This window comes from Aotus nancymaae, unplaced genomic scaffold, assembly GCF_030222135.1.
Source record: "Aotus nancymaae isolate 86718 unplaced genomic scaffold, 86718_ANA_hifiasm-v0.15.2.pri h1tg000059l, whole genome shotgun sequence".
In the NCBI taxonomy this organism is placed as follows: Eukaryota; Metazoa; Chordata; class Mammalia; order Primates; family Aotidae; genus Aotus; species Aotus nancymaae.
In genome coordinates this window covers 38,197,445-38,269,533 of record NW_026988473.1, presented here as the reverse complement: position 1 = coordinate 38,269,533, position 72,089 = coordinate 38,197,445, and the positions used below count along the sequence as shown (strand labels likewise).

Sequence of the window (72,089 nt, the reverse complement as noted above, 5' to 3'; positions counted from 1 at the left end):
AAGTCTGAAAGTACTTCAAGTCACAAAGTGTTTTAAAAACTAATAACATTTTGTGGACAATTGGAGGAATGTGAACATGGATAATGAAATGTTATTCCTCACTGTTAATTCTGATAAAGGCATTTTGGTTAAATAGGAAGAATACCATTATTCTTAAAATATGCACATTGAAGTAGATGAGGTAAAGGGACATGATGTGTAAAACTTAACATCAAATGGCTCACCAAATACTAAAGAGATCAAAAAAATTGACTCAAATTATTAAAAACTGTTGATTCTAGTGTGTATACTGACATTTCATTATACTATTTTCAAACTTTTGTACTTTTGAAAATGTTCAAAATAAAAATATGGTTTAAAAAAGTATACAATTCTTTATTTTATTCCACATGGATGTCCTAGTCAGAAAAATATAGGTTAAAAAAGAAAGTATGTATGATTCATAAAGCAATCAACGAAACTGTTATTTGTTTCTACATTCATCAGTTTACTGGAAATACAAGGGTTGCAGGAACTTATTAAACATGATGGAGCAAAAGTCTAGACAAAAAAACCTCAATAGGACCAATAACTGGCTTTCTTTTGCAAATAAATTACCAGGAAAAAGAAAAGAGGTGGAGAGAAACGTACGGATTAGAAAAAACTTAAGAAACCTATCACTCCTGTATGCAGCTTCTTCAGATCCTGATTTGAACAAACTTCAAGAAAGGAAGGAGGAGGAGAAGGAGGAAGAATAGGAGGTTGGGAAGCAGGAGGAGGAGGAGGGGAGAAAGGAGAGAAAGAGAGGAAGAGAAAGCTAAAAAGCAGCAGCAGAAAAATTAGGAGGGAAACATTTGAGCAGTGACTAGTGTTTACCTCAAAATAGATGATGAATTATTTTTAATTTTAGATAAGATATATAAGGTCATGACTTTGAGAGCACATATCTTTTAAATGTACATCCTAAATATTTGCAGGTGAAATGACATAATGCCTTGGATTTCCTCCAAAATAATACTTGTTGGGGGTGAGGAGGTGAAATCAGAGGGGATAAGTAAAACAAGATTACAAGCTGTTCACATTTGTTGAAGCTCAGTAAGGAGTGACATACAGATTTTAAATGCTATTCTTTCTATTTTTGTACATAAAGGGTTTTTAAAAAGAGAACAAAGCTGCATATTGTCTGACAAGCAATTTCATTTAGAAATCCATGTTACAGAAATACTCAAATTTGTGAATTATAGATATAAAAGTGTGAGTAGAATGTTGATAATGCATTGTATTGTATTGAATACAATGATATTGTATTCATTGCAGCATTGCTTGTAATTGGCAAATATAGGAAATAGCCTAACAATAATTAGTTTTAAAAATAATATTCTGGGATATAACACAATCCATTCATTAAAATTAACATGAGTGTTCTACTATATTAGCTGAGTTAAAAACTATTTACAAAACAGTGTAGTATAATCTCATTTGTGTATAGTTGAGTTCCCAATTTAGCTCACACTAGAAACTCATGTTAAGTGGGAAAAATATTTCAATTGTTCTCATCTTGATTGCCACCTGGTGGTCAGCAGGGAGAAATACAACATACATAAGTTGGTAAAATATACTATGTTTACAGGTTGGAAGAGTCAAAATTGATAGAATGTTCATTCAACCCAAATTGATCAATAGATTTATTATGTAACCAACAAAAAGCCTGGAAGGCTGTTTTGTGTCTTTTGCTTTGTTTTTAGAAATTAACAAACCCATTCTTAAGTCTATATTCAAAGGCCTAGGAAAACTAAAATAATTATGAAGAACTTTGCACTACCTGATTTCACACTTAAAATATAACTTCAGTAAGAAATACAGTGTGATGTTGGCATAAAAACAAACATATAAATAAATGAAACAGGATGAGGAGTCCAAAAATAGACCCATACTTAAATGCTGTATCAATTTATATAAAAGTGTCAAAGCAATTCAATAGGGAAATGATACATTATTAAACAAACAGTGCTACAACAATGGGATATTCACATGGAAACAAATGAGTCTCAATCCTTACCTCACACTTTATACAAAAAGTAAGGTGAAATATATGACACCAAATCTAAGAGCTAAAGTTTAAACTTTCAGAAGTAAAAACATAGGAGAAAATCTTTGCATCCTTGGGTTATATAAAAATGTCCTACATAGATTACACATATAAAAAAGCCCAAATCATTTAAGAAGAAAATAATAAATTTAACTTTATCAAACTTAATAATACTTGCTGTTTCAAAGACACTGTATTAGCAAGGGTTCTCCACAGAGGTAGCTCCAGTAGGAGGAGAGGGAAAGAGAGAAAGAAAAAGAGAGATATAGGATATATGGGGAATTGGCTCACACAATTACAGAGGCTGAGAAGTCTCAAGATATGTTGCCTACATCATAAATATCATATTCCATTCCTATGTTATCCCTGCATTTCACACATTATTATCCCATTGAACTAAGGGGGAAATTAAGCCAGAGAAGTAAAATCATATATCCAGGTATTGTTGAAAATGCCAGAAACAGGATTTAGACTCAGGATTAAGTGAGACTGGTTCTTAATTACTGTGCTATATTTTTCACCAGATGTCCACCTTCATGTATTTTTTTATTGGAGAAATTTCTAAAGAAAATTCATTGACAAATTTCCAATATTTTCTTCTGCTAGAGCAGGTTGTTTTAAGGGATGTCATATCCTATTCCAGAAAACTTTCTTCATCTCCAGACTCAGAATCGTTAAGTCTGTTTTTGCCACTCTGTTTGTCAGAAATGTTTCTAAGAATATTCTTTCTAAACCTCTACTTGGGCAAAACATAAGCCTTTCTTAGAAACTCCCATCCTAAGTTAAGTGGAATCAGGAGAGGAAAATCCACATTATGATTATGTGCTGGGCACTATGTTTAGAACTTCACTGATATGGTTTGGCTGTGTCCCCACCCAAATCTCATCTTCAGTTGTAACTCCTACAATTCCCAGGTGTCATGGGAGGAACCTGGTGGGAGGTGATTGACTTATGGCAGCAGGCCTTTCCTGCCCTGTTTTCATGATAGTGAATGAGTCTCACGAGATATGATGGTTTTAAAAACGGAAGTTTCCCTGCACAAGCTCTCTTTTTGCCTGCTTCCATCCATGTAAAACATAACTTGTTCCTACTTCACCTCCAACCATGATTATGAGGTTTCCCCAACCACATGGAACTGTGAGTTCTCCATTAAACCTCTTTCCTTTATAAATTGCCCAGTCATAGGTATGTCTTCATCAGCAGCATGAAAACAGACTGATTTTTTTTTATTTCTCAATGCAACTTTGTGAAGTAGAAATTGTTATGTTTCTATCATACATAAAGAAACTGAGACTCAGAGGGAAGAAATAACTTCCCAAGTAGATAATGATGGACCAATGGTTCTTTACAAATCCTGCTCAAAAATGAAACAACACCAGGCCTGGTGGCTCACACTGTAATCCCAGCACTTTGGAAGGCTGAGGGGGGCACATTACCTGAAGTCAGGGGATCAAGACCATCCTGGTCAACATGGTGAAACCCCATCACTACTAAAAATACAAAAATGATCCAGGTGTGGTGGTAAGCATCTGCAATCCCAGCTACTTGGGAGGCTGAGGCAGAAGAATTTCTTGAACCCAAAGGTGGAGGTCAACAAGAGTGAAATTCTGTCAAAAAAAAGGAAGAAAGAAAGAGAGAGAGAAGAAAGAAGAAAGAAAGAAAAAGAAAGAAAGAAATGAAAGAAAGAAAGAGAAAGAAAGAAAAAGGAAAAGAAAAGAAATAGACTTCCTACTGAAAAGTAGCATGCCTAGTTGGGGATTTCAGTTAGAATGCCAAGTATTTGTGAACATTACCCTGGAAGATTTGTGCCGTTTGTGCCATGCTATAGGTTATTGACAGAATTGGTCAGAAATGATAAATTTTTATTCTCACTGAAAGTATGCAAGTAAGATCCAGGATACTAGAGAAAGCAAGTTGAGGGGATGCACAGACACAAACCAGGGGCTACAGTAAGTGTGGCTTCAGATTTCTGATACCAAAAGAAAAAAACTCCCCCTCATCAGCAACAAGTCCCTTTGGTGAGTCCCTGGTACGTACTGAATCCTGATCGAGCAGGACTTGATTTGTGGAAACAAAGTGTCTGCATCAGGAAGATCACCATTGTCGCAGGAAGATTCCAATGCGAGGGAGACTTGGGCTGGAAACACTGTGCCTTGCTGATAGTTTCTTGTCTTGGCAAAATGCTCTTTCTGGGAAAACAGAGGTGACCTTGCTTCTTATGTAGTCACCAATACACTGAAAGGAGAAAAAAATTATAAGAATATCTGAATTTTTTAAAAAAAATAAGATGCCAGGAAAGGGGACAGTTATAAACAAGTCACGTGATGTCTATTCATGATCATTTGCTTTTTGTACTGGAGCTCCCAAGTTGACTTACCCTTTCATCCTTCATTATGTGTGTTCCTTTATTCTTTCTCTCACTTTTTACTTCTTCCCTTCCTTCCTTCTCCCTGTTCTTTTTTGTCTTTCTCCTGTCTTTTATTCATCTGATCAGAGCAACCCAGTAAAACTTCTCACAACTGAGAACCATCTCATTTCTTGTTTAAAAGAGATAAAAGGTACCTTAACTCTCTTTTCCAGGATCAATTTTGCAGAGTCAGAATATAAAGTTTGAAGGAACAAAAAAGATATAAAATAACTCCTTCTTTCTGCAGAAATAATAGGTTTTACCATCCTTTTAAACTATTTTATTTAATATATCTTGTGTTTATCAATACATTCAAATATCACTTAATATTTTCACCCAGAAATCTTACTAATTTGCTTCAGGTTATTCATGTAAGACAGAAGCATAAAAATACTAGAGAACAGTTTAAAATGGATGAACAAGAGTTTGGGGATAGTGAAGATAGGCATCCAAGGAAGTTCCAGATTACATAACAACATGCTTAACATGAGCCCTTAACAGTTAAGAAATTTACTTAACTGAGGCACAATAACTTAAAACCAGACATCTATTATCTCAGATACAAGAAGTCTTATAGATAAGCAGTTCCAAGTCTTGTTCATTGTTTTAATTATACCAGCAAGAACACAAGCTCATTCTTACTTTCCACTCTGCCTTCCTTCACTGCTCACTTTTATCCTCATTCTCATCATTTCATATTAAAAGATGGCTGCTCTAGATCTAGATGCTATGATGGTACTTAAAGCAAAAGTAAAGAGCATTAGTCAGGGACCTTAGTTGAAATCAACACATGTATTCCTGCTAGTTTAAGCTTGAAAATGGTTTACAATCTATTCAGCACCCCGTGAAACCATCGGAAGGATGATGGATAAAAAGGCCTCGTCTCAGCTTTCAAGAGAAAAATCCCCAAGTCCCATCACAAAACAGTATGGAAACTTCAGCGACTGTCATTGTTGAGCATTAAATTTTAGCAACTTGTTTTCACTGAAACGTGAACTTACATTTAATTTGGCGCACACGTAATTGCAGTTTTTGCCATTACTTTTAAAAGACAAATACTGCAATTAGTTTTGCACCAAACTAATACCACACCTGTTTCAGGAATGTCACCTTAGCTGCAGGGTGACCAATTGTTCAGGTTTGCCTGTGACTAAGGGAGTTCCTAGGGACACAAGATTTCCAGTAGCTAAACTAAGGATTAAGATTAGTAGGTTACCCTATCTTACTACTATTAGGAAACTGCCATCATTGCCACCGATGATGTCTAAATCCAGATACCTCAACCATTACCCACCTGTAACAGGGTGGAAACTCCACACAGAGCCTGTTTCCTAAACAATACTTGCTTCCAAATCATCCTCATGAGGGTGTCTGATGGGGCTTAGGCTGTATGCCCAATCAGTTATAAGATCATAACTTCTATGCTAGGCAATACAAAAGATGATGGATAGTTATAAATATTATAAACATCTACTTCAAAGGGTAAGGGGGCAGTGGCAGTCAGTTTGCCCCTGTCCCTTTTTGTTCTATCGGGAAACAGATTAGATTTTCCAGAAGGTCTTGCTGGGCAAAACTGGGTTACATGGCCAACTGTAGCTGCAGAGGATATTAGAAAATTAATACTGGGATTCCCAAATGCAGGGGGAAATAAGTTGAAAATTGCGTTGGAGGAATCAACCAGTGATATCTATTATAAGAACACTTACGTGAATTTGTATACGTTTTTCTACATTGGTACGGGATGTTGTCTGTAGCAGTAGTTTTTTTGTTTTATTTTTTCTTCAAAATATCGTGTGCAGATCATCACTATCAGAATTGCCTCAGATTTTAAAAAGTCTCCTGATATTTTAGATTCAGAATACTAAACTCACCCTGAATGAACTAAGGCACAACCCCCAAGAGTTAACGCTTGAGGAAATTTGCAGTGTTACCAAGCTTCCTAGGTAATTCTGAAGTATATTAAGTCTGGGAATTACATGGGAGCTATAACTGGGTAATAGGTTTTTAGGTGAATTTAGAAGTTTATTCTTTTGCTCAAATTTTTTGAATAAACAAGAATAATTTTTAGAGCAGTTTTTAAATTTGAAAAGGCAGAATCAGACGAAACACTCATACTTTAATCAAAGTAAAATAAAAAAATGGATAAATAGATGGATGACATGTATAAGGAAGCAGAATAAAACTCTATAGGAATAATGCCAAATTCCAAAAACTGATGACACACCATGAAAAAGTGATGGCACAGAAGAAACAGTCTTTGTATGAATAACTGTACTCAAGGCTGTGTGAAGACAGACTATGGGTTTTGAATGATTTGGCCTAGAAAAGATTAAAAAGTGAAAAGCTTATTTAATAATATAACATGCTGTATACTCTTATAATACATTATCTTTTGCCAAATCACTCCTCACTTCTTATTCTATGGTTACAGCATACAAGTTATCCTGTATTTACAGCAAACAACTCCATGTGGGGATAAGGCAAGTGTCCTTCATTTGATTATGAATACAAAAAAATACATAAAAAACAAACTCAGAAAATTAGAGATTTTAGCTGTTTCTCACATTGTGAGTTAGAAACAAAGTTTTATCTAGAAGACTGGTGACTTGCCTCCTTCCTTCCACTGTGATGGCATAACTGCCTTACTCTAAATCAGCGGCATCCAGATGTTAAAGGGCATTCAACACTGTGGGGGATGCAACTCGGAAGCCATGACTTCTTGGCAATTTGTGTCACCTTCTTTCTCTCCTTTTTCTTCCACTGCCTCTTATAAAGCTCTCTACCACAGTTCTTTATTTTTTTTGCAGAGACAAGTGAACATTTATTTTTGTACCTTTCCTCTTATGCGTATTTCAAGTCTTTTTCACAACAAGACCCTAGGAATCTCCAGATTCAATTATCTCCCTGGGTTTGTCCACTGCTGAAGGAGTCTTGGGGAGCCTTGTACAAATGCTAGAGTTAGTCAATTACCGACGTTAAACCTTAGGATAGGAGATGCAGCAAAGCAGGACTCCTTCCTCCATGGAATGTGCTGATTTCGGACTAGGCAGCAGCCAATGTAGAAAATGCCAGAATTTTTCCGTGGAACTGGACTGTGATGAGAGGTGCTTGCCATGAACATAAGATACTGTTTTTTCTTTAATTTTTTCTTTTAAGACAGAGTTTCACTCTTGTTTCCCAGGCTAGAGTGCAATGGCATGATCTTGGCTCACCACAACCTCCACCTTTTGGGTTCAAGCGATTCTCCTGCCTCAGCCTCCTGAGTAGCTGGGATTACAGGCATGGGTCACCATGCCCCGCTAATTTTTGTATTCTTAGTTTTATAGCACATAATTGCAATAATTTACTTGTACAGTTGTCTCCTCTACCAGCTGGCTATTTCTTGATGGTAACGACGATTCCTATTTATCTTTATATTTCTACTATTTTCATAGTACCCAAGACATTGTGATTGCTTCATAATAATGGTAAATGAAAAAAATAAGTTCACTTATGTGTACTTTGATTCAGATAACCCTCAGTTTAGGTTCTAGTTCAGATGCTTAAGAGCAGTGGAAACCTGGATGATTTGCAGTTTTCTCATCTGTGAAATATTACATTATATTATATTATTATATTATATTATATTATATTATATTATATTATATTATATAGTGGTATATTATATAATGTTATACTTTATTATATACCTACTTAGTAGGAGTGCAATAAGGATGAAAACATATATCATTTAGAAATGCTTCAAACAGTACCTAAATCTTGATAAATGGTCAGTTAAACAATGCTTTTGGAAATTGGATGACATATTGATATGTTTCTTTGTTTTTGTTTCTCCAACTAAAATGAAAGCTCCATTAGGATAGAAAATTGTCTCTCTTTATCTCCAGTATTCAGAAGAGAGTCTGGCACATAGCAGATGCTTAAGTAATAACTTTTGAGTAAATGAATTAATTGAGTTTTGATGGAAATATATTGAAGAACCTAAAAATGCCGAAATTTTGCCCTAATGATAATGATCCCCCTCCTCTTTGAGTTAACAGTGGAAATTTTATACATTAGTTTCCAAAAATAAATGAAAGAACGCCTTTATTAAAAGTTTCATTACAGGTGTTAAGCTTTAGGTGTCCCTGTACAGACCTTTGAGATGAAACATGCAACTGCAGCTTGTGGGCGAAAATTGATGCCTTCTTCTCAATCTAATTCTTAAAATTTTACCAAGTTTTGTGCAGCTATATGAAAGAAGAAATACAAAACAAAGGAAATAAGAAGGCCACATCTGCTTAACTTATTCCCTCAGTTGCATTAATGAGGAAGGTACAAAAGGCAAATGAAGTGCTTAATATTTTAACTCAGCAATGTGGTTAAGTGGTACATGTGGCCTAACTGATGTTCTAAATTTTATCTGGGTAATAAATTCTCCATTGAAGGAGTAACAAGAAAAGAAGTAGAGCTAAGGAAGCCAGATACCTCCTGCTAAATTTGAAAAATATATATATAGTGTGTGTTTCTATAAATAAAAATACATTTGTATTTTATCTACGTATTATTTCCAGTTATTAAACACAGTTTGTTAGTAAGAAAAAGAGCGACAGTCTGTATTATTTCCTGGGTCACTATACAAACGACATCTAAGAATAGACCATTGCATGTGGAGATAATAGAACTGTGACCTTGAAATGCAGATGAAATAAATCCTCAAAGCTCTTCTAGTCCAAGAGTTGCATGATGTTGCATCTTAAGTGTAAATGGAACAGCTTTCCTTAGTAAGTGAGTCAAGGTAAGGAGAGAGTCTATGGTAAGTGTACAATAGATCTGGTTTTCAATTCTGAATCCAAAATACCAGTGTCGTATTGCAATGTGACCCTGGATGCATCAGCTAACCTCTCTGCTCCTCAGTTTTATCACTAGTCAACTGAGGGCTTTGGACTGAAGTTCTAAAATTACGTGGCTCAGCAAAAATTGTCATCATTTCAGCTCCTTCTATTTAAAGAAATAAAAGTGACTTCAACCATCAAACTGTCAGGCCCCCAAAAGTAGATTTAAAACCTGTGTGGTCTATGACTCACTTTAAAAAGAAAGTGACATTTCCACCAAAGTTTTAAACCAGGTCAGTCTGATGGCAAAGCTATGCCACCAAATTGTTTCTACTGCAAAGGCAATGCAGAAATAAATATGTTCTTCAATGGGCATGTTTATTCCAGAGCACCAATTTATCCTTAGATAGTAAACAATTTTCTTTTAAACTTTAAAGCTACATTTTAATGTTTACTCAATGGTGTTGCTTTCCTAGACCACAGAAACGCACCTTAAAACCTGCAAAGTCCTGATGAGTTTCCATATCTCCTCAAACCAAAGCATTATTGTCTCAAGCCATGCTTCACCTGCTAAGGAACAAGACTTGCCTTAGCCTGATATTTTTTACTACATTCCCAGAAGCCTTTCTCCATTTCTGAAAGCCACCCTACGGCTAGAAACAAATTGGATTCTCTGAACCTTCTTTTCTTTTTTTCAATTCTGGTTCTAAATAAGATTGTAGGGGTTATAACACAGGAAATTATATGGGGGCAGTGGTGTTAGTCACAGATGTTCCTCCCCTGGGGTTTCGAGCCCCTTTGGTTAGAGAAAAAATAAGGACAAAGTAACTAGAACCTAACGAATTGTCACACAATTCTGTAGCACAGATTGTATTTCTAGATTTGGCCAGTAACCTGGCTCATACATTCAGTATTAATTCATTTGTTTAACTGACTAGCACCAGGAGTTGAAAAAATATTAATGCTAATTAGCAAGTTTTAGGCAGTTAGGATGTGCCAGGTACTGCGAACTGTGTGTTTTATAAACAAAATTTCATTTAATGCTCACAAAAATTTCTTGAAATAAGTAATTGTATTATCATCATTTACATATAAAGAAACTGAGATTTAAGCAGATTTAGAAATTTATCCAAGTAGAAAAAGTGAAGAAACCAGAAATCAATCCCAAGCAATCTGAGTTCATACTAAACTAAAAAGAGTTACTGTCACATGAGGTGTACATCATCATCAGGGAACCAGATATTAAATATTAACTCCCTAAAATCTGTTTGGTTGTAATTTGATTGTAATAATCAACTGTTATATAATTGTGATAAGGGATGAAAAGAGGTATTGTGAGCTATTAGATTCTATTAAAGATGTCAGAAAATGCCTCTCTGGTGAAGTGATACCTAAGCTGAGACACAAATATTCATAAGGAGTTAGATAAAAAGTGGGAGTAGTGGTGAGTTTCCCAGGCAGAGAGAACCCCTTTATAAAAGGCAAAGGAAAGAAGCAGCAAGCATTTATTGATGAATTTATGACAGCCGGGCTATACTAAGCCCTTTCTAAGGATTACATGTTTTGACCCTTACAAAATCCTTACAGGTAGATACCATTATCCTCACTTCCCTGACTCAGGAAGTGAAACTTGGCATAAAGTAACGTAGCCTAAGCCTTATATCCAGTAAGGGTGGGTCTGTGCCTGGACCTGAAGAGTCTAGTTGTAAAATTTATATTCTTAAATAAAATTCGTTTTAAGTGAAGAGGAACCTTGTGTATAACTGTAGTGGCTTGAATAGTATCCCTCAAAAATCCCAAAATTCATGTTCGCCCAAAACCTTAAAATGTGACCTTATTTGGAAATAGGACCTTTAGAGATGTAATTAGGGCCTTGAGATGAAATATTCTGGATTTAGGATATTCCCTAAATCTAATGACTCATGTTGCCCTTATAGGAAGAGAGGGCACAAAAACACGGAGGACAAAGCAATGTAAAGTTAGAGGCAAAGACTAGAATGACAAATCTATAAGCTAAAGAACTGCAAGGACTGCTACCAGCCACTAGAAGGTAGGTGAGACAGAGAATGATTTTCCCTCACAGAAGGAACCAATCCTACTGATACCTTGAGTTTGGATTTTAGTGTCCTAAATTATGAGATAATAAATTTATGTCATTTTAAGCCACTCAGTTTGTGGTAATTTTCATGGCAGTTCCAGGAAAATAATGCAATAACCTTTGCCACAGAAGAGCCTTCTAATAAAGTTTATTAGGGTATATTTATTAAACCATTTTTACTGTTTATACTATGTGTCAAGTATTTTAGCAAGAGTTATGGACAATATAGATTATGCAAATATAGACACCATTTTTAAAGATTTCAAGGTAGAAAGTGATGTGTGATATAAAAAATTTAGATAAAAAATAATTATCACTCCCATATATTAGGTATACTTATGTGTCAGACACTGAAAGGTGATTGACATGCATTATTTAATCTGCAAAAGGTAGCTATAATTATTTCCACTTAGATAAAGAAAATGAGTCTTAAATAATTTCAATGACCTCCTCGAAAGTTGTGCATTTCTACCAATGACAGCATTAGATTCCAATTTGTAATGGGAAGATAGAGGATGAAACTCCATTCAAGAAAACGTATCTGATGTGGGTTTTAAATGATCAGTAATAATGGACACCTGTAAGTGAGGAAAAGACAATGTTGTTATGTGTGAGAATAATAATGAGCTTAAATACAGAGGCTCAGGGAATAGAGTTTCTATATGTAATAGAGGCTTCAGTTTGTTGGAGTGCATATAACACTAACAGAGAAAAGCGAGAAATCAATTTAAAACTGTACATTCAGAGCAGTTGCTGACCAATGAGCAAATGTCAGGAGCTGTGAAATTTTACCTTAAAGAGCTTAAAGTCGTGAAAGATTTTGCTAAAACAAGTGAATGATCAGGGTTTGCTTCAGGGAGATGAATTCCACAGGAGTGCGATAATGGACTGCAGACTAGGAGAGATAAGTGACCAGGTATCCACTTAGGGATGCAAATGCCTCAAGAGAGGGGGACAAAATCCATTCACTCCTTGGAAAACTACTCTATGATCAAACCTCAATTATTCTTTTATTCAAAAATACCTGTTGAGCCTTTCCATGCTACCCAAAGAGGGGTCCATTTGACATTGTCCTGGGTTCCCACAGTAACTTAAATGGACACTATCACAATGTCTCGAGCCCTATAGATGAGGAATGAGGATATTCCCAAATTCCTTCCAAGAACTCACTTTGGTGGCACCAATATTGACTTTCAACATAACTGTACACCTACAAAAGAAAAAGTAATGGTATCTATATTATAAATCTGAAAAGGACCTGGAGGAAACTTCAGCTGGTAACTCATGCCATTGTTGCCATTGAACATCTGGCTGATGTCAGTGTCATTTCTTCCAGGAATAATGGCCAGTGAGCTTTGCTGAGTCTTCTGCAGCCACTGTGCTGCTAGCCACTTTTACTGCTGCTAGCCAGTCCTAATGCTGAGAGCTTCACTCTCAGAACCTTCACCAACCAGATCCATGCAGCCTCTGGAAATCAAGTCTTCTGGTGGTTACCCATCTCAGCGCTGACCACCAGACTTCACAGATGGAGGCAGCTTATGTTAACCAGCTTATCATTTCTCTGTGTGACAAAGATTCTTCTGTGTAGTAGGTGGATATTGCCATCTCATGCAACAACAAGAGCACGCTCTTCTTGGGTCTGATGTGACGGATTTTGACCCAAGAAGTTCTGTATATGTATAGCTCGATATAAGACCAAATTGAGGTCATGCCTAATCTCTACTTCTACAAAGAGCTTGAAAAAATTGAAAAGAGAGAGCAGGTTTCGCTGAAAAGCCTGTGACCAAGAAAGGGTCATTGTGTATTCAGTACGAATGTAATGCTCAAACTACTGAGTTTCCTGCTACTCAACTTGAGGCTGGAGACTGGTCTAAAGGTGTTCAGGTGTTCCCTGGGCCTATCCAGCAGTCCCCATTTGAAGGCTGGGCCACTAAGTCAATGAAGCAATGATTAGAACCATGACAGGTTTTATACTAAATTCTGCTGTAAAGGCTACAGTTACACAACAGACTTTAAATTCTCTTATGAAAGTTATGATAGAACTGGCTAAACAGAGGAGTATCTGTACAGCTGTTGATATTTGTGGCCTATGAAAAAATACATCAAATGAGGATTATAAAGATTCAGTGGTAGGGTATTAACAAAGAGACTGCTTAGTTAAGTGAGTAGACTCTTTATTTAGCTCATTTATTGATCTATTTGATATTTTTGAGGTTTGGCTTGTGGGGACTTTGAGTAAGGATCATACTCCAAACTCTTGATATTATCCTCTCAATAGTCATAATAATAGTCTCCCTGGTGCACGGTATTCTTTCAAAGATTTTAAATGCTTGCATTCAGCCATCTCTAGAATGTCACATGGTCTCTCTTCAACGGGAATGACAAGAGCCGGAAGAACTGTGCAGCTGTGAGGACACTGTAATCTATAAAGGACATGCTGAGACCAGAAACCCAAAATGATGGGAACTGAGAGTGGTGCTAAGGCCCAAAGTTTTGGTCACATTCTCACTTAAGTGAGAACCTGATCAAAATGGGGGAATTTTTTAAGCAAAATTCTGGGAGGTCATTGTTTTGGACTAAGCTCATGCACTAGACCCCAACAGATAAACCAAGTTTGTGCTAAGATTTTAAGGAAACACACAGATCTTAGAACAGACCAGGTTTTGGTTTTACTCCTGCAAATCTCTGTAACAAACATTCCTGACAGCATAGGCATCCACCCCCTGAAGTTCCCATTAGATCTTTTAACAAAATTCATTTCCTCTCACCTAGAGACCATCAAGTTTCAGATGATCATGTAACAAAGTTCCAGCTAGTTCTAGAGAAAGACACCACCCCTGGTCATCAAAAAGCTACCCCGCCTCCACTAGACAGAGCAGGGCAAGAGTTCCATGATCCCCAATAGGTAGGGACTATGCCCCAGGTCAGCATGAAGCAGTTACAGAAGAAAGACCATTGGACCCTCCACCTCCCATAAAGATTTATGGTTATCACATCTCTCAAGGGGGAAATGAGGCAGGAAAATAGGGTTTGGAGGCAGGGAACATAAGGCTGATTCACACTTCTGCTATGACAGGAAATATTCTCTCCATAGGGTGTATGCCAAGTAAATGACTTTGTAACTTTACTTCATCCTTTCCATTTACATAGGGCATACACCAAATAACCAATGGAATCCTCTAGAGAGTATTTAAACTCCCAAAAATTCTGTAACAGGGCCTTTGAGCCCCAATTAGAGTGTATTTTTATTTTCCATAAATCCCTTTATTCCTTCTTTGCTTTGTGCATTTTGTCCAATTGTTTGTTCAGTGGACACCCTCCACTGGTAACAAGCCTACCACTGAAGACTGGTCTGCAGTTCCCACTGTTCTCAACACTGAATGAGTAGGAACAACCATTGAGAGGCATTAAGCTCTCTTTCCATATGCTGTTAAACAGAAAAATATGAATAAGTTCAACAAAAAAATAAACATTAATTTCTTTAAAAAAACACAACATTAAGCATTTTGTATCAGGGAGTATACAAATATAATTTAATGGAAATATAATTCTGCATAAGGTAGGCACAGTTCCTGCCATTTAGAAGATTTTTTCTAATTGACTTAGAAAGGCAGAACAGGAAACAAAGCAAAGAACTAACAGGCGCTGTGGTAAGCAGAATAACAGGCTCCCAAAGCTGTTCTCTTCAAGATCCCCAGAACTTGTGAATATGTTACCTTATGTGGCAAAGGAGACTTTGCAGGTGTGATTATGTTAAAGATCCTAAAGGAAGGTAATTATTCTAAAGATTATCTGGCTGGGCCCAGTGAAATTATAAGCGTTCTTATGGGTGAAAGAAAGAGGCAGTAGAGACAGAGATATGATCATGAAAGTGGAGGTCATGCTTGTTAACTTGGGGGTGGGTTGTATCACAAGTCAAGGAATACAGGCAGCCCCTGGAAGCTAAAAAGGCAAGGATATATTCCCTCCAGAGTCTCCAGAAGGACGAAGCCCTCCTGACACCATGACATTAGCCCAGTAAGCCCTATGTCAGACTTCTAATCTACAGACTTGCGGCAAATATGTGTTTTAGTAAGTTTCTTAATTTGTGGCCCTTCATCACAACAGAAATAGGAAAATAAAACAGATAGCAATTAGAAAAATAAGACACTTTAGATGGTGATAAGTTGTAGAATAAAGAAAACTTAAAAATTATAATATAATAGCAAGCCAGTGAAAATGCGCTAACACAGAAACATATTTGGCCTGTGTTTGTGGTATGCAAGAGCAAGAGAGAGAAGAATCAAGATGATGATGGAGAGGTAGCCTTCCCTAGAAACTAAATACCTCAGAATTCTGCATCTGGTCATCTAGTCTTAGTCAGAATAAGGAAATGTAACGTTTGCATAAACTCAAATATTGGAATTTTTTTTCTGTGTGCTATGTTTCTTTTACTCCTGAAAAAGAGATATTTACACAGTCAAGATAGTTTTGTTTTAAATATAAAATGGACACCGAGTTCCAATTAAATCGGGAAGACTGAGCATATGAGTTTGTGTCCAGTTTCTCCTGGGACTCACTAAAATGATGGAAAAGCAGATTTTGAAAAGCTATAAAAGAGAATGACAGATGAAGCCATAGCATTTAGAAGATGTTAACAGGATTTTAGAAGATGGAAAGCTGATGGATAAGGGAAAAGTGACCTAGATAGTGAAGAAAGGTGAAGCCTTAATGCCTTTTGGCAGAAAGCAATTCAGGTCATGCACAAACCGTGGAAAAGCTTGAGAGTTGAAATTACACGGGTTGTGGGCCCAGGCTATAGACAGGATAGTCTGCTGCAAGACTACAAGAAGAGGACTTATACCTAGCCCAGCCTATGTAGCAAGACAAATGTACCTCACCAATCATGGTAGAAATGGAAGCTTATCTCTTCAGGGTAAATCACAAAGACCCAGGCCTCCAGAACAGCAGGCATTGCTGAGATGTGGGGTTATATGCATTACTAAAATCAGGAGGAAAAATCAACGGTTGCATACTGGATGGTGAGATTTTATTCTCAACTTCCTTTCTACTCAGCTTCTAGAATCCTGGTTGTCAGATGCCTAATCATTTCTAGGAAAGAGACTGAAGGACTCTTATATAGAGAAGCTTATTAACTTAAGGAAAATGTATGTATTTATTGCTATCTTGGGCCCACAAGTAAAGGACTGTCAAAATAATCCCAGCTAACAAGTCTTATATACCCACAGTGTCTTGCTCTTAAATACAAATGAACAGCTAAGGACTACTATGTATTTAAGGAAAGACCCTAAAAGAAGATAAAACAATCTAAATAAAAAAGAGAAAATTAGTGAGAAGAGAGCAGGAAAAAATTAAAATAGTAACAATTAAAATTAACATTTTCAGGGAGAAAAGATAGTGCAGCCTTAAAAGCAAGAATAAGATGCTATTGAATAAAAAGAAAGATTCAAAAACAAACAGCTCTTGCAAATAAAAATATAATAGCAGAAACTTTAAAATGGATTTGAAGAAAAAAGAGAAAATTTATGAAAAAATTAAAAATCAAGAGAAATAAACAATTAGAAATAAGATTTTAAAAACTAAATGTCAATCCAGAATGGCTAATACTCAACTGACAAGGTTTTGAGCAAGAATAGATAAATTGGAGGAAAGGAAATTATTTAGGGAGATGATGTCAGAACATTTTCCGGTTTTGTTTTTGTTTTTGTTTTTTTCTTTTTCAAGAGGTCTTGCTCTGTGGCCCAGGCTGGAGTGCAGTAGTGCAATCATAGCTCACTGCAGCCTTGAACTCCTGGGCTCAGGTTACCCTTCCATCTCAGCCTTTTGAGTAGCTGGAACTACAGGCAATGACCACCACAACCAGATAATTTAAAAAAAACAAAAAACTGTACAGATGGGGTCTCACTATGTTGCCCAGGCTGGTCTTAAAATCCTGGCCTTGAGTAATCTGCATTCCTCCTGCTTGGCCACCCAAAGAGCTGAGATTACAGGAATGAGGCACTGTACCATATCTAGCCCACTTCCATATTTGAAGGATGTGAGAGGGTCTGCCTCTGAGTGACAAGCACAAGAGTATAAAAAAAGCCTCTTTTGAAGATGTCATAAATTTTCATAACACTAGAGATAGAGTATCATAAAGTTTAGCCAGGCGCAGTGGCTCATGCCTGTAATCCTAGCATTTTGGGAGGCCGAGGTGGGTGGATCACCTGAGGTCAGGAGTTCAAGACCAGCCTGGCCATCATGGAGAAACCTCATCTTTAAAAAATAATAATATAATAATAATAATAATAATAATTTTTTTTAAAGCATCCATAAGGCTTCAGGAATCAGAATGGTACTAGTCTAACCACTAGCAATACTAGAAGACAACAGATAATGGGACAAAACTGCCAAAAATAGAGAAAACATTATTGTTCTTAGATTTACAAAAGGAAAACAACTATTGATCAAGTGTGAAAAGGAAAAAAAATCAATTTTCAGATATGCAAGTTTTTAGAGTTTACATCCCAATCCTTTGTTTCAGGAAACTACAGGAGTATATAATCCAGAATGATACGGGATCCAGAAAGCAAGCAGGTGAAATAGAAGAGAGGTGGAGGGGATCTCCCAAGATAGTGGTGATGGAGGACCCTGAGTCAGCAACTGTGTAGCAGGATAGAGGGCGTTTAGTTCATACTGAAGTAGAAGGGCAGAGAGCTCCAAGAGGAAAGCATCTAGCAAAAAAAAAAAAAAAAAAAAAAAAAAAAAAATACCAGAATTGATATATTATCTGACAAGTCTGATTACATTAAGGGAATTTTATAGTTCTTCTGGATCATTTTGAGACGGATTAATGACAGGAACACAGAAACGTAAGATAACATTAACAAATAGAAATGCAATTATAAACCCCAGGGTGGAGAAATGCTATATAAGAAAGGACATGAAAACAAAGCAACCCTTTGGTTTGGTTGTGAGCAATAAGTGGGATACTTGAGTTAGAATTTTAACTTTGCAACTGAATTGTGTGACATTGAGACAGTTGCTTAACAATAGTCATCATATAAACAATTTTAATTTCAATAAAATTAGTTTAAAAGGGATAGCATGTGAATGTTGGGGATGGGAAGAGATGAAAAGGGAGAGACAGTTGAAAGAGAGATAGAGAATTAAATTTAGTTCCTCATCTTTCATTGGAAGATGGCAACAGATATATAAAATATTGAAAGTCAACGAACAGCAGCCTAATGATCATAACAACTAAACATATAGGGCTGATTCTATGCCAAGTACTCCTTAATCCTGTAAGATACACACACACAGACACACACACAGACACACACAGACACACACATTTAATTTTGTTCCCCAAAGCGATGTCTCCTATTAGCAGGAGTTGCCAGTAGATGGAATGAGTCAAAAAACTGCTTCTTAAAACAAACAAAAAAAAGTATTTCACCTTTACATCTTGGCACATGTATTATTTTGATAAAATAAAAACTAATCAAGACAAAAAGTATGTAATGGATTAAAGAAACTTTTGTGTTGTCTTGCTATGTCAGAATAGTGTTTTAATTTCTGTGATTGCCAAAAACTTGACTTCACTTAATGAATGTAATATGAAGTAATGGGCTATTGAAAATTATTCTCCCCTCTTTCTGTCCCCTCTTTTGATATTATAGCCTCTCAGAAAGCACTGTAAGAAACCCAAGCTCCACTCAAATGGTGGGGCTACTCTTTGACACATTTTGCATGTTCTGATTTTAAGATCAATTTCAACCTTGAAGACTTTCCCTAAAAGAAAAATACAAATGGTCAAAATATAAGTTTCCATTTGCTTACATGTTTCGGTGCAATAGGAGTCCATCATATCAGATCCATGAGAGCATTATCTGCCCTGAGAAGGATAGTTTTAGATGATGGGCATCGTCTACCTTGGGCCAAAGTGTAGGAAGAGTAAGGGTTGCTGATTTATACCATTTGTCATTGACATTTTTTTCTTTTCTACTCACTAAATAAGTGTGTTAATTTTTTCTCCTAATGTTTGGTGTTATAACAGTGATAAAATAGAAGAGTGGGCTAGGGATAAAGGAAATATGCTTATTATAAATTAAATTGACCCACAGAAGGAATTTCCCAATATTGAGTTATGATTTTCATATTGATTTAAGCAAAAGACTTGTATCCTAATTCCAGTCCTTGTGTACCATCTGTGTGTATATCTCTGTTTCTGTGGTACTCAGCAAAAGACCTAGCACATAGTCATAACTTAGAAATGTTAAATAAAAATTTAATTTAACTAACCCTAAAAGTCAAGGTTTTTGTTTGTTTGTTTGTTTGGGTCTATTCTGTCTTTATAATACTTTGGTCTAGAATTACTCTTACATGATTCTTTCCTCTTTCCAGTGTTTTAACTTTATATTCTAAACTTTGATTCCATTTATCCATTCTTCTTCCATTCATTTATCCATCCTTCAAATATCTTTAGGATGATATATCAAGATGTTCTCAGTTGCGAGTAATAGATATGTTAACTCAAACTGGCTTAAATATTAATTGAAAGATGTCATTGGCTCAAAAATTTGAAAAGCCAGTCTAGTTAGCAGGATTTAGTGTGGTTCAATTACACTGCTGACTCTGCTTCTCCATAATGAATGACTGAAGGAATTAGCAGTCAATAGCAAAAGAGTTGCGATGAATGATCAAAAGTTCTTCATGCTACACAATAAGATCTCCACACTATGCTTCTCCTCACAGTATAATGATGTTTTTACCATTATTATAAGCCCACAAGCAGGCACAAAAGAATAAGTGGTGCACATTTTTTCAATTACTTATCAGCAATCCTTCCTTCTTTATGCTAGGAAAAAAAGCCCACATATAATGTTAATATCATGGAAAGCATGTTTACCCACTGACTTTCAAATAATTTAAATCAATGTTGTAGGTCTGCTTCTTAACTCAAATAAGTATTTTTCATTTTTACCACTAGTGGGCAGCGGCTAGAAAATATTAATAGTGACTACCGTTGTATATTTTTTTCCTTCTTCAAAATTATTTTACGCTTATGCTTACAGCAGTGAGATATTCTGGATCTTAAATATTCTGTTCTATTATAAAACTATGTATTCAAATTTTTTGCTTTGGAAAATTTTACTCTAAATATTACAGAAGTAGAAACCATCCCACCCTCTGCCTCTGGTAGCTTAAGTAACTTAGAAAATAGTGTGAAATCAAGCAGAAACTTCCTAGATACTGATAGCCAAATGGGAAATTTCAATAATTTTAGAAGTCTTCCCTCAAAGAAGATGGTATTTCACAGTCTGCGATGAGAAAACGTGTGGCAGCCAAAAGAAGACAATCAGTAACCTAGGATGGTAAAAGTAAAATAGGATTCCTATGGGACTTAGATGAAGAGATATTTCAATTAGGTATGTTTTTTCATGTCATTCAATTTATCTATTTATCTGTAAAACACTGTAAGTCCTGGCAGTCTCCACTTGATCTCCTTCATACTGAAGTGTATATTTCTTGTATTCTCTTTACAGATTTGCATTTCTTTTCTTAGTTTTTTTCCTTAGTATTTCCTTATACAATTAAACCTTTTACTTTAAGAAATTTTTTTAGAGTTAAAGACGCCAATGCTTTCAAAGTCCTTCTGTATTTATCATGTTACTAGAGGTGTATATTGTAGAATTCAAATTAGAAATACTTTCCTGGCATTAGAGGAGCAGTATTTGGTCTCCATTTACTTTAAAATCTTAATTTTTCCCAAGGCACAATGGCCTTTAGTGAATTAAGACATTTTCCCCCATGAATGCAGAAAGAAAAGGGTAGAATACATTTTTAAATGAGAAAAGATGTATACATTTTTTCTCATGGTAAATTATAAATACAGAGTATATACACACAAAAAAGGAAGCATTGCATATATGACTACATACATGTGTTTTACTACATACATGTGTAAATAAAATATATGTTTAAGGTAACAACGTAGGCTTATTTAAAACTTCCTGTTTCCAGTTTTAATCAGAGAAATCAAAAGATATTTTATACTAGGCCACTAACTATAGCAGTGTAAAGTATTAGGCTATGTTCACAGAAGTGGTTTTTAAGACAAACTGAATTATTTCTATTTGCAGCTCTAAGGAAATTATATAATAATAATTTCTTAGAAATTGTCTCTGAGGCTAACACTGCAAAGTAAAATCAAATAAAGCTGAACTAAAAATTGTCTACTTAAAAACCCTTGGTAAGAAAAAAGTCACAGATGAATTCTAGAGCTTATTTGTATAGCTCCGACCTGAAAGAAGAGTGTAATTATTGGACTGAACATTTACTTAGGAATTCAAAGTCAAATAAAGCCATACTGTAAAAAAGCTTTTCAAAGCATTTTTATCTTTAGGAATGTGCACTCTCTACACATTATAAAAATATAATATAAATTTTATATTAAAAAAAGCTATAAAACTGTATTGAGTTCATAGATTTACTATATCCCAGAAAAGGACCTAGCCCACAGTATGTACAAATATCTGTTGAGTGAATATTTTTTGAAATAATAAACAGAAAATGTTGCATTCAAAATAGTCTCAGACTCAGTCATCTTAAGGATTTTCTCTTTTTGAGGTGGGGTCTGGCTATATTTCCCAGGCTAACTTCAAACTTCTGGGGTCCAGCAATCCTCTTGCATCTGCCTTCCCAGCAACTGGAACTACAGATGCACACCACCACCTTGAGGTATTTTTTGAAATCAATTTGCCTTAAAAATACCCCAGAAATAGTTTGAATGACCTTAAATATAATGCCTTTAGAATATATTTGTATTTTTGGTAATAGGGAGCGAAACATCAAATTTATATTACTATTTCAAAATATTTATAAAATTATCACAATTGACTCCACTGGGATTAGAAAATGTATACCATTTTTACCTGTGTGATTATCATACCATTACTCAATCTTAATACAGTAAAGTTTCCTTTAGTACTAGCTTTTTGGTTAACTGAGGGATTCTCAGACAACCAACTTATTTCTAAATACATTTTGTAGTAAAACAATGGCAAATGTGTTGCCCACAAAAAGACTTTATAGTTATAGATGTAGATTTAATTTAACAAATACTCAAAAAAGGAAGAAAGAAAGAAAGAAAGAAAGAAAGAAAGAAAGAAAGAAAGAAAGAAAGAAAGAAAGAAAGAAAGAAAAGAAAAGAAAAGAAAGTAGGTGTAATTATGTACTTAAGGACCACAATTGTCTCTAAAATATTAACATATCCTTCCACCAGAGGGCAACATTTGCAAGACATTTAAATTATTTCTGAAAAGTATTTCCTCACACATTTGTTTATTTCCACACAGGGATATAAACAAATGGAAACCTATTACATTGCTGTTGCTAATACCTTATGTGCATCTTAAAAAATACTATAACTTCAATTATTTAAACAATTGCATATAAAATTCAGTATATATAGTAAAACAACAAATAAGTTTTACTCTTATTTAAATATGTAAGAAGGTAGAACTTTCAGAAATAAGCACCTTTCTATATATTAGTATTTTTTCAGTTTGTTATTAATCACTTAACTCAAATATGATAGAAAAACCTTAGGGTGGAAGAAACAAAAGAAAAGTAGTTTTACAACAGTTAATAAGGTTATGAAAAGGCATAAAATTTTACAAGCAGAACGGATGATAGAAATCACTCAATACAAGCCTTCATTTGTGCCAGTAAGAAGAGTGGTTTATTAGTGTTTGATGATTGATACAAAATTGGAGAGATGATAATCAGTAGAATCAGGACCCAAACTCAGGTAAACTGATTTCACATTTCATACTCAGCTGTTGATGTTCAAAATGTGATCCTTGGGCAAGCAGTCCGGGAAATGTGTTACAATTGCTGAATCTTGGGCTCCCCTCTAGACCTACTGAATCAGAATCTGTATTTTAACAAGACCTTAGACTGTGAGAAGCTACTCTAACCTGTGCTGTTTTCTCATCACCAGTTACACGACTTCAGGCAATTATTAAATCTCACTTTCCTCCTAAGTAACATGGGAATACAACTATTTTAGTTTAAGGAATAATTATAAGGAATAAATGAGATTATCATGTAAATAAAAGCTACTCATAAATTATAATATGCTACCCTACATTAGTTATATTCAGTGAAAACCTCTCCTTTTATTGTTCACAGTTCTTGGCAAGAGGGACATTTCTTCCTCTAGAAGAGAAATTGTCTAATGATGCAATTTAGAGCTTGTTAAAATTGGATATAAGGTATTGGGGATAAAGGAGGGTGTCAAGAGAAATGAAGTCTTTTCTGATATGCTTAAATTAATATCCTACATATGACTACTAGTATTTACATAAAGATAAAACTGATTAATTTAGGGTTGCAAAAGTGCATGTTTGGTGTTTCCAATTTGTGTCCACCCATGAAGAAAATCTGTTGGGTTAGCAAATGGTGTCTGAATATATGTTTCATACACTGGGAGCTGCTATGAGTTTAAAGATAGCCTAAATGGCGTTCTTAAGTCCCAGTGGCCTAGTAACGTTTCTTGTAATTTTCCACATACAACATTTTTCATAGTTTATGGAAATATAATTAAATATACCCCCTCTGACTGTAGTGCTATCCAAATAACACCCCTCCACCCTGCCAAACTCCACTGGGCTGCCATCATCTTTATAGAACTACATTTCTTTTAACTATTAAGACAGACAAGAAAACATTGTCTCCTGAAATACATTCTGTACATTTTAACTCCCAGGATGGGTTATTTAACTTGTATAATTTCATTCATAATTATTTGTAATTGTATTTATGTGTCTATCTCCCATGTAGCTTGTGAGATTTCAGGGATAATTCCCAGATCTAGTATTATTCTTGTCACTCAATGAATATTTTTAGAATGAATAAATCAATATTAGCAGTTATTCTGATTCAGTTGCTCACGCTATTATCAAGAGAGTGGAAGACAAAGGCAGATGACATTCATTTCAATAAAAGTGAATGTAATTGTTTTACCCTAGAAACAATGCTTTATATTTCTTAGTTTCCCCTCATATTTGTATAATTGAGGCATAGCTATCATGCTTATTGATGGTTTAGATAGATCTCTAGTTATCTGAGGTTCAACTTAAGATGGAATGTTTAGGAAAATGATTTCTATATTATCACCCCAGCTTCACAAATATTTGTTGTAAGTTCTATTTTTTAAATAACTTTCCAGAATTTCAAAATCATTAATATCTCTAAATAAATATAATTTAATGAACTTAGTTACTAAAAATTTGAAAAATACGGATATTTAGAAAACACCTAGATAAGCCAAGTCCTGAGTAACTTGAATCTTTTAATCTTTTTGTTTGTTTGTTTGTTTTTTGGCAAGGAAGTAGTTTTGTCTCTTTATACTTGATCTTGAGAAATAGATATTATTCTGAGCCATTCCAGAGTGCTAGAGAAAAACCAAATTCACTGTTTTATTGAGGATATATATTTTAGACAAATTTATTCAAAAGAAGAGAAAAATTTCTTTATTATCCTTTTCTTTATCATATTTCAAAATGGAATATAATTTGACAACTATCAAACTTAACAATGGTAGGTGATTTTAGATACTTTTGAATTTTTTTTCCAGGTATCCATTCAGTGAATACATAGCCATTATACCATTTGAACTATTCAGGGAATATTCTTACTTGATTCTGAATTTAGATCCACAATTTTGAGATTTTTTTTCCCAGCATCTTAATTAAAATCGACTCCCCCTGTTGACTTATCTGACATCCAAGGTTTTGACCTTGAAAATGTGGTTCAAGGCCAATCTGTTTTATAAGCACTGGCCTGAATCATACATAAGAATTTTGTGATTCATGTAAAAGTGATTAATAATTTACTTTAATCTAGCAAAGCTTTCTTGCTTTGCTTAATGAAATAAATTCATTGATGCTGTACTTATATACATAAAACCAAAAGTGTTACATGAATGTCTTTCAAAACTTATGCTTTAGGAGAAGGTGATACAAAGAAAAAATATGTATAAGATTTGAATGGAATATATGTAAATTAAAATAAATCTTTAAATCATCATTATTATAATTTGTTGGCAAGCACAAGGTATAGTCACATATTTCATCAGTATACTGGCATTTGAGTAGTGTACTGTAAATTCTTTAAACAAAGATGCTTAAAATTCCAAGGAATTTATCTTAAACTACCTGTCTTTTATTTAATCTCGTTCACTGAGTTTACAGTTATTCTTTTATTTTCTCCTCTCCCTACCTTGCACCTCTTTTTCTTCATTTTTCCCTTCCTCCATTCTTCCTTCCTTCCCTCCCTTTCTTTCATTTCTTTCATTCATCTTTTACCTGTCAGGGGTTAAAACAAACACATGAGTAATGTAATTATGCATTTTGTGTGCACATATTTTATATTCAAGGGAGCCTAGGTGTCTTGGAACACCACAAGCATAAGTGAAATATGTTGAAATCCTTCTTCCCTGCAATATTGGCATCAGTGTGCTGGACAAAACGTAGCAAACTAGAAGTAACTTGTCAATTTTTAATAAAGTTATCTTCCCTAGCAGAGCTAAATGCACCATTCTCCCTGCAAACTCTGGAGATGATGACATCTTCCCACATGGTTTCCATAGCATCCGTTCCTGAAGAGCCCCAGTATGGTCCTTGGTCAGGGCGATCCGCCCAGCCCCCCTAGAAAGTTGGCAACCTAGCTAGCCAAAAGCGTCCCCTTTTCCTGAAACTTACTCTGTCCGTGGTGCTGAACCATTCTATCGCGACCCACCCAGACGGGTGCTGTCAGCCGCTGAAAAAAAAATCTTCCCTGAAGCTGCCCAAATCAGAACTATGTATCTTTTATTTACTCACGTCCTCAAAGAGCAGCAAGCCTTCTCCATCTTAATTTGACTCTACTGCAGAGCACAGTTACGCTGGCGTGATGGGAGGAGATCATGGGCAGAGAGGAAAAACTAATAGCAGCACTGCTCACCTGAGACCTGAGATGCTCCCATGAGTTTTGAATATGCTCTGCTCCTTACAGCAAATACACCATTTTAAAAAGTACTATTCTTTTGACTTTGCTGTTACCCAAGGGTTCTGTGATATTCCGGCTCCTCCGTCTAAAAGCCAGCAGACTTGAGAGCAATAAGTCTTCAAAACCGGGAATTTACGTTGTTTTTCAGCTGACCGACTTCCAGGACAAGGACTCAACCGCATCTACACAAATACCATGGCACTGCTTGCGCCCTTTGCCACCGGATCCTCCCCTTCCAATGAGACTTTCTGATTGTGTCTACCAACTCTCCTATTAGGAAACTCGTGGGTTGCATGCAGCTATTCTGTTGTATTCTCATTCTCAGTCTCCCTCCCTTCTCTCACTCTCAATCTTGCTGGAGGCAAGCCACTACCATTCTGCTAAGAAGGAAAAGCCCACAACTGCCTTAAGAGATTAAGACAGTATGCGCAATCCTCGCCTTTCCTAGCAATCACTGCTTAAATCTGGCAAGAGCTGACAACAGTCTTTGCAAGAATGGAATCGGTAAAACAAAGGATTTTGGCCCCAGGAAAAGAGGGGCTAAAGAATTTTGCTGGGAAATCCCTCGGCCAGATCTACAGGTAAGACAAAGCAAACCCTTGCTTACCTGGGGCTCAGCGTGAAAAAACCTGCAGGGCCATTTCCGCAAACCCTGGTGGCTCAGAAACGTTGTAATATGATCGGAAAGTCTTTTTGTTGCCCATTGCTTGGAGCAGGGGTGCTCTGGAAACCTGCTTATTAATGCAGGAATGCTGCACTAAATGAACCTGTCTGGGGTGTGTGTGTGTGTGTGTGTGTGTGTGTGTGTGTGAGATTTTTGTTTTGGTATCTGCAGAGTTTTATTCTTTACTACATAGTATTTATCTTCTTTACAATTTAGAAACGACCAGCACCTGCTCAAACAGCCTTTCTTTTAGTGCTTATAGATACCCTGAATTAAACTCCTTTGATGCAGACAAACGAATATAAAGCACAACCCTCTAAAAATTAGCCAAGAAATTCCAAAGAGTAATGGTTTTAATATATATACATATATGTAAGAGAGAGAGAGAGAGAGAGGTCTCAGCTTCAAAAGCATAGTAGAGAATCCCATAGTGGAATCTTTCTTCTCTATTGAATGAAGAAGAATCAAAATATATCAATAATTGATAGTTGAAGCAATTCCTTTCTCTGAGCCTGAAACAATGTATATGCATTTTTAATTATTTTCAGTCTCCTAGAGTCTATTTCTTGCATAGGAAATGTCACAATGCCTGGAAGAGCAGCCATAAAAATAACAAGCAATATTACTTTGAAAGTCCTAGAAATGATTTAATTTTTTAATCCTTCTGTAGTCACTATACTAATTATGCCGCTATCTGCAAAACTTTAAATCATTTCAAGTATGCTACATGGATACAGCTTTTGTAAAATAATTAGAGCAAAATCAAGAAGGCAGAGAAGACATAAAAGAAAAAATTCCAAAGGAGCATTAATTTTAATATTTGGGAAATAGAGGTCTCTGCAAATGCATGAGAAATGTAAAGAAAATGACCAAACCACTCCCAAATTTTCCAAATCTTTTTAGGTTTGGCGGGCTTTGTGTAGGCACGATTATGCACCTATGCGGCAGTAGATACCGCAAGGGCCCTGCAGTCCCACAGCTACCCTGTAAAGGGCTGCTCTTTCCCAGTACAACTGCCATCCTGTGCAGAGTTCAACGTTGTATATTTGGGCACACAAAGCCAACGCAAAAAAAAAAAAAAAAAGAGAGAGAGAGAGAAAGAAAGAAAGAGAGAAAGAAAAAACACATCGGCTGATTTTTTCTCCCAGTAAAAATAAATTGCAATGTTTTCTAACATTATGATCAGACTTTAAGAGTAAATATTAACCTAGCCACAAATACCTTTATGACCTATTCTCCAGGTGCTATTTTATAGAATTCGGAAATCTGACATTTTTTTCTGGTAGCCTCAAACTGCTTGACAGCAATATCCCAAGCTATGCATATTTGAAATTAAATTAAAATTTTCACTTGCTTCACCCTCGTGTGGTAAAACAATTTGGTATGCACATAGCATTCAAAACGGCACAGGTCAAAATTACATGGTAGTTTGGAAAAATATTTGCAAATTGTAAACGGAGAGGCTCTTTGTTTAAATATCAAAAGTATCAATCCCAAGGGACTACATACAGAGATGTTACCGTATGCATTCCTTTTGTTTGTTTGGTTTTTGTTAATAGAAATTTTATGACCATGTTGTAGACTAGAACACTACCACCTTTTAGTGAAACCATTCCTTTTCTCCGCGTTCCCCTTTTCGTTTGGCCCTTCTCCCAAGGACCAAAGACAGAAATGAATTGATTCAAAGGGGTGAAATCTTATGAAACACTATACATAAACAAATTTTTACGTGAGATCTTCCACTTTGATGTGGGATATCTTACAAAAGTTGATTTGGGGCTCTTTTGTATATCTAGGAGTCGTATTTTGTGTCTTGGGAAATGGACTCTTGACGTTTTTCGGTGTTTGTAAGAGAGATAGTAATGACGCAAGATTGCGAATAATTAATTATTCATGTTCTGTCAGTAGGAAGCTTAGGTGTCGCCCATAAGCTGTGGAGGTCTTTGTCTCCATCTCGAGTAAAAAGAAAAAAAAAATAGTACGAGGTGTAACAGGGGGGTAAGCATTGAACCAGAGCCCTGGGGCGGGATGAAGGGGAAGGAGAGTGTTTGACACTCTCAGCGAGAGCTCTCAGGCCTTCTCTTCACGCACAGGCAAGGGCCTAGAGAGGCCTTAGTCCCAGGGGTGCCCCAGGCTCAGCTGGGGGTGGGGTAGGGAGGGGGTTTGGAATACTAGCATCCTCAACCTGCAAAGCTTCGGCTTGCCAAAAACGGAAAAGGCAGCGCGGGTGGAAAAGACTCTCTGGTTGGGCCCGCCTGCAGCGGAGCAGCCCTCGGGCGCTGGGTTGCAGGAGGACACAAAGGTAGCCAGGGGAAAGCCCTGGGGAGCGCAGGTCGGCAGGGGAGGCGCCTACACAGGTGCGGAGGAGGCTCTGGTAACCCTTGTCCTCACAAAATGCAGACGCTGCAAGAAAGTTAGACCCAAGCAGCCCTTGTTTCTAAATCAGAGCTTCCAGGGGTGGATCCCGAGATGGGGACTCGCTGCCTTAGGCCTAAAGGTGTTAAAGTTGAAGGGACGCCGCTGCCGAGGCGAGGGGCATGGGCAGAAAGCGTGAGAGCGTGGGAGGTCTTGCAGTTTGGTGTCACCCCACCACCCTAATTCCTGAGGGAGGGCTGAGGTCGACGACCCTCCTCCCAACCCCTGTGGATCCTGAAATATGGGATTGGGTCGGCGTCAGGGGTGCCTAAGCCGCCAAGCACGTCCTTGACTCGCCCCTGCTCTGCCGCTCAGGGTGCTGGAGAAGAAGCAAGACACCGGGGAGACTATCGAGCTGACAGAGGATGGGAAGCCCCTAGAGGTGCCGGAGAGGAAGGCGCCGTTGTGCGACTGCACGTGCTTTGGCCTGCCGCGCCGCTACATCATCGCCATCATGAGCGGCCTGGGCTTCTGCATCTCCTTCGGCATCCGCTGCAACCTGGGCGTGGCCATTGTGGACATGGTCAACAACAGCACCATCCACCGCGGGGGCAAGGTCATCAAGGAGGTGGGCAACGGGTGGCCGCCCTGGCTCCCGCCCTTCGGCCATGCGGCCGCGCAAAGCTGCATCTCCTGTTTGAGCTCCATTTTCCCCTCAATGGAAAGGAAGGCTTGAGTGCTCCCTAAGTTCCTCTCTAGCTCTGCGGTTCTAGAATGGACCCCAATAGTGTTATTTTGTTAGTCCTTTTTCGCTCTGCGGTTTGGGCCTTCCCTTCCTCATCTGCAAAGCGGAAAAGAGCGTCTAGCTCACTAGGCTTTGTGAACTGTGACCTAATACAAGACGTCGGCGACTAGCAATGCCCACTAAATCTAAATAGAAATGTATTTGTTTTATTTGAATGAATAGTGTAGTATATTAATTATAGTTTTCCCGGGACTTCATTCGGCCCCTCCGAAACATTCTTAATAATCAAAATCAAACAAACTAGAAAACAAATAAAAACAGCTGTGTTCATATTAGCAGGTTTGGCTGAGGGGTCTTTCGGAAGGTTTACGTCTCTGCAGGAGGAGCTGCAACGCTGGAGGGTCCCAGGGTGGCAGGGAATCTAGCCCAGAGAGGAAAGGGTCACGTCAAGGTCACGGAACCCCTGGGTCCCTACTTTCTGCTTAGAAACCCCAGCTGCGGTAGAGGAGACTAAGCAGGAGTTGAGAGGAGAAACTGGGGAAGGATCTCGGAATCCGGGAGACCCTGAAAAAATCCACTGGGTGTCAAAATATTATTCGAAAGAGAAAAAAGGTTCCCAGTTACCTGGCAGGAAAAGCACACTCCTATCTTTCGGAACTTAATATTTGCGCCCCAGTTTACTTTGAGGTTCCCTTGGGGAGTCACCCAGGCGGATCAGGGCGGAATTAGACCTCCACCTTCCGAAATACCCCTGCCCCGTTTTTATTGCAACCCCTGAGCAATGCCTCCCACTCCCTTTACTCCCCCCAATTCACGGATGACTCCAAACCCTTCAGGCCCATATCCGTCCTCATTTGTGAGGACACCCTTTCTCCTGGCCACTCCGAGCCCTGCACCTTTCATCCTTCGCTCCCCACCTTCCTTTCCCAGAACTTCCCTATTTAAGTCTCCAGGGTTGGATTCCTTTCTTAAAGTCACTACATTACTGCATCCGCATTGGCCGGATCAGTTAAGTGGATCCCTGCCAGGAGTCTCCATCTGGCTAACAAATCTCTTCATGGGGAGTCCGAATTTCCAAGACTGGGGCCCTCTAGATTCCTAGTTCATTCAGAGGACTTGATCTGCCTACCAGCAGTCGGGGAGGAAAGCCAGTGCTCCCGGTCTCACTGTTAATCACAATACATTTCGTTAATTAGCAAGGTTTTTTCCGTTGCAAGAGGCAATTTTGTTAGGAAACGAAAATGAAGCCACTCTTATCCCCAAAATGCGTGAAGTGTCCAAGCACTGTGGGCTGTTTGACTTGTGAACCACTGTTTGGCTTGTGAACCACTTTGGCACTGACTCTACTCTTTCCCTTCACCCCTTTTTTTCCTATCCCCCATAGAAAGCCAAATTCAACTGGGACCCGGAAACCGTGGGGATGATCCATGGTTCCTTCTTCTGGGGCTACATCATCACCCAGATTCCGGGAGGCTACATCGCATCTCGGCTGGCAGCCAACAGGTAAAGCGCCAGGCGGGGCTGGGGCGTGGGGCGTGGTGTTGGTTTCCTCCGAAGGGGCGGCAGAATCTGGGAGCAGAGACGACTGTCCCATGGGGTTTGAAGACTCCCGGGAGAGGTCTTCTAGTCCCTTGACACTCCCTCTCCGGGTGGGAGCTGCTGGTGACTCCTTCCAGAATTAGTCGCCTAAATGGATGTAGGCTCTCTGGGACTGGCGCACGCGGCCTCCTTCCCTCTGCGGTGGCTGAACCGGCTTTCGGAGAAATGATCGACGTGCCTTTTGGCCTGACGGAAGCTGAGGGCAGGCGGGGAGCAGGCAGAGCAGGGAAAGTGCTGCAGTGTGCACAAAGGGGTGGGCAGCGGCAGATGCTGCGCTCTCCCCTGCACTCCCCGCGGGCGCCCAGGCTTCCCGAGGGTCTGCCCGGGACCCCGCCCAGATGGTGCTCTGGGTCTGAAGGATTTGCTTCTCGCGGGGCAGGCACCAGGGAGGCAATTCCACCTGTTAATGAGCTGCGCTGGGGCGGGGGTTGGGGAGCCCCCAGCTGCTTTCAGTGGCCTCCGGCCTAGCTGCGGAGTCCACAACCAAGGTCCTAGCGCCAGTTCCCAGAAGCGCCACCTGCGGTACCTGCGGAGACACCCCTAAAGCAAAAGACAGAAGGACTGATGGGCTGGGGGTGTCGAGGGTGACAGCCTGGCCACCAGAGGGTGAGGGGCAGTTTCCTTTGCTTCATTGTGTGTATACCGAGAAACAAAACTAAATACTCTTTACGTCTGAATTGTTGAGCTGACATAGAACGCAAGCACCATCTCTTCCTGGTCTTTCTGCTTAGATACCGCGAATAAAGATTTCCGGTCTTTATTCAGATCTTGCACCTAAAACTTCACTTCTCTTCCTACAATCAAAAGTCACATTTTAACGGAAGAGGACTAGAACTTGGCACCTCCATAATCGTGATCATATGCAACTTAGCCCTTTGTAATTTGGGCACAACTCATCTCTCAGGTCCCATCCGGCGGCTTTTGTCAATTACAATCCCTTTCACTAGCGGTGTCTTTTCTGCCCAAAGCTTCTCAGAGTCCTCAGGGCCTGGGGAGGAATTCTTGGAAAGGTATTTTCGGCTTAAGGATCTCTAGAGTGAGGATTTGGGGACACTGTTTTAAAATGTCAAGAGGAGAGTGACATACATTAGGAATAATGCCTTTCGAGTATTGTCTTTACTTGACAATACGGATGGTCGGCACTAAGACCAAGTAGTAGACAAATAGTTCCTTTAAAAAATCAATGTATTGCGTATATGTAGCACATTTTCTTTACCCATTCATCTGCTGATGGACACTTGATGAGGCTCACTATGTAGAGAACTCTTTTTTATAGATGTGATAAAGAAAACATTGATATTAGACAAAACATTAAAGAAATATTCTGTTAAATTTTGATAATGAACACGTTACATTTTTTGATTTTCAGATCTCCAATTATACAGTCTTCACTCCCTTTTTTTTTTTTTCCTAAAAAGTATTTCCTAAAATAAAGCAAAGTCTTCAGAAAGATACTCTAAACATACATGTATGAAATGTTTGCACTGCAGGGGGGAAAAATTCAACATTTCACCAAAAAACAAAAATGATACAAGAACTCAATATGATGTCAAATGAAAATATAATGGTGGTGACTTAAGGTTATTTTCGGAGTCAAAATATTCACCTTGCCAAATATTAAAATGCTAACATTTGTCTGCCACGAAAAACCACCAGGGATGCTCCAGCTTTTCCTCTTTGTAACACTAGGAGATCAGTAACTGGTTTCTCTGATTTAAAAAAATGCAAACTCATGAATATCTGTGACATGTTTAGCAATGAAAACAGTGATGCTGACTCAAGTTCTACTTTATTTGGCAGATTTTCCTCAAAGGAAATTTTTTTTTTTTTTTTTTTTTGGAGACAGAGTCTAGCTCCGTCTCCCAGGCTGGAGTGCAGTGGCGCCATCTCGGCTCACTGTCATCTTGGCCTCTGGGTTCAAGTGATTCTGCTGCCTCAACCTCTCCAGTAGCTGGGACTACAGGCATGAGCCATCATGCCGATCTAAGTTTCATAGAGAAAAAAATTTTAATTCTAGAATTCTTATTTGGATCCAAATTAGTCTTACCATTAAATGGGTATTCAAGAGAGAGAGCTTAATGTTTTCATATATAATATGTTATGTTCTATGAGACTGAGAAAATTAAATTAAAAATGTATGTAAAATATCATGGACCTATAGAAAATTATACAGATCAACTTCCTTATCATGCCTAAAGATTCTGACATATTTGCTTCATTTTTAAAATATAGCAAAACATTGCAAAATGTAATTGAAGCCTTGTGTGAAAATGGTTTCTAAACATGTATAACATTTTCTTTTGAGATTATAACAGTATTGCATATTAATTTAAAAATCATAAAAATGATAAATAATTTGATCATCTTGATATCCTTACTATTAATATGGTAAATGTCCAACTTGTAATACAAATGCTACATAAAATTTTACCTTAGAAGGCTTTTAATAAATATAAAATGAGAGATTTTTATAAGTTGCAGCTTCTCTATATTGATCACTTAATAGTAGAATGAGATTTCCCTTGGGTGGGATATTGGGGACAGATTCCTTTCCCTCTAGGTGCAAAACAGGCTCATATTGGAAAATGTTTGCCTCACTGTTGTGGGTGGAACTGAGGAAGAAAAACTGAGATGTGTCTCAAGAGAGAAAGCCTCCTGGCTACACCTCCTGGCAAATTTCTCAATGAAAAACAAAGAACAATTACTTGGCTTCTTCATTTTATTGATTAAGCAAAGAAAGCCCCACTCTTGGTCACAATGCAGACTCTTGGTTCTTATACTAGTCAGATTTTAAGTACATGTACTTTCCTGATTATTGATAGGAGGAGTTGGAAGAGTCAGTGGGGGAGTATACCCAGTCTCAGAGGAGGGAGGGCTCTTGCACCACTTCTTCCTTTGTCTTCCCTTAAAGAGCTATTGCACATTATGGGTGGGAGAATTTAGTCACCTCCAGGAAAGGCCTTTGTGTGTGTGTGTGGGGGGGGTGTCAAAGGAGGATTTCTTACAAAATATTTAATGTTCTAAGATAAGAACATATTAATATAGTAATAAAAATATGTGGGGGGCAAATTATTTTTGTCTTTAAATAATACAGGACATGGACTTATAGTAATCCATGTATTTACAAGGATGAAATTCCTAAGGACTGGGTTTACCCTGCATTTAAATTGCTGTGAGGAACCTGCAATGTTTAATAGCATAAATAACATATGCATGTGAAATATATAAAAGTATATATATGAAATATATAAAACCATAAATATGAAATATATAAATTTGTACTTTTTTTGCAAAACATGTTACCATGGAAGATCAGATACAGCAAAGGGAGTTTGATGAACCTTATATCTTTATTGTATAGCACTGTATCACAAAAACTGTTTTTGCCTTTATTTAGGTGGTGATATTATTTAAACTCTATTTAATATTTTTAGTACCCTGATCCTTTCCTCTTGATTTCTCAATGCTGCTTTAATTTTTTACATAGCACTTATCACCACCTGTCATACCAATATTTTATTTATGTATCTGTTTGCCTAACGTCTTCCTTTCTACCACAAAATGCAAGCTCCCCGAGTGATGGTAGTTTTGCCCATTTTTTTTTCCGCTGTTATATTACCAGCATCTCAGAGAGTACCTGACTCATGATACGTATTTGTTGAATAAATGAAATAAATATCATAACAAGGTGTTTGGGGGGGAAAAAAACACAAAAAAGCCAGCAGTAAGATTTAGGCTATAAAGCTAAACTGTAGGTTCAGAATCTTGAATGTGTTACTTAGTAACTGAATTATATACATTGTTATTTAACCCACCTCAGTATTTCTGTAAAAGAGGGCTAATTAAAGTGCCTACCTCATATGGGTCATAACAGCTGAATATATGTAAAGGTTTTTGAAGTGCCTGGAACCAGGTAATTGCTGGCTGTTATCATTTATTATTAAAGAAATAATAAATGATATTTATTAAAAACTTCTGTGACTATTAAGTTTATTTTTGTCTAAATTTACCTTAAACATTAGTAATGCAAATGGTTTATTTCCAATGTGATAAAAATGCATATTTTCATGAGTCACATTTCTACATTTAAAATTGTTTTCCGATGTACATTACTCAAATTGAAATTATTGTTCAGTAAAAATTCCATAAATATTACTTGAAGGCTTTTAAAGAGCTGTCCTAAAAAATATTTTTAGCCAAGTGTATAGAGTGCTAGTAATTCAGTGCATGCAGTCTTTGAATTCTAGCCAAGCATAAATACACTTAGAGAAATCCATTTAAGCTTGAGGTTAGCCTTCTCTATTCAAAGTTATAGTTTATCTTTCCCTACAGTAATCCTCTATTTTTGTCTTTTCGGGTATTTCTTTAATTTTTAACTTGGATTTTTCTAAGGAAAAATACTTCTTTATTTGAATAAGACGCTTAGGATCACACTTGCTTGCAGCATATAGTGAACCTGCTATAACAGAAAGAACCCATATTATTGCTGGGCAGAGCTCATCTAATCCAGCCCTCTCATTTTACAGAGCAGGAAATGAAATAGAGAATGAGGGAATAGTGATTTATCTGAGGTCACAAAGGGATTGTGACTAGAACTCAAGTGTCTGGTAATACATGATGGCAAGGTACCTCTACAATGAAATTGAACATCTCTGTCTGATGCTATGTGCTTCCTTGCAAAGTTAGCTTTCAGCAGTAGGTTGAGCCTTCTGCTCTCAGAATGAATGATTACAATCTATCATGCCCCAAATCCAGGGAAGAATTCCACGAATTAGAGAGAGAAGCCTTTAGCTGGCCCAAGGGATCCTTAGATTTTATTTTGGCAGGAGAAACATATTGTATATTTTGTGTGTGTGTACTGGCTCCCAAGCTGTTTGGCTGCAACATAGGTGATCCCACCCTTTTCTCTGCAAAAGGCAAGCTCCACACTTGATAATGACTAAGACAAAGAATGTGATATTCTACACCAGAAAACATGGCATTTATAACTTTTTCTGCCACTCAGACACTTTGGCAGTTTGGGCTCTTAGAACTAAGATTCCAGAGATTTGAACCATGACTGGGTGTAGGTTAGACTTTGGTCTGCAAAAACGAAGAGATTTATCCTTGGGGTTTTGAGTGATGCAATCAATTTATATGCTGTATAAAATAGAAAGTAATTTATACTTAAAAGTGAGCAAATCCAAAAGCTTGGTTTTAAAATTTGCTAGTGCGCATTTATATTTATAAAAATAAAATTTTATAAACTTTAGGTAAATATTCCAGCTGGCATAATTATAAAAAAATCTCTTATTAGAGTAATTTTCTAAAAGAGAAGAAGACAGACATTTTAAACATAATATCTCCATGTGTTAAGCCCAGAAAGGAGCAATTTTACTGGTGCTTTTCTTTTTTCTTCAGAAAGATAAAACAATACAGATGTTCTTTATTTATTTGTTGGAATAAGCATTGAAAATGAATTTCTAAGCACAATCACACACACACACATACAAACACAAATACATATACACAGATACACACAAACACACTGTTTGTCTGTCTATATATATTTTTTTCCTCTCTACTTACCTATCCATTGCAACATCCATTGCAAGGAGGAGTTCCTCAACCCTTCCAGTGAGAAATAATTTGTGACTTCCTTATATGTGAGAAAATAATTCAGACTATGAACATAAATCCTGATGAAAGGGACCACCATCCCTTTTCGGTGGAAATGGTTTATAAGCATCCAGTCTTTTAGGGCCAGAGGTGACTTTTTCTAGCTGGTGCATCTAGCTGCCAGTCAAACATCTAGCCGCCTTCCTATTGTGTGTCCTATATGTTAAGTATCTGGGGTAATGCAGGAGAAGCCTGCACTCTTCTGACAAAAGAAAATACCCTTTATGATAAGATGTATAGATAGATTGAGGAGGGAGGGGTCTCCAAGGGCTTGCAGGTGCTTTCATGATATGAGTTTCTCTCTCTCTCCTTTTTCATTCTCCAATCCCCTTACCCCTCACTAGCTCTGGCTTTTCCCGCTGCTACAGCATTCTGCTACTGCAGTGCAGAGGCAGCTTCTGGAGGGGAGGGACATGATTTGAGAAAGGAGAGAGTCAGGTGGGCAGCTGGTAGAGTGATGCTCCCGCTGCCATATGCTACCATTGGGGCTGTGTAATCTCTCTGTCGTGAGTGATGAAGTCATTTTTACAACTTAATGATGCATCAAGGGACCCAGAGGGTTGGCTCGTGCCTATGTATTCCTTTTTTAATATGGGAGTGGGGGCATCAGATGTGACAAAGGGAGGCATACAAGCCCTGATTTGATTAGATTAAATAGATTAAACAGCCTGAGTCAGTCTACTCCTGCAGACCCTCCAGGAAAGAATTAGTCCCACACCTAGGGTGAGGAACACTAGTTTCCTGTTAATTGACAATCCGCTGCACAAATGGAAGTGGATTGATTGATTCAGGGAAAATGAACATCATCTATAGAAGTGACAATTCACCAGTGTTCCTGTTACCTCTTCTGGGCAAATCATTTTGGGGTGGACTTGATATTTGAGGGTGTTTGTGGCTGTGGGTCATAGAAAATATGACTAGGAATATCAAACTAACTCATTATGGGCCCTATTGAATGCTAATCATCAGGCAGTTTGTGATGCAGGTTTTCAGCAGCTGCATTTGCCTTTCCAAACATTTCTATGTCATGATTACTATTATACCTCTTGATTCTGGCAGTCTCTATAGTGGTATAGAGATTCCTGCCATTTAAGAACATCAGTGTTTATAAAATAGTGATACGCGATCATTTCATACTGTAAAAGAGGAAAATGTATGCATGTGACAAGTAGAAGAAAAATAGAAATTAGGCTTTAACCTGAAAATAATCAGTAAATTTATTTAAGAATGTTATTTGCTGCAGAGAAAATCATGAAGAAAACAATTTTAACTGGTTTTCAAATGGTTTATTATTTTGAAAACAACTTTAATAAGCAAATGGGCCTTATTTTATTTCCGAGACTGTAACACTGTTCTTTGAAAAATTAGAAACACCCATCAATTTCTATGTCTTTTCTTAAGAAATTATAAAATTATTATTTTACACATTAATTTGCACATTTCTTTCATTTTTTCCCCACCCCAATTATTAATGGCCTATCTCTGACTTATATTCACACCAGGAGTGGGTTTTAAAATGAGCACCTTAGGTGCCAATTATAAGAAAGAAGATATTAAATGAAATGAAATACCAGATTGCTTGAGATTCAGCTTACTATTTAGCAATTTACATATACTTAGAACTATATATATGTATATAGTATGTGTATATATATACGTATATATATACTATATATGTATATAGCTAAACTACATATATGTGTATATATATGTATATAGCTAAAATTGATACATATATATGTTTATTAGTATCTATGTAATATGATTATTTCTTCTGAGAAAGCCATGCTTTACTGAGTTTATTGCTAAAAATTGTGTAATTTGCTAGAGTATTTCATTGATAGCTTTAATATATAGTAATGACATAAATATACTGCCTGATATTATACAAAACTAACTTTTACAATTTAAAAAATCAAAAAATTCAAAATACAAACAAGTATTTAGTTAGAAGAAATGTATTTCTAGAAAATGCTTTTTCTAGAGTGGGAAGAGAGAAGGTATGAATTATACTATAAAATTGTTTCATAATTGCCTTAGTTTTCCATTTTGGGAGGGAGGTGAAGTTAGAATTGAATAATATGCATATATATATATATATATATATATATACCACAAAATTTATAATGTACATTATCTTTATCCCTCATAGTGACTCTATAAGTCAGGCATTTTTTTTAAAAATTTTCTTTATTATACATTAAGTTCTGGGGTACATGTGTAGAACGTGTAGGTTTGTTACATAGGTATACACCTGCCGTGGTGGTTTTCTGCACCCACCAACCCATCATCTACATTTGGCATTTCTCCTAATGCTTTCCCTCCCCTACCCCCTTACCCACTGACAGACCCCAGTGTGTGATGTTTCCCTCCCTGTGTCCATGTGGTCTCATTGTTCAACTCACACTCATGAGTGAGAGCATGTGGTGTTTGGTTTTCTGTTCCTGTGTTAGTTTGCTGAGAATGATGGTTTCCAGCTTCATTCATGTCCCTGCAAAGGACATGAACACATCATTTTTATGGCTGCATAGTATTCCATGGTATATATGTGCCACATTTTCTTTATCCATTCTATCATTGATGGGCATTTGAGTTGGTTTCAAATCTTTACTATTGTGAACAGTGCCACCATAAACGTGTGTGTGTGTGTCTCTGTGTGTGTGTGTGTCTTTATAGTAGAATGAATTATAATTCTTAGGGTATATACCCAGTAATGGGATTGCTGGGTCAAATGGTATTTCTGGTTCTAATTGCCACATTGTCATCCACAATGGTTGAACTAATTTACACTTTCACCAACAGTGGAAATGTGTTCCTATTTCTCCACATCCTCTCCAGCATCTATTGTTTCCTGACATTTAATGATCATCATTCTAACTGGCATGAGACGGTATCTCACTGCGGTTTTGATTTGCATTTCTCTAATGACCAGTGATGATGAGCTTTTGTTCATATGTTTGTTGGCTGCATAAATGTCTTCTTTTGAGAAGTGTCTGTTCATATCCTTCTCCCACTTTTTGATAAGGTTGTTTGTTTTTTTCTTGTAAACTTATTTAAGTTATTTGTAGATTCTGGATATTAGCCTTTTGTCAGATGGATAGATTGCAAAAATTTTTCTCCCATTTTGTAGGTTGCCTTTTCACTCTGATGATAGTTTCTTTTGCTGTGAAGAAGCTCTTTAGTTTAATTAGATCCCATTTGTCAATTTTGGCTTCTGTTGCCATTGCTTTTGGTGTTTTAGTCAGGAAGTCTTTGCCTATGACTATGTCCTGAATGGTATTGCCTAGATTTTCCTCTAAGGCTTTTATGTTTTAAGTCTTACATTTAATTATTCTTCCTTCTTGAGTTATTCTTTGTATAAGATGTAAGGAAGGGGTCCAGTTTCAGTTTTCTGTGTATAAATAGCCAGTTTTCCCATATCCATTTATTAAGTAGGGAATCCTTTCCTCATTGCTTTTGTCAGGTTTGTCAAAGACTAGATTGTTGCAGATGTGTGGCATTATTTCTGAGGCCTCTGTTCTGTTCCATTGGTCTACATATCTGTTTTGGTACCAGTACTGTGCTGTTTTGGTTACTGTAGTATAGTTTGTAGTATAGTTTGAAGTCAGGTAGCGTGATGCCTCCAGTTTTTTTTTTTTTTTTTTTTTTTCCCTTAGGATTATCTTGGCTATTCGGGCTCTGTTTTGGTTCCATATGAAATTTAGAGTAGTTTTTCTAATTCTGTGAAGAAAGTCAATGGTAGCTTGATGGGAATAGCATTGAATGTATAAATTACTTTGGACAATATGGCCATTTTCATGATGTTGATTCTTCCTATCCATGAGCTTGGAATGTTTCTCTATTTGTTTGTGTCCTCTCTTATTTTCCAGAGAAGTGATTTGTAGTTCTCCTTGAAGAGGTCCTTCACATCCCTTATATGGTGTACCTTTAGAGATTTTATTCTCTTTGCAGCAATTGTGAATAGGAGTTCACTCATAATTTGGCTCTCTGTTATTGGTGTATAGGAATGCTTGTGATTTTGGCACATTAATTTTTTTATCTGGAGACTTTGCTGAAGTTGCTTATCAGCTTAAGGAGATTTGGGGCTGAAACGATGGGGTTTTCTAAATATACGATCATGTTATCTGCAGAGACAATTTGACATGTACAGGCTTGTCATGTGGATATATTGTGTAATGGTGAGGTATAGGCTTCTAGTGTACCCATCACCTAAATAGATAATTATACCTAAGAGATACTTTTTCAACCTCACTCCTCCCACCCAGCACATTCACACTCCTCTCTTTGGAGTCCCCAGTGTCTATTATTTTTGTCTTTATGTCCAGGAAGGCAAGCAGACTGATGCTTCTTTTACTCATGAGAAAACTGAATACAGAATCGTTTTTTCAAGTACTACTAGATGGTATTAGGCAGAGCTGGGTTATAGACCCCAGGATGTCTGATTTCAAATTATATCATTCTTTACTAAACACATTTCTTCTGTAAAATATCTTTACTTTTTTTAAATTGTATTTTACAGCTTCATACAAAAATCACTATATTATTTAGTGCTGGGCTAGGTCAATAGGAAAAGAACTCGCCTGTGGAACAATTTTAAGAATTGATTTACTTGTGTGGTTTTCATTGCCAGACAAGTCTTTCAATCAGAGAATAACTTTAAAACGTTTTAATGATGAACATCATTTTCAGGGCAGTAGTGCTGTGAAACTCAATTATAAGTGTCAAAGTTAAGAGTAATCCTAGGGATAATAAAACTCACTTGAACATTAAATGTTTTTTGTTATATACTCTATTTCCTTCTCTCTGTTAATACACTGAAAGTATATTTAATGCTTCTGACTTCTAGCATCAGACCAAACAAAAATGATGACTGTCAAGCATAATATAATATATATGACTACATTAAATATTAATAAATGGTGAGGTTCTTTAAGATGACACTATATCACCTCTGAAGCATTATTTCCTAATTTAATTTTACAAGCAGAGCTTCAGAGACAGTAGTTTCAGAGGCTAAGGAGGATGCCGTGATGAACAGGCATTGTGATAACTGTTAGTTTCAGGGATTTCCAGTGTTCTTTGTAAGGCATAAGAATGAGGCCAGACTGGGCCATGTATTTGAACTCAGCAAGTATCTCAAGTGAGGATTTATTTACATGAGTACTCTAAGTTATAGTCCATAGCTGTAAACCTAGTTATTCTATGAAAATAACTCAGCTTTCTAGAATTGATAGGATACCCAGAACAGCAGTCTGTCCCCATTAAAATCTCAAGAACAAATAAATTATCAGTTGCTTGAAATAAATATTAAAAGAAGAAATATCTGTTATCACCTACATATACCTCAGAAAAGGAAGTTATGATTACCCTCAGTTGAGAGTTTTTACACAGAAGAATTGAATGCTTATTCCTAAGAACATGGCATATGAAAAGCATTCTGTTAGTGCCATGAGGTTCAAAGAAGTGGAGACCTGGACCCAATTCTCCAAGAGAAAAAACACTGGGAGGGCTTGGAGAACATATGACCTCATGATTTAAGTCTTATAAAAGTGATCTACAGTAGTTCAGCAATATCCAAGAGAGGAGACTAGTCGAAAAAGAGGTGTGTTTTTGAGGGTGGGGACGTGAGTGAATATTGAAAGATAATGTGGAAGGATACTGAGACAGTTATTGATTTAAAGAAGACTGTGAATTTTCTTTTCTGGTTGTTTCCCATCAGATATTTTAGATGGACTATTGAGACACAGGCTAAGAGACGGATGCATTTCCTTTTTTTTTTTTTGAGACAGAGTTTCACTCTTGTTACCCAGGCTGGAGTGCAAGAGACTGATGCATTTCAATCAATTCTGTATGAATTCAGAGTGGGAGATAAAATTTCCATTACATGTCTTCGTGAACTTCATGAAAGCTGCTAGAATTTCAGCCTGATATGGAACAAATATGTGTTCATTGGAACAGAGTTAACACTATTTAATCAGTGCAAAATCATTCTGGAGAAAAAGACGAGGAAAATCATTCTTTAAAAAGTCTATTAAAGGTTAGGAAATTTCTGTATAATAATGATAAGCCATTTATTATGAACTAGACAGTGTCCCCTTTCATAATTGATTTAATCTTCACGATACTTTTTTTTTTTTTTTTGAAGTATGGAAAGATTATTTCCATTATACAGACCAAGAAATGAGGCTAAGAGAATTTAGGGAATGACAGCTTGCCCAAAGTTATACTTCGCAAGAAATTGGAATTTGGATTTTCACAGTGTAATCAAAACAAACCCTCTCATTCTTAACTAATGCTATATCACACTATTTAAGTGTCTACAAGAAACAGACAAAGAAATGAGGCTAAAAGAATTTAAGTAATGACACCTTACTCAAAGTCACACTTAGCAAGAAATTGGAGTTGAAATTGGATTTTCACAGTGTAATTAAAAATATTCTCATATTCTTAACTAATACTTATCATGGTATTTAAATGTCCCGATGAAAAATATGTCAGCTGCTCAGTCAATTTGGTCAATAAGAATGGTCAAAAGCAGGACAGAGAACTTCAGTTTCATTTTTGAAATGAGAAACTCTGACACCTAGAAAATCTGTATTTCAAAAAGCCCCTGGTTTATATCATGCATGTGAAAGTCAACAAATTACTGTGCTAAATGATTTTATATTCTTAAATTTCTTTTTCGCATTTAGTTCCACTACTTCTTTCATTTCTTTATAGAAACCTAGACTTTGTTTAAGAAAATACAAAACTTTCGTAAGTGAACCTCTCCTTTTAACTACTTACTTCAAAACATAGGAGAGATAGGGTAGAATTCTGGTTTCACTTCCCACTGCTACTACCATCCATCTTTCTACAACATTTTCATCTTTCAAAGTTTATGTTATTTTATATATTGCTGTTGGTATTGTTAATGCCAATACTAGTGTTGCTGCTATTGCAGTAAGTAGATCTTAGTGGCTAGACATCCAGGATCTACATCAGATAAGTAATATAAACCATAGTTCTCTACTTACTATCTATATGACCTTGACAAGTTATTTTAACTCACTCGGACATGGTTACATCATCTGTGAAGTAAGGATGGCAGTAAGAGCTTTCTAATATTGTTGTTATCTAAAAATGAGAATCTGGAAGTAATCTCCACACTAACAATTCAATAACCATTGAATTACTGTCTCTACCTGACTGGCTCACAGTTATGAATTTATTTTCATGTGTCAAGCATCAGACTAAGTCTTTTAGGTACATTGTTTTGTTTAGCCTTATAGCAGTCTTAATAGAGAAAATACATTAGTACTATTATTGTGTAAGTTCTAACATTCTTTAAATGCTTGAAGTGTGACAGTCATTCTTCCAGGTTTTTTACTTCTAATAACTCATAGGTTCCCGTTAATACTCCCATTGCTTAGATGAGAAATGAGGCACAGAAAGTTACATAAAATGCTCAAGGTCACTCAAGTAATAAGTGACAGATGAACTGTGAACCCAGGCAGTCTGGCTCAAGAATCCATGCTCTGAACCATTGCCTACTGATGTCCTTTTTACAGACAAGGAAGCAGAAGTTTAGGGAAGTTAAACAAGTTACCAGTTACATAATTATTAAGTGACAAAGCTGGGGTCCTACAAAAATTACTGTAGCATATTTATGTCAGCCTTTTCCCCCCTCTCCTACTGTCAGTGACTTCGACCCCTTGCTCCTCTGCAAGCCATCATCCTGCCTGAACTTACATGCATTTTAACCACCTCCTGCTTCCTGCCTTTTAGATCCCTTTCTCCTCAATCCCAGTAAGCTTTATATTTACCTCACTTTAGGGGCATAATTGTCACTTACCCTCTGTGTTCACTCCAGACTCAATTGTCTCCAAGATGTCACAAACTGATGAATTTCACCCTTCATCTTTTTGGATTATCTACACTTCCTCAAAGAGGCTTTGATGTTCTTCCTTCTCCTAAGCACCTGAGCCACTATGTTCAGCCATTTTCAATACTGCCTTAGTTTCTAGTACATAAGGTAACCTCTTCCATTTGTGAAGCTTTGCTGAGCCACTCCTTCTTTTTGGAAAGTCTTTCTTCTTTTTTATATTAATCGTTCAAAGTTTCCCTACCAAAGGTTTGTGACGTGGTCAACTCAGCTGAAATGAGGGTTTTCCTCTCATTTTCTATATTTCCTATTTCCTATTTTCTATTTGTGCTTCTGTTGTGGCCTTTGGTGTACATTGTCCCTGGACTACTTGTCTCTCTTTCTCTCTCCTACTACACTGAGGCCCATCCTCTTCTTCTTCTAAGCACCTGCTGACATCATGTGAATGAATGAACATGGATTTTTTAGGTCAGAGAGCCCTGGATTTGAATCTGAGCTCTACTACTTGATTTTTTTCTTGGCCACACCACTTTATTTCAGTTTCCTTATTTATAAAATGAGAGGAAAGTCTAACAACTCAGAGAGTTGTTGTGAGTATTAAATGAGTCAATATAAATGGAGAAACTACAATAAGTGATCTCTAACTCTTACCTTCTCCTCCACACAAGACTCTCCTCTGAATATAGTCTAACAGAGGTTCGAAGTGTGAATGCATGAATAGATACTGAATGAGGAAGCTACTTCAATTTTGGCTGTGTGGCAAGACAAAGTGTAAAGACTTTCCATTTAGGGCAAGAATTTTGATAATCAGAATTTTAATTACTTAAATATTAATTAGGATAACAATTCTATAAAATTTAATAAGAAGATGAGATTTGTAAAGTTCGATGGATTCTATTCTCAACTAGATACAAGAAAAATCAGTGAATTTTGAGGTGCAGTGGTCACTAATATAATAGTAATAAAAGGGATAGATAAAGAAATTAAGAGGCCAGTCATGGTGGCTTACATCTCTAATCCTAGTACTTTTGGAGGCTGAAACAGGCAGATCACTTGAGGGCAGGAGTTCAAGACCAGCCTGGTCAACATGACAAAACACCATCTCTACTAAAAATACAAAACAATTAGCCGGGCATGGTGGCGCAGGCCTGTAGCCCTAGCTACTCAGGAGGCTGAGGCATGAGAATTGCTTGAACCCAGGAGGCAGAAGTGAGCAAAGATAGTGCCACTGCACTGCAGCCTGGGTGACAGAGTGAGACTCTAGAAATTAAGGAACTTAAAATTAAAACCATTTCAATTATGCCATGATATTGTATAATTAGAAACATTATTCAGGGCAAGAATGAAAAGTAAACATTGAAGTGATCTATTGGCATTTTATTTCAGAAATCATAGTGTGATTTCAAGTGGCTTTGTAAAGATTATTATTTAAATTTATAGTTAGAATGCTGAAGCATATTACTAACTATCTAAAATATGTATAATCAGGTATAACTCCTTGTGGCAAAATTCAATGGGTTTTAAATAAAACAGAAGTGTATCTGAAACCGGTATCCTCTATTTAAAACTAAACAACCTGAACTTGTGATTTTACTTATCTTAGGTTCAGTTTCTCCATCTATAACATTGGTATATGAATAATACTCATGTCTCTGGGTTGTTAGGTGCTTGTGGAGTTTATGGCATGGGAAGTGTTAATATGGTATCTAGCAAGTCGAAAAAACACTCATTAAATTTAGTTCTGACTATAGTGTGCACTCACCAAATAGTTCATACTTGATTCAGCTTTACTAAGCAAGTGATTTTTCTCACAGGGAACATTTAGCAATTGCTGGAGACATTTTTGGTTGTCGTAATTTAGAGGAGGGGTGTGTGCTACTGGCATCTAGCAAATAAATGCCAGAAATGATGCTAATCATCATGTAGTACACAGGACAGCACCCACAACAAAGGGTTATCTAGCCCCAAATCTCAATCATGAAGACGTTGAGAAACTCTAAGCTAAAGAGTGGGTAATATTCATCTTTCACCAGCTTATCACAAGACAACTGTATTTACAAACCCTTCAAAAAGGGAGAGAAAGTGATGATAGAATGTTACATTAATAGAAAATAAAATTTGTGGATCATACCTCTAAAATAATTATAAGAAAATAAGACACACATATTACATAAACCTGGATTAAAAAGTTTTTCCTCAAACCTTAGCATGCAAAATTATCTTTGGCTTACAACAAAAGGACATCTATTTTGAGCAAACAGCACAGAGGGAGAATGGAGCAGAATATTCACTTCATGAGTGACAGTTTACCTCAGTGGAGAGAAGCTACTAAGGGAGGGTGGGTACAGGCTACATACACTTTTGCACAAAATTATTTGACCAGTATATGATCCATAGAAAAAGAGTTGTTTTAATTAACTTCCCTGTGTGATATCATTTCTCACCTTTCTGTAGCAGATTAATAATGATTGTAGATGGTCCTTTGCAGAAATCCAGATCTTAAACAGTAACATTTAAAAGTGCCCACAAGAAAGATCAGAGCTTCTATGAGGCAACCAACATTGACTGAATTAAAGACTCAGGTTTGACTTGATAAAACTTGCCTAAAACACATAGATTAGCTCATTGGAGATAGCATGTTCCAAAACATCTTTGCAAGAGAGTAGTTATAAGGTAACCCAGTTAAAGGAATATTTTTCTTCTTTGGTATAAACCTTATGGAAGTTTTTATTTTAACTATGGAATGGAATGGAATTGAATTTTTACTTGTAGATGGATAAAAGCTTTAGCGTTATATTTCCAGCAATTTTTTCTTGAATGGTTGTGTGTAGGTGTGCTGCTAGAGATGTGTCTCAAACAGAATCTGCCCATTTACCCACTGAAAAGAAAAAAAAAATGAAAAACTTGGGAGAGAGATATTAAGTATAGTTATTTGCATTATTTCAATAACATGTGCTAAGTGATCTAATCATGAAGTTTTGGGGACATTTAAAATACAAGTTTGTTTATAAAATTTCTATGTATGTGCAGCTTCTAGGGAAGTTAAAAATAGCTGCACAATGTGAGGAACAAGGTCATTTATGCACTCATTATTTTCAGCAACTCTTCGGTTATTACCAACCGTGTTCCAGGCACTGTGCTAAGTGTCAAGGGTACAATGGATGTGAAAAACAACTCTTACCCTTAAGCAGTTTACATTGAATACTGTAAATAGAGTATTTACATTGAATTACTGAAATAGAGTCCAAAACATATATTGATTTATTAAATATTTATGACTTGTAATTAAGTCTATAAAGAAAATAATAGTATAACAAAATATATTGGCTCCTTTTATTTTCTGTGCATCAAATGTAGAATTTCTAGATGGCTCATGTATGTATTTACAATGGGTAGCCAGTTAAGTCCAGAACACGTTTTAGAAAAAAACAATCTCTCTTAAAATTACTGGTAATTTTTTATTACTTTAAATGTTTAACTTCACCTGAGAAATTTAAATGTATGTATGTAAGATGCTGAATCATTTAAACAGTGTTCCCATCTTTTCTATTTCAGGGTGTTTGGAGCTGCCATACTTCTTACCTCTACCCTAAATATGCTAATTCCGTCAGCAGCCAGAGTGCACTATGGATGTGTCATCTTTGTTAGAATACTGCAGGGACTTGTTGAGGTATGGAACTTCAGGTTGATGTCATTTTAAGATTGGCATGTAGTTGAGAACCCCAGTTTATCTTTGTCTTTATCTATAAATAAACATATTCTATTAGATTGTATCTAAATAGAGTTAAAATAAAAAATGAAACACTGGAAATGTTAAGCAATCATATATTTTGTCTATAAACGATACGAAACTATAAATGTCCCTGGCTTACCTCCTTCTCTCTAGAATTGAGCAGGATTAAAGAAATACTTTAATGCCTATTTGACTTTAAAAAAGAAAAAAATAAACAAGGATTTTTGTTAATGTGCCATGATAAGTATTTTAGAATCTGTCCTTTGCTGGTAATACCATGAATTAATATCTTGAAAGTTTTATACTAAGTAAGTTCCTCTTGGCCTTGAATCATGGTATGAGTTTTCACTGAAATATTTCATTGAATACATTTTTGGGGCATCTAATTCTAATGATCAACTCTTGCTCCATCAGCCTGCAGACTTTGAAAGAATTCCACTTAAAAACTTGAGTTTGGCTTACCCATTTCCCCTTCTCTTTCCATGGAGTATAATGGAAATAGATAAATAACATAAAATATTAAGGCACTAAAAATAAAAATAAAAAACCTTTCTCATACCATGCAGCCATAAAAAGGAATGAGATCATGTCCTTTGCAGGGACATGGATGGAGCTGGAAGCCATCATTCTCAACAAACTAACATGGTAACAGAAAACCAAACACTGCATGTTCTCAGTTATGAGTGGGAGCTGAACAATGAGAACACGTGGACACAGGGAGTGGAACAACACACACTGCAGCCCAGTGGGGAAGGGCAGGGTGGGGAAAGCATGAGGGAAAAGAGCTAAAGAATGCTGGGCTTAATACCTAGGTGGTGAGTTGATAGGTCCAGTTAACCACCATGGCACATGTCTACCTATGTAACAAACCTGCACATCCTGCACGTTCCCCAGAACTTAAAAAATAAAATAATAAAAAACAAAAACAAAAATCCCTCTGTCCCTCCAAAAATAAAAAATATGTATAGGCTCAAAATAATAGAAAAAGACTAATATTTTAAATGTCTTAAATTCTACACACTGCTTTAAGGAAGTGTGGGCTCCAAGGATCTAAACTTGACTTTTCTCTGTATAGATATTTATACTGGGGATTTACTGAATTTAATGGCCTACAAAAAGATCTCCCTAATTTTTCAAACTGTTCAGAATTGCAGATAAATTGATTAATATATAGTCTTTTTTTTTAACCTTAATCACAAAAAAAAAATTGAGACGGAAAGACATCTGAAGGGCGGGGAGGATTTGAACAGGATACTAAAAAGACTCTTGATCCTAAATGATGACAGTGATGCGTATCTTCCCCCATCACAGGGTGTTACCTACCCAGCATGTCATGGGATATGGAGCAAATGGGCCCCACCTCTAGAGAGGAGTAGACTGGCAACCACCTCCTTTTGTGGTGAGTACTGTGTGCAGATGCAGTTACGGCGGGTAAAAGTTTAGGAACAATTTGAATAAGAAGTGAAAGTTTGGTCAACTCACCTGTAAAACCATCTGGGTTTTGTATGTGCATCTATGAGTGGTAAGGTTTTAGACCAATATTTCCATTTCTTTTGTTTTATTGTTTTGCTTAAATCTTCTATTTATTATTATGTTTATATTTTTCTAGGAATTGATCCATTTCATCTAGAATTTCAAATATATTCATGGGTGGTGGTGTTTTTTATAATACTCTTATACTGCAGTACATATTTTTGAGAGCCTAAGTGTTTTCTTTTTATTATACCTAGTCACAAAGACACAAAAATACAAATTTTAAACACATTTACAGAGATTTTAAAAAGATTATGTAATTATGTTTACAAATAAATATTACATTTACTTTGAATTCTGTCTGGTGTTAAAATCTAACAGTTTCTCAGAACTTGTATTTGATACAGCTATATGTTTGAATTATAGTGAATAAAATGCCCAAAGAAAATAACTATTATAATTTAAATTAATAGGATCTTTAAGTATTCTCCTAAGTACTATTGCTATAATTTCCCATTCATTAGAAATTTTATTTTAGGGATCATAACTGACCTTACTGCTATTTTGGGAAATAGAATTAATGAACATGTATTAAAGCTTCAGCCCCAACTTTTAAAGTATAGAGCTATTTCTGCTAATCTAAAGCTACTTTTTGTTCACTGCTAACTTTTAAAACATTTTAAGACAATCACTGTGATTTAAGATCATTTAATGCCTGCAGAATGCTCATGTTATTCTCTTTCTACCAAAGCAGTAAGGCAAGAAAGCAATTCCTTTTCCAAATCAGCTATTAGAACTGCTGTGAATAATCCTAATACTAGGAAATTAAGGCTACTGTGATTTTGTTGTATATTCAAGCCGTAAGATTAACAGTATTATTACCTATAGAGGTTGAATTTACGTGCATTTGGGTCTAAATCGCAGGGCATAAATATTGCCATTTCTGTCTATATGTCTAAGAATTTTTTTTACAATTGCCTTTAATAATCCACTATGTAAAAAATCAAAGGGATATAAATTAGGTGATATTCACTAGAAAAGCTAATGAATACTACCTATTATCATGAGAATTGCCAGTATGTTTTAAACTGCTTTATGGGACAGAAAAGAGAACAAATTTGTCATAGTGGAAAAACGTGATAACTTACTATGATGACATCTCTGGCCATGCATTGAGAACTGAAGCAATATGCCCTCTATCACGGATACTAATAAAGAGAACTTTGGCAGAAAAATAAAATCAAATGAAGTCAGAAAAAACTACACAAACTGAAACCACATGAATTTGAACATGCTTGAGGTAGCAAGAATAGGTTTCAGGTGTCTGGTTAGTGTTGGCACACCCTGTCCCAAGTCCAGCACACAGACCTGCACCACACATGTTAGTCAGCATGGCTCCATTGTTATTTTTCAATCTCTATTGTGCCTTGGGTTGGAAGTAGGTGGTATCCACTTGTGTAATCCTGTGTTCCTGTGTGTATGTAGACACATATGTGTTTGGTGGTGGTGGGTATCTGTATGGGTGTGAGGCACATGTACCTGAATGTGCAAGTGTCTGTGTGAATCAACCAAGGCACGTGAGATGAAATCAAGAATTTCTACTGATTTCACTCACCTTTCTCCCATTCTTCCTTGCACTTTAGGTTCCTATGCTGGAGCTGTGATTGCAATGCCTTTAGCTGGCATTCTTGTACAGTATACTGGCTGGTCTTCAGTATTTTATGTCTATGGTATGTTACATTTCTATACAACAGAGTTAAATGAAATGTGCATAGGCTAAAAGAAAAGTGGTTGAAGACAATGAGATCAATCACTAAATGTACTTCTGTGTTTACTTACTTATTTTCTTCTCTTAAGAATCATTTCATTGTATTCTGAAGACTAGGAAAATATTTAATCTCTGTTATTTTTCTTAGGTTGCTATTTCTTGTTTTAAAAAGCAAACACATTGCTGACAGGAACTTTGTCATGTAGTAAATCTATGTCCTTGATTATGAAAAAATATTAAATTAGCTCGTGATTAAAAGCTAATGAATAGGAAAGAGTAGGCTGCACCCACCTCTCTTTGCTATTACCTTCTTGGTCATTTTGCTGATTCTACCTCTTCAAGACTGAATGGGGATGTAAAGCTGAAAGGCGGTGGTGGTGCTAATGCAACGATTCAATTCTTTGATGAAATATCAGCAGTTAGCTGCTGTAGCAGCACATCTGAGTCCTCATTTCCCCTGAAATAAAGGCAATTAAGCCCCCACATTGAAACAAAATATGTAATCCTAAGTCTAAAACACTCTTGATATTCACTTTCTAACCATTTCAAAATATCCCTACAGTCTTTCTTTCTAAGATGCACTTTTTAATAATGAGAAAAGGAAAAATACAAGAGAGCTGGATTCCAACTGATATTGTCACTGATTAATATCATCTTTGAACATTGCCATGAGAATCTGAAATATTAATGAAGTCATGTGGTAGAACAGTATCTGGCTGCTTCTAAATTTGCACTGATTCATTCCCATTTTGAAATGTTCTCATCAGAACAAATTATTCAGCTTGTAGAATGTTATTAATGTCACTTATCATAGGGATTCTTTTTGTGGTTCAAAAGTCATGAATGGGTTTTGGACCCATGAATGTCCTAAATTGCAAGCCATGTATATATTTGTGAATATTTTTCTTCTTAGGGAGATTTTTTGAAATCAGATTTCAATTTATACCCTTCATTAGATTTTCAAAAGAGTGCATAATTCAATGAAGTTTAACAGCACTTGTTTTATATGGTGTATTGTTCAAGGTGATATAGCCATCCGTTAAATAATTTGTGCCTTAGTCCATTACTTCATTGAAGATGTGTGACCTTAAAGTAAGAATACAAATTTAAACAAGGCACTCATAAACAACTAGTATCATTATTTCAAGTTACATCTTATTTGATATTTATCACTGAATGATACAAAGTGTAAACAGATAATCTGAAAATATCGTATCATAGTACTTGCTTCCTTGCTGTGTGAAACAATAATTTGGTCTGGAGTCACATATTCAGTTTTCATATTTTAAAGATTAAAGAGATAAGATCAGTATAGTGGAGTAAGTTAAAAAAGATTATACACGTGAAGTAATTAGCAGTGTGTCTGGCACTTTGGGTGAATTCAGTTAGCAGTAATGATAATTATTACAAAATTACAAGATTTCTCATTTTTGAGTGCTATTTTGCACCATCCACTGTGTTTGTCGGTTTATACATTACCTCCTTTAACTTTTCCACAATTCCATAAAAATGAATTATTATCTCATTTTACAGTGGAGGTTCAGAGAGATTCAGTTACTGATTGGATCACATAGCGAATGAGTTACACAGTCAGGATTTGAATCTAGGAGTTATATTCTGTAATCACTATATTATACTGAATTTTTTAAGCACTATCTGAACCTAAATCATGTTTGCAGCAGTATTTGGTAATTAAAAGGAACACAGCTCCTCAGAAGCTATGTATGGTGTTAAGGATTACTTCTTAGAGATTGAATAGGCAAAAGAGAAAATGTTGAAGGGATCAGGAGCATTTAGATTGTTACCCAAGGGACAGACAACAGTGTGAGGGAAAAATGAAACGACCAACTGCTGGGAAACCAGAATAAATAACTTGAAATTCTGGCTATTATTAATGCTTACAGATTTACATTGCACAAAAAGGACATGTTTTAATGGTGTGAGTGTTAAATGAAGAAGAGGATGAAAAAGAATTTAGTTTATGGCCTTGGAATTTATAATTTTCGTCTTCCCAAAGAAGGATCAACAGGCAATAGTGTGTGCTGAAAATAATATCATATACAGCCACATAAGCATTAAGTACAGCGGCCCACTTTTTATGTAATATAGTCACTGAAGCTAAAATAACTAGATTTTGTTTAATAGTCTGTTTACTAGATCTGGAAGTGCTAACAGGAGAGGGAAATGAGCAATTATTTTCTCTGGAAATGCAACCAATTTTATATATTCCAGGCAAGGAAGAAGGAAAAGGATTCATCCCCAAAATAATTCTTTGAGAACAGGAATTTTGTTTTGTTCATTATATTTCTCTCCCTTAACTAGAGTACCTAGAATACTAACTGCTCAGTATTGTTGGATGAATGAATACCTTCCAAACTACACCATTCAATAATTATTTATGGCTTATTGTATATCGGCGCTATTTAATAGAGACAAAGAGATAAAACCACAGGACTAGCCTTTAAGAAGTTTGAAGCTTAATGGCAAAAGAGAAGAAAAGATGGCTAACATCAGTTGGAGAAGCATAAGTTTGAATTCTTCTTTCTAATAGAATATGTTTGTCATGAGATGATTGCAGTTTTATTCCAGCACATCATTGTTAAATTGAAGTGTTTGTGGTAGATTTGACTTTCTCCTTCTGAACTGTTGCTTGCAGGAAGCTTTGGAATGGTCTGGTACATGTTTTGGCTTTTGGTGTCTTATGAAAGTCCTGCAAAGCATCCTACTATTACAGATGAAGAACGTAGGTACATAGAAGAAAGCATTGGAGAGAGTGCAAATCTTTTAGGTGCAATGGAAGTAAGAACTTTATTATGGTGTATATTCCTATCTTATTCCCACCTCGCTCCCCCTTGACCAACCAAACTATCTTACAGCTTCTTCCTCAACAAAACTAATTTTATATCAATCATAACTTTTTTTTTTGGTCCATCCATATTCTCTGACTTAGGAATAATAGCTATTTCCTCCATCTGTCATTTAATTTTTCCTTTATCCTTTCTTAAGTCTTTTAAAATGTACACTAGATTATAACCATGACTGTAAACCTAAACAAGATTTTTAAACAGTTCAATATTGTCTGTAATTTAAACAAACACAATAAATAGTTGTCAATTTTAAATTAAAAAAATGCAAATCAGTCCATGAAAAGGGCAATTTTTGGTTTATTGAATACTGTAGTACCCCCTTATCCTCAACAGATCTATTCCAAGACCCCCAGGGTTGCTTAAAACTGTGACTAGTACTGAACCCTACATATAATGTTTTTCCTATACACACATACCTATGATAAAATTTAATGTATACATACACACACATGCACATCCTATACACAAATACCTATGATAAAATTTAATAAACTAGGTATAGTAATGATTAACCACAGTGACTAATACAAAAATAGAAGAATTATAACAGTATACTGTAAGGAAACTTAAGTGAATGTGCCCCTCCCTGCAAAATATCTTATTATACTGTTCAAGGAGTAACCAAAACCTCAGAAAATGAAACCGTGGTTAAGGGGGATCTACTATATTCTAAATGTAGGTTTAATACATGTGTATTTACGTTATACATGGTTTAGGAGATACTGAAGCATTAGAACACCAAGAGTAGCTGACATAAAATAATTATTAACAATATTTATTTTATTCATGAAATGTCATTATCTTTCAGGATTATTATTACGAATATCAAGTATTATAAAGACAATGTTGTGAAGCCTTTTTTTCTGATGATTTGATTTCTTAGGATTTATCTAAAGAGAGAGAAAACACAGTTCTATTCCAATAATCCTAATATTTTATTCCATGTAACATTGATATGTTGTACATATTAATTAATACAAAAGCCACCTTATATTATGTTTAAAAAAGCAGGCCAGGCACGGTGGCTCATGCCTGTAATCTCAGCACTTTGGGAGGCCAAGGTGAGTGGATTGTCTGAGGTCAGGAGTTTGAGACCAGTCTGGCCAACGTGGTGAAACCCCTTCTCTACTAAGAAAACAAAAAAATATTAGCCAGGCGTGGTGGCCTATGCCGATAATCCTAGCTACTCCGGAGGCTGAGGCAGGGAAATTTCTTGAACCAGAGAGATGGAGGTTACAGTGAGCTGAGATTACACTGCAGCCTGGGAGACAGAGTGAGATTCCATCTAAAAGAAAAAAAGGAAAACACTGGTTAGTAAAAGTAGTGTATTTAGACAGACTCAGTCATTTGGCGATCTGATCTATGAATGCATTTTCTTTATGCTAAGAGTTGGAAGGTGTCAGACAGTAGTTGAAGAATCAATGCCTTTTGCATATTATGCATGTGTTCTTTTAAAACAAACACCTCCCTCTCCTTATTAGAGGTGTGTTTGATTCTAGCTTAGATTCTCTGCTTCATTTGTTAAAGAATGCCTTTCTTTGACATCTCATCCTAAGTTAAAAAGAAAAAATTCTATCACCCATTATTACTGAGCTATATTGGCCCTTAATGAATAAGAAAAATCCCGTATTATATATAATTTCAGAATTTAAACTTTCAAAGTTTAAAAAAGTCTTTACATTGTAGTGGTTCCATGAGTTAGCTTGGTATTAGAACCTTCCCCTTCGTGTTTCCTTCTGTAAATAGACGAATAATTTCTTACGGTGGCTACTCAGAAATGGGAGGTGATATGTGAGTGGGTGGGAGATTGGTAGTATGCACTGGTGCCCATTAGCTGCAGTTATTTTGAGCAGAAGGTAATAGAGGCTGATTTATGGCAAATTCTGAGGTTAGCCTGGGTTTCTAGCTCCAACATAATCTGATCAGCCTATATCCTATTCATTCATTATGTTCTATTATTTGCCAGTTCTTGAGAGGTCATATGTCGAGATTAGAAATAAATTCAAAACAAAATCAGAAATTATGTCTAAGTAAAAACTAATTCCAACAAATGACCCCAGAAAGAACAACAGGAGGATGAAAAAAACAGCATAATCCTCAGCTCCCCATTTCCTATACCTCACTGCTTTTCTAAACACAATATTTTACTTTTTACTGATGTTTCATATGTTCCTGTAGCTTCAAAGTAAATTTAAAAATGAGATTATGTGGGAATAGAATTTGTATTTTAGTTAATTTGAACTTCTTTTATTGTCAAAGAAATTTAATATACGGCAAAAGAGGAGGAATCAGGAATATCACACACCCACCACATAGGTGTGACAATTATCATCTTGCCATATTTATTTCACTTTTGTCTTGATGAACTATTTCAAAGTAAATGAAGCCTCAAAACAATTTATCCATGAATACTTCATATGTTTCCCTAGAAAACTAATATTCTCCTTCACATTCTCAGGGCTACTATTACACCTAACATAATTAAAAACAATTCTCTATTATCATTTAACACCCACATCATATTCAAATTTCTGTTACCATCTATATTCTAATATCTAACCTATATTCAAATTTATTTCTAACTATTTGTTTTGAATCTGAATCTGATTAAGAATCACACATTGCCACTGATTGCAATGTCTTTTAAATGTCTTTTTTAAAAAATATATATTTAAATAGAGTGTATGTACAGAAAAATTTGCAAATAATAAACAATCTGCTTCTTTAATTTGTATAAACTAAACATAAACAGGCAGTTCAATAAATAGAACATTATCAGAATACCATAAACTCCCCTTTAATAACTTAGCAATTTTTTTAAGATATAAAATGAGATATTTTTCTCTAGAATTTGATGAAGTGTTTTAGCATCAGAATAAAGTTCTTAGGAAAGATGAACCTGGTATTAATGAAAGGATCTTTGCCCAGTAGGGAAAAGTTTGGTTTTTTTTACTTCTAATAATATTCTGGAGTCATTTCTTATGCTAACATAATACCATAATGCAGACATTTCTGTCTTCTGACATTTTTATTATCTGTGAAATAAGTGTACTCATCTGGAATCATTTTCCTAGAACATATTGATTACTTTTTAAAAACTGCACTTTTTGAACCCATTTATGATGCCACCACTAAATTTTTTTGTCCAAAGCCACAGTATTCATTACATATTATTAGGATAGATTTTTGTTTTCATTTTGTTTCTTTTTTGTCTTTCATATATTTGTGATCACCATATCATAACTTCCTAATGTGTTGTATTTAAAGTGGTCTGTAAAAGGGTTAATTACAGCCACAACCAATACTAGCAATTATGAGGTTTTACACTCAGGAATAATTGTTAAATCCATGTGAAAGATGTTTGCCTTCTCTTTCAGTAATTTAGTTAGGTCAAGGATCTCAAGTTAGCTTTTAACAAAGTTACTTTAGGCTACCATTTCCTCACCAAGCAGTATTTTGGTGTTCCAAACAAAGTAATTGAGAAATAATTAGGGAATATGAGGGCTATTTTAAGGTCTAAAAATATTAGTCTTGAGGGTGAATACATACTTGGTTACATTTGGGCATATACAGAAACTTTAAGTACAATTAGGTTTAATTTTTTAAAGGGGTCATATACAAAGCCAATCATATTTAGGTTGTTAATTTTGAATGCTTTAAATATTTTAAGTAATGAGTTGTATGACTAAGGTATGCTAGGGGAATGGACCAATGCTTTCACCCAGCTGTTCTGTTTTATAGAACCTTGAACTCCAATGTCACAGAATTCGTAGTTATAGCTACTATCTCTCAAGAGAATTTATAGATTGATTGGTAGCAGAATAATTGACTTAGATTGATTAATAGTAGAATAATTGACATCAGGTAAGGTCTAGAATACTGTACTCTTCCGTTTTTGTATCTTTCTCTTCATGAATACATTGGATTTTCAATGTTGTAAATATTTTGGTTATCACAAGCCCACTGATGTGGTAGAGAGTTTTAGCTGAGATATGATCTATCACCACTAAAAAGGAAAAGAAAAGAAAAGAAAAAAACCTTAAAAACTAGGATCTATGCTTTTTGAATCAATTTTGTATAATTATGTAATCCTGTATATTCCTAAAGCTAGAATAATCAGTAGCAGTGATTGAGATCTTTTATTTTTTCTTTCAATGATTATTTATGTAGCTAAGGTTAACTTTGTGGTTATAATTAATGCTTCACTACACCTTCTTACATCCAACTTATGACCCGTTATATACATTCTTAAAATGCAAAGCACTGTTTATTCCCATTTAAGTTTGAAAATATTTAAAATGGTCATAATATCTCTGTTTTTGGAATTTCAGAAATTCAAGACTCCATGGAGGAAATTTTTTACATCCATGCCAGTCTACGCAATAATCGTTGCAAACTTCTGCAGAAGCTGGACTTTTTATTTATTGCTCATTAGTCAGCCAGCATATTTTGAGGAAGTCTTTGGATTTGAAATTAGCAAGGTATGTAAAATTTATTCTTATATAAATTGTGGATTACCTATGTATTTAAGTGAATATTAACTTCATTTGCAAAAATTTTATCTTTGAATTTCCAGAGCTTATTCATTTATTCATTAAACAAATAACTGCTAGGAATTAGAAGCAAAGTAAAATGTTTCAGTGTCTACTGTATTCTATTGCCAGCTAGAATTGCTCTCTGGTACTGAGAATACAAGCAAAACAAACCTAGTATCTGCCTTCATGGAACTTACAGCCCAATTGGGGCAAGCAGCAGTGTAATCTTTTCCCTGTAAATATGCATAATTTGCTGTAAGTGTCAGGTCACAGATAAGTAAATGTGGAAAAAAAAAAAGTATTCCATTCAAATAGGATTCTACTTACTAATTACCAATCTAATTATTCTTCAATGATCCTAGAACTCTTGAACAGCTAAAAGATATGAGAATTGTAAAAAGAAAATCTGCAAACACCCTTGTATTTTGTCCATACAATTTATTAATTTAACAACTATTTATTGAACACAATGTGCAGAACTTTATGTTAGATGCAGAAATAAAAATATGGTTTTGAGCCTCAAAATGTTCACAGCTTGGTGGTATAAACATGAAAGTAAGTTACCAATTACAATACAGCATGCTAAATTCCACAGATATTTGCTCATAGCTATGGGAATATAATCATTTTGAGATTTTCTATAAGGGTAAAATGAACACAAAAATACTACACTATATTTATATAGGAACTCAAAATTTAGAAAATACTCTCATATTCATTAACAACCTTTGCTGGTTGATCTTTTGAACAACAACCGTCATTTCTGTTGAAACAATGGTAAGGCCAGGCACAGTGTCTCACGCCTGTAATCCCAGCGCTTTGGGAGGCCGAGATGGGTGGATCACTTGAGGTCAGGAGTTTGAGACTAGCTTGGCCAAAATGGTGAAACCCCATCTCTACTAAAAATACAAAAATTAGCTACTCGGGAGGCTGAGACAGGAGAATTACTTGAACCTGGGAGGCTGAGGTTGCAGTGAGCCAAAATCACACCGTGGCACTCCAGCCTGGGCGACAGAGGTGAGACTCCATCTAAAATAATAAAATAAAATAAAATAAAATTTTAAAATGATGGGAAAACAGAAACTAGGGAAAATATTTAAATTGCTTAAAGCCATGCTAGTAATACATAACAAAATCAAGTTCAGACAAAGACTCTTTGATTTCCGTTCAATTATCTTTACTATGCCATTCAAATTCAGGTAAATCATGTATCCATTCAAGCATTTAGTGAGTATCTGCTCAATGCCATCTCTATGCCAAGCCCTTTGCTGAGTACTGAATACATTGTCTGTGCTGGCAATGGTCTTGCTATCTCTCTTCATGTCATTACATAAGTCCAGCTGGGCTCGCTATTCATATTCTGTCTCTACTTGAAAGACTATCTGAGACCTGGGACTTAAGAAAACCTCAGTTTAGGAGTAGCTATTCTAAGAGCTCTTTTGTAATTCCTGTTTCTAAGGAAACTGTTTCCTCCATCCCTGAGAAGAATGGCTGCTTTAGACAGAGCTCTTGTCTCTGGAGCTGATCAAATATTCCAGGGTAGCCTTTGGGAACTCTGAGAGGTGTTATACTTCTCAACAAAGACTGCTGGAGGTGTGAGTCCATTTTCACAATCTAGGACAAATATGACACTGAGAGGCTATTAATAAAGCCAGGTCTCAGAGGGGAGAGTGAGGAAGCCAACTGATGTTAATGAAGCTGTGTGGTCATTTTGCTCCTGTATGTCTGATAATTGAGAATGCTTGAGTATAAAAGCAATGGTATTTGGCAAAAACTAATTATAAATTAACCAGATGGGTTGATTTATTTTCTTTATTAGTTATATTTTTAACTAAAATTGTGGATAAATTCACACACCACAGATTGGTCCTCAGATACTAATTTGATTGGTTTAAAAAATTCTGACTTAGCTGAAAAATTTGTATAGGAGATGCTGGAGAATAGAGATAATTTGCTTTGGGTCTAGGCTGACATGGTTTCAAATCCAAGCTCTACAGCAAAGTATTGGTATATAATCTTGAGCAGACTTGAATAATTATCAGCTTCAATTTTCTTATCTCTAAATAATGGTATTAATACCATCTTTAAGAAGTGCAGCCAAATTTAGGTAAAGTAAATAAAATATTTACATGGAAGGTAATTCTCTGCAACTTTAGTTAAATTGGGTATCCTACAGAAAAAAACACAAGTGCAATGGTTTCATCTTCATTCTGAGTATACTGTCTTAATTAAGATAGTACCATATATATAAATAGAATTATAACATATATTTTATATCAGCTAACTATATAAGTTAATTATATTAGTTAACTGATATATATATAGTAATGTATATTTATATTAGCATAGGCCAATACAATATATGTCAAGTATATATATTATTTATTTATTTTTTAATCAAGTGTGTGTGTGTGTGTATATATATAATTTAATATATTATATTAGCTTATGCTTATATGTAACATTTTCAGGACCTCGAAGTATCAGTAGGTCAGTGCTAGGGTTAACCAGCACTTTGAAAGGTGAGATTATGGGGACAAGCCAAATGAGAATAGATATCTATTCCTTTTGAGCTTCCTACTTAGGGGAGGAGAATAATACTGTTGGCTGACTGTGCTTTGCTGCTATTTCTGAACAGAACATGGATCAGATAGGAAGAGATACGATCTAGACTGTGACCCAGAAAAGCAAAAAGAAGGATGGGCAAAAATCTAGTTACCTGGAGTTTCTATGAAGAATAAAGCAGTAATGATCTCAAAAACATTTAGCCTATCCTTGCAAAACCTTAAAATAATAAGCAAACCTTTATGTTATTGACATAAATGATCCTTAGGAAGGTTCTGATCATTTTGATCATGTGGCAAGTTATTACTCATGATAAATCACCAAAAGCCAAGAAGATCACTGAATAACTCATAAACTTTTGAAACCTCTTTGGCCCTTTTGAGGTCAAATACAGAGAATATCTACATATTGTTTAAGAAGCTAGGATATTCAATACCTTCAACTGTTAAATAATATGCCAAAATAGTCTAAAACTTCTGTCTCATTAACCCTCTGGATTGCTAACACCTTGCATTTTCCATAGAGCTTTGCACATCCTTTGCTGAAAGTGTTAAAAAATAACCATAGCTTTGTTCTTTCCTTATCCAAAGTAATCATAATGACTGTTTGAATAGATAGTAAATAGCAGAGGATTTTCAATTTAAAAACTTTTCAGATGTATCAAATACTGTGTCAAAATGCAAGTTGTTCATGTGGACTTAGGCAATGTGGTTACTCCCAAGCTTTTAGCCTTCCTTTATAAATGCCAAACCACGCCATGTAATTCTATACAAATCCTAACATAGAGTGTTCCAGAATTTTTTTTGTTCAAAGTTTTCTTTCTATACATTGACTGCTTGAAATGTATCTACTCTCTATGAAGACTAAAAAGCCCTGTACTTTTCTCAAGATGCTGGTCTCAAAGCAATGATTTTTTTTCTAATGTCAGTTTATCTGACATCTTTATTTAGCTCACTGTTGAACCCCTGCTACATACCAAGTTTTGTACTAGACTAAGTGCACTAATATATATTGTCTGATTGTATTTTATTTTTCCTTCTAGCGGTAGTGGTGCTAAACATAGTGGCTAAGATCCCAGCATTTGGACTCATGTAGAACTGATTTAATACTTAGCTCTCACAATCACTTAAGACTTCTGAGTCTCAAATTCTTTATTTAAGAAGAAGAATATTAAAATTATCCATACGGGATGGAAGAGATCATTAAATAGCCTGAACGGTTAAGCTATCATGGAATCATTTACTCTCACAAGTAATCATTACAACTCAAATCCATGATTGTGATACCATACTATACACCAGTAAAATAAAATAGAATCTTTGTCTCAAACCTTCAATAATGTAATTGAAAAGACATACTTAAACATAAATAATAAACACTATCTACCAGGAATTGTTCTTCAATATATACTTAGTAAGAAAATAAACAAAATAAAAACAAAAAGTCTTCCTTATATGTTTACATTCAAAGTTTATTAAGTCCACATATGTGGTAATACATAATTTAAATGCATTTTATTTATACTTCTGGTCCCCAAAATGCTTAGAACACAGTGCTTTGTGTGTAATTAATAGTTAAAAATATGTGTTTAACTGATCCTGGTGGGTAAAGTTTCAAATTAGGCTATTTAGCATGAAATTAATGGAAAAACTATATGCAATTACTAAGTGTGATAATATCAATATTTGATCACATTTTTGTATGGTCAAATGTATTTTTTTAAATTAATTTCATATAAAACTGTGATAAAGTATTGATATTTGACGTACAAAATACTTAAATCTGAAGAATTTATCTGCGTTATCTGGAATCTGACTCTATAGAAATTATGTCTGTGCTATAAAACTCTTAAGAGGTATATTTAAAATGCAAATGTGCATTTTTCCCATATGAATTAAAAATGAATTTTAAATACAGGCTCTTTGAGATGTGTCAACTGTATTTTTCCTCATTCTGTCTCTCTCTCTATTGCCACTTTCCCTCTCTTTCATTAAGGATGTATTTGTGCCAACACATTTAATGATATCAGAAGAGTTGATTCATACTCAAAATTTACTGACTCATAACATAGCAAAAAAAAATTACCTTCTCATAGAAGGTAGAAAGGGGTCAAAGTAAATTCGCTTAGCTTTTCTCATTTATTCCATGGAAGGCATTACTTATTCTAGGAATGAGTAAATGGTCATTTGGAAACAGTATTTTCCTTCCTTTGTTCATAAAGATTTGATGACAGATTCAGAAAACCAAGGCCATTAAACTGCTTACATTATTCATGGATATGTCTGTTTCTCCCCCTTCTTGTTTTTCATCAGGTTGGCATGCTATCTGCTGTGCCACACTTAGTAATGACAATTATTGTGCCTATTGGAGGTCAAATTGCAGATTTTCTAAGAAGCAAGCAGATTCTTTCAACTACTACAGTGAGAAAGATCATGAATTGTGGTGGTAAGTACGTAAGTGGCACTAAGGAAATGTTTTCAGTTCAATCAGTTTAACCTACATGAGTGAATAACTTTTCTACACATATCAAATTACTCAGATGCAGTTACATTTGTGCCTTCATTGTTCATTTAAAATAACTTTTTCATCTTCAAACTTTTTGTAACTCCTAGTTTTAAGTAACTGCTTAATAATGCCATTTGTATTTTTTGTAACTAACTTACCTCTTCCCATCATCGAAACTATAGGCTGTTTTGGATGTTTTAATTAAAACATAAGGAAAGCTTCACAAATCTCTAGGATAAATGATTACTATTATTTTCGAAGATAGGCTCTCTGAAGTGGAATTTCTAGGTCAATAAGTTGGAACATTTTTAGCAATTTTGGCTTATTGGTAAAATTTCAAAAATTTCTGAAGAATTTCTATGTGTTTGCTTCTGAAGGTTTTGGCATGGAAGCCACACTGCTCCTGGTCGTTGGCTATTCTCATACTAGAGGGGTAGCAATCTCATTCTTGGTACTTGCAGTGGGGTTCAGTGGATTTGCTATATCTGGTAAGATAGAATATTTTTTTCTTTGTTCTTGTGACATTCTGATCTTGACTGCTGATAACAGATACATACATGTATCTTTTTATAGACATCTTCATATACATCTTTGATACGTTGAATAATAGTCAAATATTTCCACTAGAAAATGAGGACAATAAAATATTTAGAAAACATTTAGATTTGTTAATACTTAATTTCCTCCTGACCTGCCTTTTTTGTTGTTGTTGTTAAGAGAACAGAACCTCATCTCTGTGGACTTAGCATCACATATTAATGATTGGATAAGAATTCATACATCATTCCATTCTCATTATATCCCCAAGAGAAAATATCACGAAGTAATTAAGAACGTGATCTGTACCCAATATATTTTAAGGAGCTGTGATCTGTGGTTCTGTAGGTTCTCACTTCTAAGAAGTTTAGAATTCCCTGATTCAAAACTTATGTGTGTATTTCAGGTTTCAATGTTAATCACTTGGATATTGCTCCAAGATATGCCAGTATCTTAATGGGCATTTCGAATGGTGTTGGCACATTGTCAGGAATGGTTTGTCCTATCATTGTTGGTGCAATGACAAAGAATAAGGTAAGATGGTCAAAACAGATGTTTGGTTGTAGAAGACAGTTTCTCAAAATGATAAAATTTTTTTGGAAAAAGAGTTAAAACATTATCCTTGTCATTCTCTTTCTGGACCAGTCACCACATCTCTGAGTGGGAAAGATAAATGAGGCTCAGAATAAAATACCTTTTTGAGAATTCTGAGAAAGTCCATTTCCCAAACCATAAGCAATATGTTTCTCAACACTTTTTGCTAGTTCTAATGTCCCTGATGTGACAAAAACCCCTTTTGTCTCTGGCTTTTTAAAATAGTCAAGCAGATGTCTTCTTAGCTTTGTTTGTAAACCTCAATTCAGACTCCTCTGCAGTTGTCCAAGGAAGAATATTATCATCAGCTATTTGTACTTATATGTGTATGCAGAGCTTCAAAAATCTGGTTTACTAGAAGTAAAGAAACAAAAGAAAGGAAATAAAAAGATAAGTAAATCAATGGACATGAAAAGAGATTATGAATATTTTAAAAAGCATCAGGCTGTAGATATATTTGGAATTTTATTTCTAAACTTTTAGATGTAAAAAATTAAATAATAAAAGTAATAGTATTACAGAAGTGTTATATCGAGTGTTTGCTTTACATAATCAGGACATGGACCAAAGATAGTGTTTTATGAAGACTAAGTAGTGGTGCAATCAGAAAAGATGCTAGGCACTTGAATCATGGGGAGTATCTTCTCACAGTGCTGCTTTTTGTCGCTGCAGTCACGTGAAGAGTGGCAGTATGTCTTCCTGATCGCTGCCCTCGTCCACTATGGTGGAGTTATATTTTATGCAATATTTGCCTCAGGAGAGAAACAACCCTGGGCAGACCCTGAGGAAACAAGTGAAGAAAAGTGTGGATTTATTCATGAAGATGAACTTGATGAAGAAACAGGGGACATTACTCAAAATTATATAAATTATGGTACCACCAAGTCTTATGGTGCCACCACACAGGCCAATGGAGGTTGGCCCAATGGTTGGGAAAAGAAAGAGGAATTTGTACAAGGAGAAGTACAAGACTCATATAGCTATAAGGATCGAGATGATTATTCATAACAAAACCAATTACTGGATTTACTTTTAGCGTTTGTGATTAAATTCATTGTGATTGCACAAAAAAAAAACACGTGATGTAAACATGTAAACATAACAACCAGGCAAGTCTTGCTGTAAAAATGAAATGAAAACAAACTCATGAGGTTACCATCAAGTGCAATCTGTAAAATTGTGAAGTTCCATCATTTCCATTCAAGTCATTCATTCTTGCCTTTGTGACTTAAAGGTTAACTGGTCAAAATTGTAGAAACAAGTAGTTACCCATTGGATTCATATGAGCTAAAACTCATCACTATTTAATAAAGCACAACTAAAACAGTTGGCACATCCCATCCTACAAAAGTTAGGAAGCCAAAGCTATTTGATCATGCAAAATGCACTTAGATATTTGTTACACTGCATTGCAAGATATCACAAAGAAGTCCTGTTTTTTGAAAAAAATGGGAAACTGTCAAGTTGGCTGCATCAGGTGGTAGCAATGTTTGTTAAGTGAAAATCATGGAGTTGGGATATCTCTCAATTAAAGAAGTACATTGTGAACCAGCAGCTACAAGTTGTACTGAATAATTATTAGAATTGCATAATGTGGGATATTTTGTTAGTCCTCAAAAGGAATATCTTGCAATGTTTTCTATGAAGAGCTTGGGCACGAACACTTATTTCTGTGAAAGAAAACATATAAATTGAGGGGTATGCTTCATGTTCTTCCATCCATTTACCTAACAGTATGAAAAACTTCGCATTTCAATAAAATCAAACTTTTCATGTAGCATATCACATAACTATTTTGCAAAAAATATAAAAAGAAATAAACTTCAATGTATTTTTTATTACAACTTTGTACTGGTTGTAACTTAGAAAAAAAGAGATATATACACCATAAAGAATCTAATAAGAAATTTACTATGGAGATGTAGCCCTTAAAATGCAATATTAACAACAAAGAAATAGAAAATGGTTTAGATATCCTTCTTCCTTCATAATTAAATACTATATGAAACTTGTGCCACAGAGTTATATATAATATGAAAAGATAAACTTCATAGAGATATTGTAAGTAGAAAATTTTATTATTTAAAGTCCTATTAAGAAATATTTGTCTTAAATATATAGGACAATAAATTATATTAAAATTGTCTCTCTATATATATCTGTATATCTTATACATATCCATACACAGAAACATAATTAAAAAATCACACAAAACCAAAAATAGCATACACCTAATGTTGGGTTAGGGAATTGCGATTTCTACTTTCATAGAGTCATAGAATTTTAGATGGGGAAGAGGCATTTTGCTTGTCGTTTCTTAATATAACTCAACAAGAATTGCAACATTTGTGTACCAAGCAATAAGTGCAATGCATAAAATTTCCTGTCTGTATATTACCTTCATTTTGCTTGTAGTAGCTGTTTGGGTGGTTGGAATGATTTTTTTTTCTCTCTTAAAAAAGCTAACATCAGACCTCTTTATGATGTCCTAAAATTATGACAATGCATTTCCCAATTCAACTCAAAATATTCTTGGTGTATTTTGTCTATTCTGGATATTTGATCTGTTCATTGTATTGTGCTAGTGACTGGAGGCCCTGCTACTGCAAATATAGAACACAAAGTTTGTTTAAAAAATGCAAATTATTCTTTACCTTAAGAAAATAAAAATACCCTTTGCTTTGTGTCTCAAAGTGATGTAACGTGATCACAGCTTTTGTTGTGTTGAATGAAAATCTGTGGACTGTCATTTTGTTGCAGCAAAAAAGTGTTAATAAAATGCTCTATTTATCCTTTTCTAAAAAGCAGTACATTAATCATATATTAATTTGGATTTGTTTTGTTTAGTTTTTAGCTTTAATGTGAATTTAGCTGGTGGAGGTTCCAATGAAGCCAAACCTAGGCTCGAGAACAACAACCTCTTTAGCCACTGGAGACTTAATGAAAGAACATGGCATTGTTTTATTTTTTTAATTGTATTTTAGATTCTGGGGTACATGTGCAGATCATGGAAGATTGTTGCATAGGTACATTCATGGCAAGGTGGTTTGTTGCCACCATCCCCCCGTCACCTATACCTGAAATTTCTCCACACGTTATCCCTCCCTCACCCTCCCTCCCACTATCCCTCCCGTAGCCACCTCCAAGGGAACCCAGTGTGTGATGCTCCCCTCTTTGTGTCCAAGTGTTTTTGTTGTTCAACACCCGCCTATGAGGGAGAACATGCAGTGTTTGCTTTTCTGTTCTTGTGTCAGTTTGCTGAGAATGATGGTTTCCAGGTTCATCCATGTCCCTACAAAGGACACAAACTCATCATTTTTTATGGCTGCATAGTATTCCACGGTGTATATGTGCCACATTTTCTTTGTCCAGTCTATCGTTGATGGGCACTTGGGTTGGTTCCAGGTCTTTGCTATTGTAAACAGTGCCACAGTGAACATGCCTGTGCATGTGTCTTTATAATAGAACGATTTATAGTCCTTTGGGTATATACCCAGTAATGGGATTGCTGGGTCAAATGGAATTTCTATTTCTAGATCTTTGAGGAATTGCCACACTGTCTTCCACAACAGTTGCACTAATTTACACTCCCATCAACAGTGTAAAAGTGTTGCTATTTCTCCACATCCTCTCTAGTGTCTGTTGTCTCCAGATTTTTTAATAATCACCATTCTAACTGGTGTGAGATGGTATCTCAGTGTGGTTTTGATTTGCATTTCTCAAATGACCAGTGATGATGAGCATTTTTTCGTATGTTTGTTGGCTTCATATATGTCTTCTTTTGAAAAGTGTCTGTTCATATCCTTGGCCTGCTTTTGGATGGGTTTGTTTGTTTTTTTCTTGTAAATCTATTTTAGTTCTTTGTAGATTCTGGATATTAGCCCTTTGTCAGATGGGTAGATTGCAAAAATTTTTTCCCATTCGGTTGGTTACCAGTTCACTCTAATGATTGTTTCCTTTGCTGTACAGAAGCTCTGGAGTTTAATTAGATCCTATTTGTCTATTTTGGCTTTTGTCGCCATTGCTTTTGGTGTTTTAGTCATGAAGTCCTTGCCGATGCCTATGTCCTGAACGGTTTTACTTAGGTTTTCTTCTAGGGTTTTTATGATGTTAGGTCTTATGTTTAAGTCCTTAATCCATCTGGGGTTAATTTTATTGTAAGGTGTCAGGAAGAGGTCCTGTTTCTGCTTTCTGCACATTGCTAGCCAATTTTCCCAACACCATTTATTAAACAGAGGATCCTTTCCCCATTGCTTGTTTTTGTCATGTTTGTCAAAGATCAGATGGTTGTAGATGTGTGGTGTTGCTCCAGAGGCCTCTGTTCTGTTGCATTGGTCTATGTCTGTGTTTTAATACCAGTATCATGCTGTTTTGATTACTGTAGCTTTGTAGTATAGCTTGAAGTCCAGCAGCGTGATGCTGCCAGCTTTGTTCTTTTTGCTTAGGATTGTCGTGGCTATGCAGGCTCTTTTGTGGTTCCATATGAAGTTTAAAGTGTTTTTTTCCAGTTCAGTGAAAAAGGTCATTGGTAGTTTGATGGGGATAGTGTTAAATCTATAAATTACTTTGGGCGGTATGGCCATTTTCACAATATTGATTCTTCCTAACCATGAGCATGGAATGTTTTTCCATCTGTTTGTGTCTTCTCTTATTTCGTTGAGCAGTGGTTTGTAGTTCTCCTTGAAGAGGTCCTTTACCTCCTTTGTCAGTTGTATTCCTAGGTATTTTATTCTTCTTGTAGCAATTGTGAGTGGGAGTTCACTCTTGATTTCACTCTCTGTTTGTCTGTTATTGGTGTATAGGAATGCTTGTGATTTCTGCACATTGATTTTGTATCCTGAGACTTTGCTGAAATTGCTTATCAGCTTAAGGAGAGTTTGGGCTGAGGCGATGGGGTCTTCTAAATATACAATCATGTCGTCTGCAAATAGGCAAAATTTGACTTCCTCCTTTCCTAATTGAATACCCTTTATTTCTTTTTCTGGCCTGATTGCTCTGGCTAAAACTTCCCATACTGATTGCTCTGGCTAAAACTTCCCATACTATATTGAGTAAGAGTGGAGAGAGAGTGCATCCTTGTCTAGTGCCAGATTTCAACGGGAATCTTTCCAGTTTTTGCCCATTCCGTATGATATTGGCAGTGGGTTTGTCGTAAATAGCTTTTATTATTTTGTGATAGATTCCATCAATACCTAGTTTATTGAGAGTTTTTAGCATAAAGCGCTGTTGAATTTTGTCAAAGGCCCTCTCTGCATCTATTGAGATAGTCATGTGGTTTTTGTCTTTGGTTCTATTTATATGGTGGATTACGTTTATGGACTTGCATATGTTGAACCTGGATGAAGCCTATTTGATCATGATGGATAAGCTTTTTGATGTGCTGTTGTAACCATTTGCCAGTATTTTATTGAAGATTTTTGCATCTATGTTCATCATGGAGATTGGCCTGAAGTTTTCTTTTTTTGTTACATCTCTTCCAGGTTTTGGTATCAGGATGATGTTGGTCCATAAAATGAGTTGGGGAGGATTCTCTCTTTTTGTATTGTTTGGAATAGGTTCAGAATGATCAGTACCAGCTCCTCTTTGTATGTCTGGTAGAATTTGGCTGTGAGCCCTTCTGGACCTGGACTTTTTTGGTTGGTAGGCTGTTAATTGCTGCCTCAACTTCAGCCCTTATTATTGGTCTATTCAGGGTTTCAACTTCTTGGTTTAGTTTTGGGAGGGTGTAAGTGTCCGTGAATTTATCCATTTCTTCCAAGTATACTGGTTTCTGTACATAGAGTTGTTTGTAGTAATCTCTGATGATAGTTTGTATTTCTGTGAGATTGGTGGTGATATCCTGTTTATTGTTTTTTATTGCATCTATTTGATTCTTCTCTCTTTTATTTTTTATTAATCTGGATAGCAGTCTGTCTATTTTGTTGATCTTTTCAAAAAACCAGCTCTTAGATGTATTGATTTTTTGAAGGGTTTTTTGTGTCTCTGTCTCCTTCAGTTCTGCTCTGATCTTAGTTATTTCTTGTCTTCTGCTAGCTTTTGAGTTTTTTTTTAAACTTGCTTCTCTAGCTCTTTCAATTTTGACAATAGGGTGTCAATTTTAGATTTCCTCATTTCTCACGTGGGCATTTATTGCTATAAATTTCCCTCTAGACACTGCTTTAAATGTGTCCCAGAGATTCTGATATGTTGTGTGCTCATTCTCAG

At 35.8% G+C, this 72,089-nt stretch overlaps 1 protein-coding gene across 1 annotated transcript; it reads left to right on the top strand.

The window, feature by feature from the left end:
- Positions 1 to 26,336: 26,336 nt before the first annotated feature.
- Positions 26,337 to 68,592, top strand: SLC17A6 (solute carrier family 17 member 6). Its single transcript, XM_021675186.2, has 12 exons — positions 26,337 to 27,004; positions 29,818 to 30,070; positions 31,572 to 31,690; positions 48,864 to 48,978; positions 50,353 to 50,440; positions 52,158 to 52,244; positions 54,939 to 55,081; positions 59,481 to 59,630; positions 64,562 to 64,694; positions 65,132 to 65,242; positions 65,698 to 65,825; positions 66,558 to 68,592. Exons 1-12 carry the CDS (start codon positions 26,919 to 26,921, stop codon positions 66,891 to 66,893), a joined length of 1,749 nt encoding a protein of 582 aa, XP_021530861.2. The 5' UTR covers positions 26,337 to 26,918; the 3' UTR covers positions 66,894 to 68,592.
- Positions 68,593 to 72,089: the final 3,497 nt, after the last annotated feature.

Coding starts and splice junctions, on each gene's coding strand:
- SLC17A6 (XM_021675186.2), top strand. CDS start 26,919: ATGGAATCGGTAAAACAAAGGATTTTGGCCCCAGGAAAAGAGGGGCTA. Junction 30,071..31,571: donor GGGGCAAGGTCATCAAGGAG/GTGGGCAACGGG, acceptor TATCCCCCATAG/AAAGCCAAATTCAACTGGGA. Junction 65,243..65,697: donor CAGTGGATTTGCTATATCTG/GTAAGATAGAAT, acceptor TGTGTATTTCAG/GTTTCAATGTTAATCACTTG.